General features: G+C 36.1%; 1 pseudogene; it reads right to left on the bottom strand.

The window, feature by feature from the left end:
* Positions 1-43755: 43755 nt before the first annotated feature.
* LOC110588413 lies at positions 43756-48634 on the bottom strand (annotated as a pseudogene).
* Positions 48635-72089: the final 23455 nt, after the last annotated feature.

Below are 72089 nucleotides of genomic sequence, written 5' to 3'. Positions count from 1 at the left end.
TGCTTTTTTTTTCCTAAAGATTTTATTTATTTATTTGACAGAGAGAGAGACAGAGAGAGAGGGAACACAAGCAGGGGGAGTGGGAGAGGGAGAAGCAGGCTTCCTGCCGAGCAGGGAGCCCGATGTGGAGCTTGATCCCAGGACCCTGAGACCACGACCTGAGCTGAAGGCAGTCGCTCAACCAACTAAGCCACCCAGGTGCCCCATCCCATTGGTTTTCTTCACTCCTTTTCATTATTTTTCTTTTTGCTTCTCTGACTGGATAATTTTAAATAATATGTATTTGAGTCATTGATGGTTTCTTTTACTTGGTCCAATCTTCTGTTAAAGCTCTCTATTGAATTCTTCAGTTCAGTCATTATATTTTTCATCTCCAAGATTTGTTTGGTTTCTCTTTATATTCTTTACCTTTTGTTCAACTTCTCATTTTGTTCTTTTATTATTTTCCTAACTTTGTTAAATTATCTATGTTCTCATAGCTCTCTGAGCGACTTTATAACAGTTCTTCTGAATTTTTTGTCAGGTAGTTCATGTATCTCTCTTTCTTGAGGTCGGTTACTGGAAGTTTACTATGTTCCTTTGGTGAAGTCATGCTTCCCTTATTCTCCATGATCCCTATAGCCATTTGAAGGTGTCTGCACATTTGAAGAAGCAGTCACCTCTTCCAGAGTTTATAGACTGACTTTGGTAAGTAAACTCCTTTACCTGTAGGTGGAGGCACACTGGAGAATGCTGTGCCCCTGGGTGTAGGGATTGATGCAGGGTGACAAGTGTGGAGGTATGTGGCAGCTGTGATCCAGGTAGGCATGATGTCTCATTGGATCAGGCTGCTGGGGTTCACAATATCTACAACTCAGTGATTCCTCATGAGTGTTGCAGGGGGTGCACAGTGGTTGCAAGTGCTTTGCAACTTTTAAGTGGTGATTCCAGGTTCAGCAGCTAGGGACTAAGACAGGCAGTGGTGGTAGCCAGACACACACATCTGCAGGGGTCATCTACATGTGCCTATGTATTGGCAGAGGTTGGCTGCATACACACATAATGACAAGGGTCATGGTCAGCAGCAGAGATCAAGGCCAACTGCAGGTGCTGTAACAGTTGTGAGGGCCTTGGCAATAGGGGCGCACTCTTATGGCCTGACGGTATTGCCATGGTTATACATAGAGCAGTGGAAGCTAGTGATAAGAGAGAGGGCCAGGCCCAGGTTCACAAGAAGCTACAGGGACCTTGGTTGTCAGTGTGTATTCCTGTGACTCCAAAATCTCACCATGGGCACACATGGGAGTCAGGCCACTGGGACACAGATAAACAGCTGGAGGAGCTAGCCATGAAAGCTCACACAGCTGTGAGAGTCAGCCACAGGGATCTAGGCTAACATCTTGCATATTGTTATGCCAGACAGGGGCTGGCTTCCAGTGTGGATCCCAGACTAAAGAGGTGAATAGAGCAGGATGTAACTCAGGAAGCTGACATCTGCGAAAATAAAAACCTGTGGGCCAAAAATTTCACTGATGAAATATGAAGAGCGTTCATGGAAACTGTGCTGGCAATTCAGTGGTAGAAGCTGTTGGGGTCTTCTGCAGAACAGGTCAATAGGAACCACAGTCACTCCTTCTACACTGTTAATACTAATATGCTCTGCCCTATTTTTCTGGTTCCTAGCCTTCTCTAGACATCTCAGCTTGGCCACTCTGAGCGCAGTGAAACCTAAGTGGGTCCTTTGTTCAGTGCCCCAGAAGCCTGGAGAAGCTGGTCATTCACCCCACTCTCCCTTTCCTGAGGAAGGGAACTCTGTCAAGCTGGGATTTTCTTCTTGGCAGTGCTGGCCTGGGGATGGGATGATGCAGGCTAAATAAAACTGTTTTCCTTCTCTTTTTTATGAGGTTATTCTCTGTTTTTTTATTCTACTGAGTTGCTAAAGCTTCTTAAGTGGACTCCTGAGCTCTCCTAGAGCTAATTTTGTTCATGGATAGCTAAGTGTTGATTTTTATTGGGGGACAGAGGCTGGGGTCTCCTCCTCCACCATGTTGGTGACATCAATCTCCTGGAGTGATTTTAATACTGAAGGAAACCATGACAACAAATACCCAAATCCAGCTCAACATAATTCCCCAATACTAAGAGTCTGACAGAAAAAGAAGCACACCTGCATCCAGTTAAAAAAGTTACCTCAATATCTATTTTTCTTTTACATTCAATCTCCAGAATTCAAACAAAAACTGTAAGACACATGAAAAGCAAGACAAAATAATGGCTCATTTTTAATGGATGAAGAAGTCCATAGGAGTAGATACAAACATGGTCTGGGTGTTGAAATTAATAAACTGAGATACTGAAATAACTACACATAATACATAAATTTTTCTGATGAAAAATGTGAATGGGGGGGATTTGTGCCTGCAAAGTTTACCCTCCATGGCTGGCCCTTCTTCCATTTGTCCATATCTAAACCAGGTACATGCTCCCAATACCCTGATCACCTAGGAAGGGCTAGCCTTCCTCAGAATTTTGCACATGAAGGCTTCCTTTTACCAAAGGCTCTTTGATAACACCCTAGAAAACTGACTTTTATTTTGTCAAGTTTTATACTGTTGAGAACATGAAAGTGAAAGTATTTTGCATCATTTTATCATAACCAAACTTGAAGTCTTGGACTAGTTGAATCTGGAGCAATGTATACAAGGAATTTGCTATTTTCTCCTTCTCAGTCATGTTTGGGAGCTACTTCTACATTATCTGTTTGGGTAATCTCATATAGTCATGGGACTTTTAATTTCATCTATATGCTTATGACTTCCATGTTCTTATCTCTAGTCCTGGCTTTGCTCTTGTACTCCAGCCTTATATATCTAATTACTTATTCAGAACCCCAGCTTAATCTAAGACACTTCAATATTATCAAATTTGAAGTAGATTTTATTTTACTTAAATAGCTCCTTAACCTGCTATTTCCTCAAATTCTTTTACCTCAGTAAATAGCACTACTTTCTATTTAGCTACAAAAGTCAAAGCCACAGCATTCATCCCTAACTCTTACCATTATACCATTCTTATTTCATCCATCAGAATATATTGTAGGTTTTAACCCTTTTTTTTTTTAAGATTTTTTATTTATTTATTTGACAGAGAGAGAGAGAGCACAAGGTGGGGGAGAGGCAGGCTCCCTGCAGGGAGCCTGATGCGAGGCTTGATCCCAGGACCCTGGGATCATGACCTGAGCCAAAGGCAGACACTTAACCCACTGAGCCACCCAGGCTCACTGTAGATTTCAACTTTAACCACATTATAATTCTCTTCTCTTTGTTTTCACTATCACTTTCACCTGGACAGAGGAACTAATAAAACTTATCTCCTTATTTCTACTTGTGTCTCATTCATCCATTTTTCAAATATCTGCAAGAGTGATTCATAAAATATATTAGTGGAAACATACTGCTCTCTTGCTTTAAATCCTCCCTTTGCTCCCTCCCAAAAATTAGGGGGAAAAAAAATCCAAATTCAGTATCCAGGCTTCACAGCACATATGATCTGAGGCATGGTGAGGGCTATACCTTATGTGTTTACTTGCTCCTTTTCATCCAGCCACACATGTCTCTGTGTTTCCCAAAACTACCAAGGCATATCCAGGTTAGAGGCTATTCAATATCTCTTTATTTTATCCACAGACTGTTCTCTGTTTTTTGTTTTTGTTTGTCTATTTTTGAGGCTGACTCCTTGTCTTTGATTAAATTTAGTAAAAGGTCTTTATTAACCACCAAAAGAAAGTTATTCTTTAATCACTGCCTATTTTACATTAGTAACTGCATCACTATTATTTTTTCTTTAAACAACAGCACTTAACTCTATTTTACATGTTTTTAAATTTATTTATCTAATTATTCATTGTGTGCTATTCTGCTATTATAGGTAGAAATTTAATAAATATTAAGGCCTTCCATGGCATTTTCAAGCCTGTATCTCCAGGATTAAGAATAGTCCCTGATACACAGTATTACTCAATAAATGTTTGTTTAGTGACTCAATTTCAATTATATGAGAATCACACTATGTAATGGAATCTTTTACATAATTGCCATTTCATAAAATTGTTCCTCTATTGCTTTATTTGATTTTTAAATATTCCTCCAAAGCATCTTTGGTTTTTAAAAATAGTACAAACCTCAATGAGATACCACCTCACACCAGTCAGAATGGATAAAATTAACAAGTCAGGAAATGAAAGATGTTGGCGGGGATGTGGAGAAAGGGGAACCCTCCTACACTGTTGGTGGGAATGCAAGCTGGTGCAGCCACTCTGGAAAACAGTATGGAGGTTCCTCAAAAAGTTGAAAATAGAGCTATTATACGATCCAGCAATTGCACTACTGGGTATTTACCCCAAAGACACAAATGTAGGGATAAGAAGGGGTATGTGCACTCTGATGTTTATAGCAGCAATGTCCACAATAGCCAAACTGTGGAAAGAGCCAAGAGGTCCATTGACAGATGAATGGATAAAGAAGATGTGGTAAATATATACAATGGAATATTATGCAGCCATCAAAAGGAATGAGATCTTGCCATTTGCAACAATGTGGATGGAACTGGAGGGTATCATGCTGAGCAAAATAAGTCAATCAGAGAAAGACATGTATCATATGACCTCACTGATATGAGGAATTCTTAATCTCAGGAAACAAACTGAGGGTTGCTGGAGTGGTGGGGGGTGGGAGGGATGGGGTGGCTGGGTGATAGACATTGGGGAGGGTATGTGCTATGATGAGTGCTGTGAATTGTGTAAGACTGTTGAATCACAGACCTGTACCTCTGAAACAAATAATACATTATATGTTAAAAAAAAAAAAAAAGGAAGAAGATAGTAGGAAGGGAAAAATGAAGGGGGGAAATCGGAGGGGGAGATGAACCATGAGAGACTATGGACTCTGAGAAACAAACTGAGGGTTCTAGAGGGGAGAGGGGTGGGGATGGGTTAGCCTGGTGATGGGTATTAAAGAGGGCATGTACTGAACGGAGCACTGGATGTAATACACAAACAATGAATCATGGAACACTACATCAAAAACTAATGATGTAATGGATGGTGATTAACATAACATAATAAAAAAAAAAGAAAAAAAATAGCACAAATTTTCATGTCTTCAGAGGAGACTCTAGGGACAATTTATTCCCCCAGGTTGACAATAACTGCCTTGAACATACAAACTGTTCATCTGTGGGATGGGCAGAATTACAAAAAATAAAATATAAGCCATTAGTATTTTATGAACTTATTTATTAAGCATTGTGGAGCATGTATTGACATTAGTAAAAATATTTTGCTATAGTTATCTGAGCTCACATCAAAGTGACTTTGATTCAGTATATTTTTATGCTAACAGTTTCAAGTTGAATACCAAGACATAAGCTAACGTTACTGGCTAATGTTAAATCATACCAACAACAAGATTTTCTCCATAAAAACTGGGAATTAACTTCATGTATTTACAATATTAAATCAAGTTAATTTCCCTTAATAAAATAAATTCTTCAATTTAGGCAACCCTGTTCTTATTTCAGCTGAAGTAGACATAATTATGTCATAATAATTATTATAGTAGGATTTTTAATTTATTACTAGAACTTAAATACCTGTTTAAATATCTACTTATTTATGTGTGTTAAGGAATTAATGGGAGTATCTGGCTCCTCCTGATTATTTCAGATAAATCTGCAAGCATCCAAATCAACAAAGGTAATATTTTTTAGGCTACAAATTTCACATTGAGTTGTGAAAACTTCTAATTAAGCAGGAAATACTTCAGCTTTTCATAATGTTTTACTTCTAAAAAGAGAAATAAGGAATGATACTAAAAGAAAGGAACAGATCTTTGATCTCTGAGACCCCCAGAAGACATATCCTAGTCTTGCATATTGTCAATGTTTAAATGTTATTAATATTGCTATAGAATCTCCTACAATTTTTCTTTGTTCTATGATTCATTTAAAATCTTGAAAAATATTTGCATTCATGTAAAATATGCTTAATCTAATCTATTTATATTATCAAGAGACAAGCTCAACTATATAGACAATGCTAGTTCAGAATTCACTAAGCATATAATTGTAGATTTGAAATACAACTAAATCTAAAAAGTTACATTTTCGTGTTCAAAAAAATTCTCAAAATGTAAATATCTGAGAATGCCCTGTTTTCTGGGTATAACTACTAGCTTGTTTAGGTTATCTGCTATGATTGTAAATATCAAACAATTGGCAAATAAAAAATGAAATAGATAAACTTAATATAAGAATTTTGATAGTCTTGTTAGTCTAAAACTTTAGGTGTTCCCTTCAAATCTTGATTGTTTTCTATTTTTATACCTTTTAACACTATATATTACAATATTTAATTCATTGTTATCCTCTTTAATGCCAACACCATTCTTCTTAGCCATGAAGAGCATGGTTATTCAGTCTTTATTTAGTTCAAGAACAAATATATTCATATAATTAAAATCCTTTTTTTTTTTTTTTTTGAAAGTGGTCCTCCCCAACTGGCTTTAGGGTCTTAGAAAAATAAGAATACCTATCATGTTTTTCACATTTCCTATATTTGTTCTCAAAATTTTGTAAATATTTGAATCAAAAAGAAATTAAAGAGAAAGGGGAGAAAATAAAAAAGGAAATCTCCCCATAGCAGTACTGTAGTAAATGTGGAAAAAAACAGATGCTTTGCTAATAATTTTGCTATTTTGAAATCTGTAGGAAAAGTGTTAAAGTAGTAACTTTAGATTATTCTAACAGTAGCTTATGGAGCCCTGGACCCTAAATCATTTTCCACCCCAGTATCATTGTTTGGCACATAATGGAACTCTGAGTCTTTGTTTTGCTACATGAGAAATTACTCAGGTATGATCATAAGCACAGCTTTTTCTCTCTTCATACAGAAACATGCTTGATTTAGTTATTGATGTATATGAACGTTCTTCTCCATTTTAGCAGAGCATCCTAGTGAGGAAAACTTTTTACTGTGGATAAATTTGCCTGTCTTTTAATGGCAAAATTTGGAAGAGATAGTAAGCAAAAAGATAAGTTTAGGGAAGCAAAATGAGGTAGGGAACAGTTGGATTTATTTCCCATTTTAAGTTTAAGGGTCTTCCAAGAATGGGCTTTAAATCTTACACCAAAAAAAATTTTGATAAAAGATTATGAGTGAATTGTAGAATTGTTATAATGTATCATATTGACAATTTCAATAGTTATTTCCAAAGTTTCTTTTTATTAAGTAAACTCATGGTCAGTTGTAAAGATTTTATGCTTTTGACAAATTGTTTCTGTTTAAAAACCCAGCAAGGCTTAAAGTGGTATTAACATACCACTGTGACTAGAGTGATTTGAGTTCATTTAACATAAGTTAAATTGTCCTTGTCAAGGAAATTATAAACCCAAGATATGAAACTGATGTATATAAAAAGGTTTCAGTACAGTGTAAACAGCAGTCCCTCTGAGCACTCCCATCTGTAGGACTGAGGAATGTTGATCATAGAAAACATTCTGTATCATTTTGAAACAGTTCTGTTTCTAGAAATTGCATTGCTTCCTTATGTTCTATTCTTCATACATAATTTTAGCATAACATTCACACTCTTCTCTTAATGCACATAGCAGAGTTCCACATGTTCTTTGGAACAGAACCAAAATCGATACCCCTCTTCTAAGATCCTACACTTGGCTATGTGTTTTCACTTTTATTTTGTTTGTTTTTTCAAGCCCACTAGTCCCTTTTTTCTCAGGTATAGATTTATTCTTTACATTCTTATTCTGTCCCTACTCCCACCTTAGACCCTGAGGTGTTCTCACTAATGTCCTGTTACACTTATTACTGATCTACCTTTTGAGTTAAGGTCAAAAATTTTTCTTCCCCTAAGCAAAAGTGATACGGTATTTTATTTGGTGAAAAAATAAATGAGGTTAGGGGCGCCTGGGTGGCTCAGTCGTTAAGCGTCTGCCTTTGGCTCAGGTCATGATCCCAGCGTCCTGGGATCGAGTCCTGCCTGCATCGGGCTCCCTGCTCAGCGGGAAGCCTGCTTCTCCCTCTCCCATTCCCCCTGCTTATATTCCCTCTCTCACTATGTCTCTGTCTGTCAAATAAATAAATAAAATCTTTAAAAATAAATAAATAAATAAATAAATAAATAAATAAATAAATAAATGAATGAGGTTATTCATTACTCATTTATCCCAATAATCACATAAATCTATACAAAAACTAATCTTTCACTAAATTAATATATGCTTGTCATTTATTTGTATATACAGATAAAATTTATTTATGCTACACTAGATTGTACTTTAAATGTATAAACAGGAATATATTACAAGTAAGTTATACAAATACAAAAAACTTACAGAGAGCAGAATTTATAAAATGTTGGAGAAAGGGAAAACTTCTGTAAGAATTATCTATTAGAATTATCTCTAAACATTTAAAAGTGGGAAATATCCAGTAAAATTTTTGCATATCTGTTTCCTTTAAATTAAAAAGTGCTGACCATGTTTTTACGTATGTATGTGTATGTATGTGGTTTTGTCTCTAACATTCAAAGAAAATCTTAAATATATTACATTCATTTCAGTAACTTTTTTTTGGTGATCATTTAAATTTGTCATCCTTGCTTTAAACAATAGTGGAAATGTTTCTGCATAGATTATTAGGAAAAGTATTCTACAGAATATATTGAAGATTTCTTAATACATAAGTATCAGATAGGAAAAAGTGGAATGAGCTTTCAGCACTCTTCCCATGATTTATTTTAACTGTAAATTTCCCTAGTTTTCTACAGGAACTGAAATTAATTCTCTTATTATGAGGGCATGTTTGAGTTTACTTAATAGGAAATTAATAATTCTCCACAGTTACTTCCAACTGTCCAAGTGAATATAAATAATTAGTGTTTCAGTAATTCTATTCCATTATAAAATTTCCAATACAATATCAGAGTGTCCAGTATTTTTATAGTGAGAATACCTGCTAATTTTTTAGCAGGGGATTATATTCTGCATAACTTCATTAAGGACAATAACCTCTTTTCATCCAAAATGGCTCCAGTCTCTAGAATTCAATATATGCCTCAGGCTTTTCCAGTTAAAATTCTTAGTCTTTTGGCCATCTTGACTATTTTAAGTGCACTTGAACTGAGTTAGGCAAATGTTCTTTATCCCAACCCTTTTTATCTGGTGCTGTTAGGAAGGGTACTTTCACTCTTTTCTTGGGCTGCTAGCTATAAGGCTGATATTAGCCAAGAGGTTCTGGTTACCATTTTCTTGAAAATAAATACTTCTATGGCCCTGGTTCCAAATGAGCCTGATTCAACAAAAATCTGGTTCTCTATGTATACAGGCTATATTAGTTTCTTAGTGCTGCCATAACAAATTGACATAAACTGGGTGGCTTAAAAGAGATATTTATTGTCTCACAGTTCTGGAGGCTAGAAGTCTGAAATCAAGGTGTCAGAAGGGTTGGTTCCTCCTAGGTGATCTAGAGAGTATTTATTCCAAGCCTCTCTCTTAGCTTCTGGGGATTGCTGGCAATCCTTGGCATTCTTTGTCTTATAGCCCATCACACCAATCTCTGCCTCCATCTCTACATGGCATTTTCCCTGTGTATCTCTGTGTCTGTCTCCTTTCATCTTCTTATAAGAACACCAATCATATTGAATTTAGGGCCCATCTTAATCCAGGATAACCTCATTTTAACTAATCACATCTGTAGAGACTATTTCCAAATAAGTTCACATTCACAGGTTCCAGGTAGACATGAATTTTTGAGGGAAACTATTCAACCCAGCCCATAGGCCATTACATTTCATTCCATTACTTTTTGTATGTAGTTTGACTTTCTAAAATGTAAACACAAAGTGTATTAATCTACATTCACAAACCATCTCTTTTATTTTAAGAAATAGCTGTATTGCATATATTCTCTCATATCTCTCTGTACATTACCTATAAATTTAGTATCACTTTGGTCATTCTTTGAAGCTTCCTTGCTCATATATTTGGTTCATATTTATAAAAAACCATTAAAACATTATGTACCTCACAGATTATATTAATCTATGAAATAATTCTTTCATAATCCATATTAGATTCAGTTGAATCCATGAGTTAGATGAACTTATCACAAATGAAATTCTTTCAGTGTTATACCTGACTCCTTATTCTTTAAGTGATCTTCCAGCTCATGCTGAGATATAAGTACCAAAACAAAACAAAATTCATGTTATTCCTATAAAATCATATGTTTATCATGCAGTTGGAGAATTTCATTCTTCATTAGTATCACTCTTAATTTTTTGTATTTATCTAAAATGCCCAAACTAAATGATTACAAATATTTGAAATAACAGTGAGTCTCATTTTCCCAAAGTGCTCTTAGATCTTAATTAGTTGCTCCCAAGGCAATTTCCATCTTACCTTGAATTTGAATGAAGAAAAATAAGTGACAATTGTAATTTGAAAATTTTGACTTTAGTTTAATAATTCCTTAATCTTGATTCATGTTCATCTTGAACCAAAATACAGATTTTAAAAAGACTCGATTCCATTTAAAATTTGTATTTTGATTCAAGATGAACATGAATCAAGATAAGGAATTATTAATAATCATGATAACTGAATATGAAGATAAATGATTTTGTTTTCCCTTCTCACCTCATATAACATATTAATAGAGTACTGAAAATATGTTACTAAGGAGTCAAAATCAGCTGTGTTTGAGAGCATTAATTGATTAATAATAGTGGGAGCTTAATTATTGATGAAATGTATTTCTTTTACATAATATCTGTCATATAATAAATTTTTAAAAAGATTTCTTTATTTATTTATGAGAGAGAGAGAGAGACAGAGATTAGGGGGAGGGGCAGAGGGAGAGTGAGAAGCAGACTCTTCACTGAGTGCAGGTCCAGAGGATCCTGAGATCCTGACCAGAGCTGAAATCAAGAATCGGACACTTAACTGACTAAACCACCCAGGCACCCCTGTCATATAATAAAATTTTAATTTTAATCATGCTTAGAAAATAAATTGTTCAGAAATTTTGTTTCTGTGTCCTGTTATAAAAAAATATTCATTTGAAGGAAGCATCAGTCATTATTTTGTTTCCTCAACAAGATTAGACATGTAACAGCAATTATAGCATCAAAATATGTGGTATTTGTTTATTAAAAATAAAAACAAAGCATTGTGGGAAAATTCAAATAACATATTTTTGCTAGAGGAAATATAAAAATATATTTCATGATGTCTGTAATGTGCAGGATTATGAAAATAAATGACTTCTGGGAGAATGGGGAATTGGCATTTATCTTTGCCACAGAAAGACACTGTGAAAATGATGGTATCAGGGACTGAACACCTATATTAGACAAATAGCAACTGGACATTTCATCATTCCTAGGCATTAAAATTTACCTATTTACTTTATATTTAAAATTTTCTCTTTTTTAAAAGATTTTATTTATTTGAGAAAGAGAGAGAGAGAGAATAAGCAGGGGGGAGGAGCAGAGGGAGAGGGAGAAGCAGGCTCCCCGCTAAGCAAGGAGCCTGACATGGGGTTCAATCCCAGGTACCCCAGATCACAAACTGAGCCAAAAGCAAATGCTTAGCTGACTGCACCACCTAGCTGCCCCTAAAATTTTCTCTTTTGGTAATTTACTTATGATACTCTCATATTATCATCATCTGACACTCCTGAGATACTTTTTGCCTGGGCTTTGCATGGAAAAATACAAACTGTCAACACAGGTTCTTTGGCATTTAAGAATAGATATAATTAACAGTAAGTTTATTGGACCAAATGAGAAAATCTCTTCCAACTGGACTGAATGGAAGTACAATTAATGTACTTCACACCTACTATGAAATGAACTATTTCTTTCAGTTGGGTAACAAATAGACTTGTATTTTCTTAGGGAAAAGTTAATTTCTATGTGCATTGAAAACTACAGCCAAAAGTTTCTGTTTCTATTTGAATTTATGGAATTCTATTTACCATTACTAGAAGTTTTAATATTTTAGTACACTGATAACAAATGGAGAATTTTCAGAGTGAAATATACTATTTCAGACATATTAAGTGGAGTAAATACTTTTTCAAAGAAAATACATAGCTATTTATCCTAATCACATATATCATTGTTAATTAATTCACACCTAAGGTTTGCTTCTAGCTATATAATGCTTTTCAGCAACAATCATTTTTTCAGACATGTCTTGTTACTCATTTAATTAGTTTATAAAACACTTTACTTTCCTGTCACAGTCAGTGTGAGATTAAAGAGGATTTTAATTGATTACAGGATAATTTTTTAAAGTTGAAGTTAAAAAGAAGGAAAGTGGGAACAAGTATTAAAAAAAAATCCAAAAACACTCAAAAGAAATGGAGATGAGATAAAACAGAATTAGGCATTAATAAGACTAATATTTCAGTAGTTTTTACTTTTTTCTAAGTAAAGGTCCTCATTTTTCATTATTGGTATTGAATACTATACCAATAGCATATGATAAAAAAAATCAAAAGGTAATTCTCTTACTAAGATAAAGAATGAATTTTAAGCTTGAAATTTGAGAGGCATATTTATAAGATGTGAATTTAAATACTTTTTTTCTTGTTGCTGGGTTTTCAAAGTTATCAATGAAATTAGGAAAATCTCTATAAAACATATTAAGTTAATGCTCAACATAGTATACTGATTTTATGTCATAGTTCATTGGATCTTTAAGTTTTAGTTCAATGGGAGGCTTTTTGTAGTAGGGAAGTCTGTGCTAAATTTGTTGTTTAATAATATGCAACTTTGGGAAAATTATTTAAAATTTCTTAGTCACTAGGGGCACCTGGGTGGCTCAGGCGGTTAAGCGTCTGCCTTCAGCTCAGGTCATGATCTCAGGGTCCTGGGAGGAGTCTTGCTTCGGGCTCCCTGCTCAGTTGGGGGTCTGCTTCTCCCTCTGCTCCTCCTCCCCTGCCTCGTGCTCTCTCTCTCTCTCTCTCTCTCGTGTGCATTCTCTCTCTCAAATAAATAAAATCTTTAAAAAATAATAAAATTTCTTAGTCACCGTCTCATCAATTACAATATAGAAATAACAACTATCCCACCAAATAGAGTTGTAGTAAATATTATTAAAAGTGAAATAATGACATAATACATGGGAAGCAAAACAAAGTAGTACCTGGCAGATGTTGTGTGGTAGTCTAACTTGTTTACTCTGTATAAAATGGCAGCTCACTCCCACTATGCTCCTTATCACACTTCTGACTGAAAAAGGATCCAATGCTTAGAGGTTTTTAGAAAAGAGATAAAGATAAAAGAAGCTACGATATATGAACCGGACATTTGTTAAACTTTTCCCTTGAGTCAGTATTTTTTTAAATTTTTTACTTATTTTTATTTTTTGAGAGAGATAAAGAGAGAGCAAGTGGTGGAGGGAAGGGGGCAGAAGGAGAGAGAGAATCTTAAGGAGACTCCATGCCCAGTGTGGAGCCCCATGCAGGGCTCAATCTCACAATCCTGAAATCATGACCTGAGTCGAAATGGAGTCCAATGCTTAACCCTTAATTGAATGAGCCACCCAGGTGCCCTGAGTCAATATTATTTAAAACAAAAGACACAGTTGGGAAAATGAGAGACTAAGCTAAAGGGACAAAAATTAACTTTAAGAAATTGTAAAAAGTTAGAAAGTTTTGTAAGCAACCCAGGATTTTGAATGTACATCCTATGCCACGGACTGAATTATATCCCCCGAAATTCATGTTAAAGCTCTAAATCCAAATGTGATGGTATTTGGAGATGGGCCTTTTGGGAAATAATTAAGTTTAAATGAAGTAATGAGGATAGGGCCCTCATGATGGTGTTAGTACCTTATAATAAAAGGAGACAACAGAGCTCTCTCTCTCTCTGCATGCACATAAAGAGGGGGTCATGTGAGCACACAGTGAAATGGCAGCCATCTTCAAGCCAGGAAGAGGTCCCTCATCAGGAACTAGATCTGCTGGCACTTTATCATGGACTTCTCAGCCTCCAGAACTGTGAGAAATAAATGTCTGTTGTTTAAACCACCCAGCCTATGGTACTTTGGTATAGCAGCTTATGCATAATAAGTCTTCCTAGGAGTAATATGACCTCAAATAACACAAATTCAAATAATTTCATTTCCTAATCAATTAAATTAATCTTTCCTAGTTTGTTCTTGCCAGATAAAAACAAAACAAAACAAAACAAAACACATATCCAGGACCTCAAATTATGCCAATTTCTTTAAATGTAATGTTGGCACTCGATTAAATGTAACCACACACATAAGAAGATGCTAACTTAGTGAAAACCAAGAGGAAAAACAGAAAACTAAAATAAATACAGGATATGTGGATATTGATTTTATCACACATGAAATTTCATATAATGATTAATATGTTGAGGGAATTAAATAAGAAGATCAAAATTCCAACAGAAAACTAGATATAATAAAAAAGAAAAAATAAAAATTCTAAAGTGACAATTATAATAACTAAAGTTAATAATCTTGGATATGGTTAACAGCAGATTAGGCATAGCTGAAAAAAACTAAATAGTGAACTTAATGATAGGTCAGATACTGTTTCCACATTGCAGTATGGGGAGATGAAAAGTATGCAAACAAACAAACAAAAAGAAAAACAAAAGAGTGTAAAAGATACATAAAAGCTAAGAATTTTCATAAACTCATAAAGGACCCACAGATTTGATGCTACTGAGCTAACAAAAAACATGTGTCTTGGTTGGCTCCAGCTGCAGTAACAAAATACCGTAAATTGAGTTGTTTAAAAACAGAAATTTATTTTCTCACAGTTCTGGAGACTAGGAAGTCCAATATCAAGGTGCCAGATTTGGTTCCTGTTGAGAGGTCTCTTCCTGGCTTGTAGAAAGCCACTTTCCTGCTGCTATATCCTCAGATGGCAGGAAAAGAGACAACACACTCTCTGGTGATATCTTCATATAAAAGCACTAATCCCATCAAGGGCACCCCACCCTCATGACTTCATCTAACCCTTGTTACCTCCCAATGGCCCCATCTCCAAATACTACCACACGGGGGGTAGGGCTTCAATATATGGATTTGGAGGAGAGACACAACTCAATCCACAGCAATATGATTGTCAAGTTAGATTCATATGATCAGAGATCTTCACCATTATTCAAATTTTACAACTAGTTTCCATGATACAGGCAATGGAACAGCTCACATAAAGCAGAAAGTGATCATTATATATGAGTTTCAGATTCTTCATTCCCACAGCAGAAAGGCCTTTCTTACCCCCCAATACACAATGTTTCTAATAAGATACATGGCATATAACTTCACCTCATCTAGTGGAGAATGATTATCTTATAGATATCTCCGTTTTATACAGCTGTGTATGTGACATTTTTCAAGTTAATACTAACAAAACTATAGATTCTGGGTTTATTTACTTTCCACAATCTTTGATCAGAAATACTCTGTTAAGAGCCTTCCATAAATAAGGATATCATAAAATCCTTAAGTTCATTTATGATGTCAGTCAGATTAGACTGGATCATTTTCCTTCTTTTGGTCCTCTGGGAGCACCCTTCCTATAACGGCAGTAAATAATAGCATAAGCCCATTAGTACCCTGGTGGGTGATCACCAGTATTTGTTTTCCAATGAAGTGTAGGAATTTCCTCTATAAAACATTTGAATTGTTACTTATATCTCTTCATAGGTGTACTGATATTCTTTAATCAGCTGAATTACTGTTTATTCTCTTTTATCTTAATTATTGAACATTTATAAACACTGGAGGCATCTGATTATGTAAACTTCCTAAATTTAGCCAAATTAACTTCAATTGGTTTCCATAGGTATTATATCAATTCAAGACTCCATCTCAGCTTCCCAAATTATTTTCTCATTCTGGAATCATGTTATGTATAAATCAGGTTTTCAAGTAAAAGAAACTTTTTGTTACCAGGTTGCTATAGCAAAGAGATTAAAATCATATTTTTCATTCTGTGTGTAAATTAAGATGATAGTAACATATTCCATCATTTCCCAACCAAAGTAACTTTTTTCCATATTAGAAATGACCGGGATGTTGACTAGAGATTTTTCCAGTCAAATCTGTATATTATGTGGACATAACTATCTTGCAAATAATACTGTATGGGTTTTAACAGATACCAGATTCTATGTGTCACTATATAGTGTTGCCCATCTACCCCCCATAAGGAAACACAGTGTTGTTCCTTTTTCTTTCATTCCTAACCTGTTGCACCACAGGGTCTAGGATATACATTATAGACAGGCTCAAATGAACAAGAAAGGGAAGATGGAAATCATTCTTATCTGTGGCACTTGGATCATTAGAAAACAATGAAAGCCACACTATCCAATGATGACCTACCATAATTTAATCTTACCAAAGTTATCCCATAGCTATATGCCTTTGACTTGGCTCTCTAAGGTCCTGACCACAGAACTTTGCAAACTTCAGATTTTTTTGTAATCCCAGTATCTAACAGTTTTTCCTCAGAGGTTAGGAGCTACTCCCAGAATTCCTAACAAATATGAATACAGTCTTTATTGATCATCCCATTCAATTAGAATTGTGCTGTCTCTCCATTCTGGAAGAGAGTTCTTTCTGATGACCCTGTTTGGATTGAAAAGTCTTTGAGACAAAAAGCCTCTAGTAATATTTTTTCAGCCTCACTTAGTATACCATGACCAACTCCTAATATCTCTACCAAACATTTGGGCCCATTTGAAGTAAGTGGTGATCAAGCTATCACATATTTTGTTCCATTGTAGATTTATGAATTTGTAAAATTTGGGGAAATGATCTGAACAACCAAATACTGGGTACCCAACAAAACTGTCTATTTGGTATATTCTACCTCTGAATACAGCTTCATCTGGGTGTACTAAAAGTCTTCCCGGGGCACCTGGCTGGCTCAGTCAGTAGGGCATGTAACTCTTGATCTTGGCGTTGTAACTTCCAGCTCCCTGTTGGGTGTAGAGATCACTTAAGGAAAAAAAAATCTTTAAAAAAAATAGTCTTTGCATAAAAGTCTTCCGTGTACTTCTGAGGGGAGAGACCTATACTATCAGACTACATAATCACATCCATATCTAACATCTTTGAGGATGTCCAAGTTCCATTTCCATCTTCTTTAAATAAATTTTATGCAAATTCACATTTGACTTATTCAAAGGATCATAGTAAACTGTGATATACTGGGCAGGCAGTTTCAATCTGCCTTCTACCATACCCAGCCAACTGTTTAACAACATTTTTTCTTTATTGCTGGCCTTAAGGATGAAGAGGTTCTACTCTGTAGCATCCTCCACTTTATCCCATTAACTTGACTAGTCAGAGTGTGTTATGTCATATCTTTCCTCAGATTCACTGGATAGAACCTTTAAAGAGTATTTGAAGATAGTGAAAATCCAGTCTTCTTCTACCAGATAAAATCCATCCAGGGTTTCTCCCAACATTGGTTGTCAATACTATATCTAAGAGAGAAATGAGTTTATTATCTCACTCTAAAATGCTAACATGGAAATAGTGTGACTGCATTCTTTTTTTGGATTTAAATCCACTTGTGACAATCTTTCTCATCTGTATGTTCTATTAATTTTTTCACATTTATTACCTATTTTAGCTGAGGCAATTTAACCCACAACTGGGGTTTCTATTTCAGCATATGTAGTATTTACGACAGATCTGGTGAAGATAGATAGATAGATAGATAGATAGATAGATAGATAGATGATAGATAGACAGAACAACACCAAACAGACATTTGGTAATGAACCTGCTTTCATGGGGCTTCAGGAAGTGATGATATCACTCACCCAAAGTACCTTTAGGAATTTAAACTGGTCAGTTCAATGTAATCAATATTGTGTCTTGAGCATTGATTTCAGCTTTCTTAATAAATATAAATTCAACTTGATCCTAGAGCAATTGGATGAGCCCAGACAAATACAAATTTTGTTAGGTTAGAAAGATGTAAGGTTGTGGAATTATATATTTTTTTGGCCACCTCCATTTGCTACCTCTTAATCCTAGAAACTTTCCCTTGGGCAACAAGAGTTTCAAACGTCTATTATAGTTTCACTGCTCTGAGGTTGATAAGGCATATGGTAGGTTTGTTTCCCTATTCATGTCTGTATTTTCTTAGCAGTAAAATGCATACCTGGATCAGGAGAAAATTTCCAAGTAGGTTGTTGAATTGACAGATAATTCTGTATTCTGAATCTTTACTTGTATTCATGGAGTTGCTCCAGACAAGATTAGTGAACTCTAGAGGAGCACTTACTTATTCCAGTTAACACTCACTTATCATTCTCTGGGGCTACTGGTAAAAATCTACAATAACCCATTTATAAATTTTGTTTTGACTGACACCCAATAAAAATCTAACAATTGTCTCGTTTGGGCTGTTAATAGCAGTTTCCTCAGGCAACTTTGAAAAATACCAAGAGGCATTCACTGAGTACCCTATTTCAATTTATGCCAAAGACTCTGCCCTGCAGTATTCCAGTTGCAGATAATTCTATATCAACTAACCAGGTGGATCATAAAGATTTGTTGGACTCCCTGGGCCTACTCTCCATAAATCTTTTAATGCTATTTCTCTTCAGGACCCCTAAAAAGGCTTTTTTCTTTTTAATTTTTTTTGTCAGATTTTTTTCTTTTCACTTTGAATAGAACTTGAAGAGGATTCTTATTTGAAGAATATGATTTCTCTAGAACCTGAATAACCTGAGTAGTATCTGAGCTTCCTGGTTATTGGCAGGATCTATAAAACAGAACAATGTATTCTCACAATTTGAAAAATATGTCCAGTTGATCTAGTCCACATAATTCCCAAAAAGTTCACAGATTGGATTGGGCAATTGATTTTAGCTGGATTCATCAACCAGCTTACCTTTGACTTACGAGCAACTAAGGTTCTGAACTCTTTTTGAGCTGAGAATGCCATATCATCGACTGATTTCCATTCCATGAAAATGCAAATTGTGCTTGGCTATGCTCCTAAATTAGAATGAAAAAGAGGGTCCTTGATGACACATCACTTCTCCTTGACCTATTGTTCTTCCTATATAGATTTTTACCCATCAAGTATAGCTGAAGCAATAAGAAGAACCATATTGTTTAATCTTTGATAGTCTACTATTAACCCCCAGAAAGCATCTCGTTTATGTATTTATAGGAAAGAGCATTATAAAGGGATTTCATGAAAATCAAACTCCTACCTAAGCCATTTCTCTTGTTATCCTCTTAAAACTCTGTAGTGCCTAATGTTTACTACTGAGGAGGGCTCAGGAATTCCAAATTTTCACTTAGCATGGCCAATGAAAACTGGAAGAAAAATGGACTTAGTTAATATCTATGTAATTATCAAAGGCAACATGTATCTGCATTAGTACCTGCATTAGTTTCTGATTGCTGATATAAAAAATGATCACAAATATAATGGCTTAAAATAGCACAAATTTCTTAGCTTATAATTCTGGAGGCTGTTAAGGCCTTGTCGAGGCTCTGTTCCTTCTGAGGCTCTAGAGAAAATTTTGTGGTTTTTTTGTCTTTCTTCAGCTTCTAGAAGCTGCCTCATTCCTTGGTTTCTGGCACTTTCCATCTTCTCAGCCTGCCATTGCATCATAGACTCTGCTTTCCTGGTGATACCTTCTTTGTAATATTCCTGCCTCCCTCTTATCACCCTTGTGATTATGTTGCCCTCCCACCCCCACCACTTATGGGGGCAGGCCAGTCTGAGGACCCAAAGGGTGGTCCCACAGGACCAGCCAAGAGGGTCCTTGGCTTCACATGGGATGGAAATCAAACATGTGCCAGCAGGAGGTAAAAGCAGAGTTTACTGAATATACACAGAGAGAGAGAGACAGAGAGAGATACAGACCAAGCATCCCGGAGACTCAGAAAGGAAAAGAACATGAGTCTAGTCTTTGCTTGGGGTCTGATGTCTTTATTGGTGATTGTGGTCTGGTGCACAAGTCCTTTCAGGCATCCAGGAACTGGTCATAACAAGGACAGGTCTCGATGTCCTTCATAGGTCACTCATTCCATGAAACCAGGGGTCATGGCATGGAGATATCTAGCCCCAGTGGTCTGGAATAGACACATGATGGCTCTGCCCAGTTATTCCTTAGATATTATGTTGGAAGCCCCCAAAGATATGATTAACTCTTTGTCCCTTACAAGGAGGACATATGCTATTTGCATTACAAGGCATATGTACAGTGGTGTGGGGGTGCAGGTCCTCTCCAAGAATAGAAGCTGGAGAAGAAGCAAAAACAGTTTTTTCTCTCATGGGGTTCCCTTTGGTTTCCCTTTCTCACCACCACCCTGCTGACAATGCAGAATAATCTCCCCATCCTACCATCCTTAACTATGTCTGCAAAGTCCCTTTTGCCGTATAAGGTGAGATATTAACAAATAATTAAACTGCCAAGTAAGACAAATATGAATCAAAATTCTTATTTAGTATATACATCTTCACTAACAATTTCAATGACATGAAGAACCAAGAGGTAGTGGAAAAGTAAAGGGAAGTGTAGGTTGTACAACATGACTTTATGTTTTCTTCTTCCATCAGACTTGCTCTGTAGCCCACAGTAGTAGGTAAGATCTCTAACACACCATAGGGAGCTTTTAAGTAATGAAATACCTCATTTTTATACCCAGGTTTTTATATACCTCCCTTGAAATTTTCTGAAGAATCATACCTTATAAATCCATAAATGCTAGGATTATTTATCATAAGTAATTCTAAGCCAGGAATATTCTATTAAGAGGTTTCAACAGATAAGGATTCTTCTTCTAACAAATACCATTAGTCCAGCAGGAGGTGAGTTATTAGCATGTTTACATGTTTACTAATATCCATTAGACTGGAACCCTTCTTTGTTTCCCCAATAGCACCACCCCTCCCATAATTGGAAAGAAATGGATTCCAAGCCAGCTGCTTTAATTCCTTACTCCCCAAGGGCACTGTATTGTTTTAGTAAGATTGGAAACCCTACCATAAAAAAGACTTGAAATCATATCCCAGTTCCTTTATTTGTTAGTTATCTAGCTTTGAAAGTTACTTATTTTTTTGGATTCAGTTTTCTGATGTATAAAATATGTATAAAATAATGTATAAATGTATAAATGTATAATAATGTATAATAAATATACATGTATAAAATAAGGTATAAAATAATCAGAGCTCATACATTTAACTTATCTAAAATGCCTGACACAGAGTTTGAAAACAGATGTATATTCAAAGAAATTATAGCCTTTAAGAAATTATAATAAATAATCTCCTATATTTTGATTCATTAAAATATTTAAGGGGAAGACAGTTTCTTAAGGTGTCAAAGATCTCCAAAATGAAACCAGCAAAGTTAAACTTTGCTAATTATGATAAATAAACATTGGCTTACTGAGGGTACCTTAAATTTGAATAGAGAGATCCCTAATATAAAGTAAGAGTTTAATTCCTCGAAGAACTTTGGAAGAGAGTAGGGGAGACTTCTGAATTTATAGCCTCCTGTGGAATGAAATGTTTGTGGGCATGTGTTTGTTACACAGATATATTGTATATTAAGTATACAATCATGCAAAGAAAATCTTGAGACAAATCCTTTTTTGAGACAGGTTTACAGTTATTTGGCATCATCAAGTTTATATACGTTTTTCTCAGGTTGTATTAGCATGTCTGTGTTCTGGTTAAAATTATCCCTAAGTTACATTCTAGGAATAGTAAATAACTGCTGTAACCAAGGATAATTGGATAATTATCTAACGTATGACTGAAATACCAGAAGGGGATATAAGAAACAAAATGGGGATAGGTGAAGTGCAATTCAAGAAGGTCAACAACATCAAAGCACAATAAAAAATTAAATACATCTAAGCACAGTCTAATGAAACTTCTGAAAATCAAGGACAGGGAGGAAATCCTGAAATGTGCCAAAAGGGAGAAAACACATTACCTATATAGAAATAATAATATGAATGACAGTTGATATCTCATTAGAGACTTTTGGAGATGAAAGCATCACTAAATGGCATTTCTAAAGTGCAAAACAAAAGCAAAAACAGAAACAAAACAACCCAGAATATCCACTAAGAATATCCTTAAATATTAAGCTGAAATAAAGATACTTTAAGACAAATAAAACTTGAGAGAATTTGCTGCTGGCATGTCTACAAGAGCAAATGCTGAAGGTTGTTGTGTAGGCTGAAGTGGAAAGATACAAAATGGAAATTAGCTTTTACAAAAGGAGTGAAGAGAATGAGGAATGATAAGGAAATATAAACCATATAGACTGTTTTACCATTACTCTCTTAGAAGGTAACTGACTAAAGCAAAAGTAATGCTATTGTAATGCAACTCTTACAAAGTATGTGTAAGGAAAAGATATGATGACAGTCATTCATAGGATGAGGGAATGGGTGAAGAAATTTTTTAAAAATAAAAGTTTAGGGCGCCTGGGTGGCTCAGTTGGTTAAGCGACTGCCTTCGGCTCAGGTCATGATCCTGGAGTCCCAGGATCGAGTCCCGCATCGGGCTCCCTGCTCAGCAGGGAGTCTGCTTCTCCCTCTCCCACTCCCCGTTTGTGTTCCCTCTCTCGCTGTGTCTTTCTCTGTCAAATAAATAAATAAAATCTTTAAAAAAAAATAAAAAAAATAAAAGTTTATTAAATTTTTGAAGATGGAAGTAGCAAATGGGAAGAATGCATTTAAAGGTACTATAAGTGAAGAAAGTTATACCTGTGAACATCAAAGAGGTTAATAGACAACTATATTTCAGTGCAATGGCATTATTTCAGATTTAAAGGGTAATTACAGAATGATAAATTGCAAATGAATAGATGAATTAAAATTTTATACTAAAATACGTTGATGGGGCACCTGGGTGGCTCAGTTGGCTAAGCTTCTGACTGTTGGTTTGGCTCAGGTCATGATCTCAGGGTTCTGAGATCAAGTCCTACAACGGGCTCTGCGCTCAGCATGGAGTCTGCCTGAGATTCTCTCCCTCTCCCTCTCTCCCTTCCTCTGCTTTCTCTCTAAAATAAATAAGTAAAATCTTAAAAAAACATTGAAATTTTCTGAAATAGTTGAAGTGATATAATATTTCTATAATAATTTATTTCACATATTTTATTTTGAAAATGTGTAAATGCTTAATATAATTACAAAAAATAATTTAAGAAGAATAAAAACAATTTACATAGCAAAGGAAACAAATGGATTGATATAATGGGGAACATTACTATATTAAGAGAAACTATTTCAAGTGATGTTGAAATAGTAATTTGCTCATACCTAGAGTACTTTGTAAATCAGTGCACACTAATTTAGGTTTAATAAAAGAAAATGCCTTTGTAAGGACCTAAAAATCTGAAAAAAACACTATAAGTTATCAATTTTCTTAATATTACTGGTATTGTTATTTTGAAAATATGCATACATTTTATGCATATAAACTATCAAAAATTGTTAAAATTATATGAAACAGATTCAAAAGTCCATTAGAAGAGGCTCTTATTGAATGTGAAGAAAAGGTCACAATTTTGGCACCAATAACTAGTACTCAAATGTTAAAACATACGAAATGGATTAAAAGCCATGAGATCAGAAAGATATTGTTAAGTAATCACCTTTTGAAGATGTTAGGGAAACATACTCATTACTCTGAAATTTTGTAAACAAAGAGAAAAAGCGTTTAACTTCCTATTCTTGTTTATCTAGTTGATGAGAAAAATTTTCTCCTTATGAAATTATATTATCTACTAAATATCTATAAAATAATAATTAGGCTTTGCAAACTCCTAATGAAATGATAAATATAGGTAATCATTATATTGTTTTTTAAATTTTTAAATTTTGTTTAAATTCAATTAGCCAACATATAGTATATCATTAGTTTCAGACGTAGTGTTAATTTTATGCCTGCTCTCTTGCTCTTCATATCTGCCATGGGGTGGGCATTCCTATATATAGAGCTTCACTTTCCCTGCCTCCATGAATAAGAAGACCCAGAGTTGCTACCTGGTTAGAGCCATAGCTCACCTACAGCCTACATTTAAGGTGAACAACACATACGACTTTCTGTTGAAAACTACTGAGATATTGGGGCCATTTGTTACTATAATAGCATTGACTAACATACCATCCCTATATAAATTTCAAAGGATATAAATAACAAAAGCTTAAATTTCCTGGGAACTAAAAGTTTTCTTGAATTACACTAATGTATCAATTGCACTGATAGACCATTTGTTTTACCTTCCTTGGTTATGGTCATGCTAAATATTCTATGGCTGCTATAACACATAACCATAAACTTGGTGACTTAAAAAAGCACAAATTTATTATCTTACAGTTCTGTACATCAGAAGTCCAACAGACATTTCCTTGGGCTAAGATCTAGATACCAGTAGATTACATTCCTTCCTGGAAACTTGAGGAAAAAATCAATTTCCTTGCATTTTCCAACTTCTAAAGGCTGCCTACTTTCCTTGACTCATGGTCTCATTCCCCCATTTCAAAGTCAGCAATATTAGGTTGAGAAATTCTCATGCTGCTTTTTCTCTGATTTTCTACCTCCCTCTTCTACTATTAAGGGCCTTTGTGATTAAATTGCACCTTCCAGGGTAACTCAGGATAATCTCCCCATCTAAATGTCATTAACTTAATCATATCCATAAATTCCCTTTTGCATGTAAGGAAACATAATTACAGGCTCCAGTGATTAGAATGTAGATATACTTGAAGGATCATTATTCTGCTTACCACAATACCATTGTCTCACTGTTTTGTGGTGTCTCTTCCGATTGGATGGGGACCTCCAAATGTGGGGTGATGACTGGGTGGAAGCTGGTGGTGTAGGTGGTGAAAGGATTCACCCAAGGCAGAACAGAGGAGACAGAAGTTTATTGAACACACCTGGCAGGACAGCAGAGGAGAGACTGTCTGCCACAAGGCTGTGGGTATTGAATACACAACACAGGGTTGGGGGCAGAAAGGAGAGACTGTCTCCAAGGAGGCAGTAGGTTGGGGCTTTTTAAATGGGGAGGGTGAAGACATAAGGCGACCTATGGAATTTTCCCTTTTTTGGTAACTGTGGCTGCTTGTGTGTAGCCCATTGGTCAGTTAGGGCTTATGGATATTAGGGCCTTTTACCTTGATAAAGTTTCCATTGCTCAAGCCTGTTGTCTAAAAGCAGCCTCTACATTTCTGTCTTTTTATTAGTGCAAAATGGTTATCAATATACAGATACAAATCTTTCAGAGGATCAGTTAAGTGTGTGAATTAAATGATTTTAAAATTTTATCTTCTATGCATAAGTCTGCTTCTTTGTCACATTTTTAAAAGATCCAACGAGCTAATCTCTAGTTGGCAGGCTCACTCTGACTCACCCTTGTTTGAGTTCACATTTTAAACAATCTTTAACCATGAGTTTGCTTTACCTGTCCCAACACAAATTTAAAAGTTTTTTGAGTTAAAAAACTCTATTTCTCAAGAAAAGTCCATTCTTTTCCTGAGTCTACAATAATATATATTAATATTTGACTAATCAATGAAATTTTAATGTTTTATATAACATTACATTATGTGTACATCTGTGAGTATCCACCACTCTCTGCTACGGACAGTCTTTATGTTGCTTCTCTGCTTTGAGCCTTTAATAATAATAAACCCTCATGGATTTATCCTTCAGCTTACTCAGCCAGTGGCTTTGGCACTAAAGGCTTACCAATCAGCACAGAGAAACAACTGACAGGCTTGTACACTTGTGGAATGTGATTAATATAGCACACTCCGTGAAAGCCAAACTGCTAATAAAGTTGGCATTATGTGGAATGCACAAATCTATTTATTGCGACATAGCCTTTCACATTTTAGATTGAGACAGAGGCTGCTGATGCCAGTGGAATTGGCTTGAGAAACTCACTGAAATTAGAAGGATTAAACACTAATCACTGGAAGGAAATGGAAAAGATTCATCATAATCACTTGCTGGCACCCCTGCTTTAACCAAACTGTCTTTTTTTCCTTAATTCAAATCCATATATATTTACAACATAGTTAAAATTATGCTTTTATGTGCCTAAGAATTTTCTAGTGATTTGTAAATAGGTCTGTGTTTTCCTCGATGCTGTGTTTGAAAACTAGTTGATGTGTATTACATTAGCTGACCTCCCACATATTGAGTGCTAAAGAAATTACAGTTACAGAAATTGTTACTCTCTCATCCTCTCCCAATTCTCCTATGGTGTCACTATAACAATTACATTATAAATTTTCATCTTAGTGCTATGATCAACTAAATCCTTTTTCTTCTCCCCATAAACGTCCATCCGCTTCTCGAATGACAATGGGAAGGAAGCAAGAGAGAAAAAGAGGCAAAATGACAGAGAGGGAGTGAGAGAATGACTTTTAGTTCTGCCCATTAAGGATTAACTGTGATAAAACCTGCCAATTGGCCACAAGGAAATGGAGAAAACAAAACAAAACAAACAAACAAACAAAAACTTAAGCAAACATTTTCAGACATTGGACAACAGGCAGTGAAGAGCTGTCATCCCTGACAAAAAGGAAACAATGAAGTGAGCCCTATTATTTCATCCGTATTAGTCTCAGAGTTAGAACTCAGGGATAGGAAATTACAATAGCCTGGGGGGGCTTGCTAAATTAAAGTCAGTTTGGAGAGGCTGGACCTGTCAGAATTCTTAACACGAGGGCTGAAGAGGAGGGAGCTACACAAAGAGGGAGAGAGAGAGCACTGGAGATTTGTGGAGGCCTGCCTAAGCCTTGGATGCTGATAGGTATATATGTGAAATGACAGGATAGAACCACTGCAAAGTTGTTGGCCAAATGGGGCTGGAGGTTAGGTCCCTAAAACTGGAGACCTGTATCACACAGGGATTGGGTAGAGACCTCATAAAGGTCAGAGCTTTGTAGACAGACCAAAGTGGCCCTAGACTAAAGACTATTCTGGATCTGCCATTGAAAAAAGTCTTCCAAAAGCCTCTAAAGGGACAAAACAATCCTCAAACTGCATAGTAGTATGCCAGTCAAAATTCATAAGTATTTTATACAATTCAACAAAATGAAGCATTCAACAATGTAAAATCCACAATGTGAGATACCCATCAAAGAGAAAATTGAAAAATATTTTGAACTGAATAAAAATGAAAACACCAAACATAAAAATTTATGGCATGTAGCTAAGGCAGTACTTGAAGACAAATGTAGAGAAATAAACACTCACATTAAAAGGGAAGAACATCCTAAAATAAAAGATACCTGCTTTTATCTGAAAAAAAAAACTAATAAAAGAAGAGGAAAGAAAATATAAATAACCAAAGGAAGAAAATAATGAAACAGAAAACATTTAAAAAAAATAGTAAAACCAATGAAGACAAAAGCTGTTTCTTCGAAAAGATAATTAAATTTTAAAAATCTTTAGCAGAATTATCAAGATAAAATAAGAGAAGATAAAAATTATTGATATCAAGAATGAAAAAGATCATGGCAGATCCTATAGACATTAGAAAGGTAATAAGGAATTATTATGAGCAATTCTATTCAAAAACTTTATTATGAATGACTGAGATGAAGTGGTCAAATTCCTTGAACTACACAAACTACCACAGCTCACTCAAGAAGAGATGACTTGAAGTGGCCTATATCTATTGACAAAAAATATATATATATATTTATTTATTTATTGACAAATAAAATTTTAATTAAAAACCTCACAAAGAAAACTTCATGATCAGTTATTTTCACTGGTGAATTCCACCAAATATTTATTTATTTTTAAAGATTTTATTTATTTATTTGACAGAGAGAGAGATAGCGAGAGCAGGAACACAAGCAGGGGGAGTGGGAGAGGGAAAAGCAGGCTTCCTGCCGAGCAGGGAGCCCAATGCGGGACTCGATCCCAGGACCCTGGGATCATGACCTGAGCCAAAGGCAGACGCTTAACAACTGAGCCACCCAAGCGCCCTCCCCCAAATATTTAAAGAAGAAAAAATATCAATGACAAACACAATCATCCAACAAATTGAAGATGAAAAACTAGATTCCAACTGATCCACCTCACTATTTGATACCCAAAACAGCCAAAACTTATCAGAAAATAAAACTACTTTCCAAGAACTTCTATGAACATGGAAACACAAACTTTAATAAAATATTGGCAAGCTTGGGGCGCCTGGGTGGCTCAGTTGGTTAAGCGACTGCCTTCGGCTCAGGTCATGATCCTGGAGTCCCGGGATCGAGTCCGGCATCGGGCTCCCTGCTCGGCGAGGAGTCTGCTTATCCCTCTGACCCTCCCCCCTCTCATGTACTCTCTCTCATTCTCTCTCTCTCAAATAAATAAATAAAATCTTTAAAAAAAAAAATATTGGCAAGCTAAATCCAGCTACACATAAAAAGAATAATGCATCATAACTTAGTGGGATTTATTGCATGAATATAAGATTGATTTAATATTTGAAAATCAATCAATGTAATCCATTATGTTAATAGATTAAAGTAGAAGAATCTTGATTTTATCAAAAGACGCAAAAAAAATTGACAAAATTTAATAATCAGTTACAGCAAAACTTCTCAGTGAACTAGGTGGGGAAGAAATCTTTTTCTACCTGAAAAATGACAACTTTGATAAACTAAGAGCTTACACTATACTTCATGATGAAAGAATAAATTTTCCTATTTTAAGTTCCAAATCACAGAGACTATGGACTCTGAGAAACAAACTGAGGGTTCTAGAGGGGAGGGGGGTCAGGGGATGGGTTAGCCTGGTGATGGGTATTAAAGAGGGCACGTATTGAATGGAGCACTGGGTGTTATACGCAAACAATGAATCATGGAACACTACATCAAAAACTAATGATGTATGGTGATTAACATAATAAAATAAAAAAAATAAAATATACTACTGAGGAAAAAATACTTGTGTTTTTAAGGCAATAAAGATAAATATAAAGCATATAAATTGAAGATTTTTATTTGTTTGGGAATGACAATCTTCTATGTAATAAATCATAAAAACTACTAGAACTAATAAGCAAGTTTATCAAGGTCACAACTTCTGTTCTTTAAAAGAACTAAGTATTTGTGAAAAATATACCCGAGAGTTTGTATATAAAAATATATTGAACAATTAAAATTCAATACCAAAACAAACCGCCAAATTAAAAATGGTAAAACTATTTGAATTTTATCAAGGAAGATATAACAATAATTAAAAAAACAAAAGAAAAGAAAAAATGACACATGAAAATATGCATAATATCTTTACTTATTAGATATATGCATATTAATGCTATAATGAGACAACATTATACACTCAATATAATGGCTAAAAATCACACTCTACCAATTGCTGATGAGGATAAGGACCAAATACTCTCACACATTTCTCTCTTGGGCATTCATCACAAAGAATTGAAAGGATATGTCCATAAAAACACTTGAAAGTTAGTGTTTTTATCAGCTTTATTAAAATAGCCCCAGAATGAAAACAAACCAAATGTCCACCATCAAGTGAATGTGTGAATAATTTTATAAAATGGAATACTACTGAGCAATAAAAATTAACATGTTATTCACAAGATGAATGAACTACAAAAGTTGCCACGAGACAGAATCTATATAAAAAAGGCTGGTGAAGATTACATGCATATACAAGTCAAGAAATGAGAAAATTAGAGTGACAGAAAGCAAATCACTGTTTTCCCGGACGGAGATGGGAATTATATACAATGTTTAGCAAAGAATTTCTGAAGTGGTGAAAATGTACTATAGTTTGATTATGCTGATATCACAAAAACTATATGTAAGATTCATCAAGCCATACATTTAAAATTGGTGAGGTTTATAGTACGTTACACATTCTACTTTTCAAAAGATACTATTATCAAATTTAATAAAAGTATACCTCAATAAAGCAGAGAAAAGAAGAGACAAAGAGAGAAGGTGAGAGAGAGGGAGAAGGGAAGGACCATGGCAATGTTATTCTCAGAGGCTAAAACCCAATTGTATTTCTTCCCTTTATAAGAATAATAAAAAAAATTTTCTACCTTTTTTCTAAAATATTTAAACTATACAGTTTAATGAAATATGTCCTTGCCATTTGCTACAATGAGTGTTGAATGTTACCAGTATTCTTAACTGTCCATTCCAGTATTTTCATCTAAAACCACATACATTTAGGGGCACCTGGATGGCACAGTCGGGTAAGCATCCGACTCAGTTTTGGCTCAGGTTGTGATCTCAGAGTTGTGAGATCAAGCCCCACGTTGGGCTCTGGGCTTAGCACAGAGTCTGCTTGAGATTCTTTCTCCCTCTCCCTGTCCCTCCTGCTTGTGCACTCTCTCTCTCTCTCAGATCAATCAATTAATTAAAAAAATACACATGCATTTGGTAATTGCTGTCTTACTGGATACAGTTGACCACTCTTTTTGTAAAATGCTTTCTTGACTTTTGAAACACAGCAATATTCTGGTTCTCCTTTAACTTCTTTTTTAAAGGCTGATTTCTGCTATGTTGACTATGTTACAATTTTTTCCCTCTATCCTTTACTCTTTTAAAATATTCTGTGTTATCACATTTACAGCCCAGCTTTATATTTTCTTTCATTTTGAAAATGTGATGTCTCTCAAACAATTCCCTCAAATGTAGATTCTTTCGTATCCAGCAAAAAAATATAATCCCACTAATTTTGAATTCAGATCATAGATCTACTGTTGGAAAGTACATTAATTGCTCTCAGTATGTGTTCTCCCTTTTCTACTTTAGTAATAAAATGCTTGCTTGATATTTAGCTTGGCACATGGCCACCTAGAAAAACGAATACATTTCCAAGTCTCCTTTGCATGCACTTGTGGCTCACTGACTCCATTCTGGCTAATGGAATGTAAGTAGGAGTGGTACGTATAAATCTAGTGACATGACATATCCCGCTTCTGACTTCCTTCTGACTGGACTACAGACTGGCAGAAGACATATAAGATCATGAGGTCACATTGGGAATGAAATCCAAGCATGCCAGTGCAAGAAGATAGAAAAGGTCTCGGTCCTTTACGTGGTATAACACCAAATCATCCCTGAATTGACCACCTCAAAGAATTCTTTACTGAGAGAAATTAGCTGCTATCGAAACTCTTATTTTAGAACTACTACTCACAGCTGAATCCAATCCTAATAGTACTCCAGTTCTCAGGTACCTTCAAAAGCGGCCTATTGTCCAATAAATAAAGTATAAATAATTAGTCTGTTGTGGGTCCATCGCAATGTGGTCTATATCTATTTTTCAAACTATCTTTCAGTGCTCCCTCTTTTGAAATTAAGCTCTGATTCTTTGTATATATGTATACATGTATATATTTTGTGTATATATGTATACATGTATATACTTGGTTTGATTTTTGTATATATGTATACATGCATATATTTATGCAAGTACGTACATATATATATGTACTTGCATGTTTCCTCTAAATGTGCCCTGTTAAATCACTGCTCAGTAACTGCTTTTCTGTTCTCTTTACAGATGTCCAGATATCAATGGCTGACTTAATCAATCTCTAAGCACCCTTCATTCATCTTTGCAGATTCAGTGATCTCTTTTCTTTAATTCATTATGGATTTCTACCTGTACCTCCATAAGTAAAATCTTTAAAAAAAATATGAAAATATCTCTAAACTTTAAGTCACTTTCTAAATAAAAATTTCTTTAATCCTTTGTAATCTATTGTTGGAAGGAAAAATACTGGTGTGATCAAATGTTATTAAATGGAATTTACTAAAAAATTACAGCTGGACAATAAACTTTATTTATAGCAGTTACAATTGTGGAAATACAATGTTTAACTGACAGTTTTTCTAGTTAGCAAGAAATAGAAAATTATTAAACTCAGGGGCATTTTATTTATTTACTTCACGCCATCTTAAAAAAATTAGTTTGTAGAGAAAAACTGTAAACTATAAAATGAGAATACACTAAAATGGAAATATTTGATTGCAAAATATTGTATAATCAGCATCAGGAAAAACTTTTATTTAAAAAATTCAGAAAAATTACCTTTGGTATTAAATTAATACATATTACCATTTAATATAATATAGTAATTAATGTATTTCCAAACCTGATACATGGAGGAAACAGGGACGTCTTCCTAGCACCTGGAAGTGCAACTTCTTTTTGACTTCCTGCCTAGAATTGCAAAATCAAAGTCAGCACATAATAGATCTGGTTAGAAGTTTATACAATGAAAAAGAAAATGAAATAGTGGCTTCCAACAAGGCAATACTAGGCTGTAAAGTAAATGATGGTATCAAAATTTAAGAAACTATTGTCCATGAAAATATCAGAATCAAATCGACAATGTCTTCATTGAGCAGTGTTCATCTAATCACCCTCCAACAGAGAATTTCAATGCTTACAGGCTTAAAGATTCAAAATTCTGTACAAATGTTTCCCTTTTATGAAAATTTTATTTATAAGCTTTATAATGTGTTGTTGCTACATTTTGAGACAATTAATGTATAGTTTCTTCAGTAGAATATAATCTCAGTAACTGTAAGAATTTTGTCTGTTTTGTTAACTGCCAAACCTCCAGTGTCCAGACTAGTGTCCAATCTCCATTATGCTCTCAGTGGATATGTGTTGACTGTTGACTGACTGAAAGGAAGAGTTCCATGCACATGTCAAGGGTGGTTGATTGTTTTTACAAGGAGACAATACACTGATCTGCTTTCATTAATATTTCAATTTGGTTGATAATAACATTTTTCAATGGCCATGACATCTGAGAAAGGTGACGTACGAATGTGCCCTTAAAAAATATGTCAGGCTGGGGCGCCTGGGTGGCTCAGTGGTTAAGCGTCCGCCTTTGGCTCAGGTCATGATCCCAGGGTCTTGGGATCGAGCCCCGCGTCGGGCTCCCTGCTGGGCGGGAAGCCTGCCTCTCTCTCTCCCACTTCCTCTGCTTGTGTTCCCTCTCTCGCTGTCTCTCTCTCTGTCAAATAAATAAATAAAATCTTTAAAAAAAATATGCCAGGCTTATGCTAAATAGCTAAATAAGCATTTATTTTCAATCTCTCAGAACCAATAGTTAAAATGATCCCTAAATAATGCCAAAACCATTGAAAAATGAAAGCTTCTGAGGTCCAGGGTTATCATAAGTAAAGAAATGAAAACTACTATAATGGATAATATTTCTTAAATATTAGTTTGGCATAAAATATTAATAATAGCCAGTAATAGTGAGGATGTGATTCATGCCAACTTTCTCTTAGACTGTTGGCATGAATTTTTTTTTTTTAAGATTTTATTTATTTATTTGTTAGAGAGAGAGAGAGTGGGCGAGAGAGAGTGAGCAAGGGTACAAGCAGGGGGAGCAGCAGAGGGAGAGGGAGAAGCAGGCTAGGAGCCTGATGCTGGACTCGATCCCAGGGGACTGGGATCATGACCTGAGCCGAAGGCAGACGCTTAACCGACTGACCCACCCAGGCGTCCCATAGCATGAATTTTATTAGTACAAACTTCTTGAATATCAGTTTGGCAATAACTTTATATGTATAGACATATATATATATATGTATACACACACACACATACATACACACACACTAAGATATGGATATCTGTTATGTTAAAATTTGTAACAAACCCAATAATAATTTCAACTGTACTGATTACATATGTATAACAAAGTATTAAACATCTGGGAGAAAATAGTGTGGGAAATATGTGTGTGGTTACCTGACAAGTACAAATAGCAAGTTTCAGAAAAATATATGTTATATAATCCTTTTTGGGAAAATATATATATGTGTGCATGCATAAAAAATACATGCACACATACATATATGTATATATTTATTTTTATTATATATTATACATATATTTGTGTTATGAATGCATGTATGAGATACATGTGCATATACATGCACACATATATTTGTATGTGTGTTTTTGTTTATTTACATAGGTGCTCTATTAGAAAGCTGTTGCCTCTGGGAAATTGAATGAGGAAAGATATGCATGTAATTTACTTTTACAAAAAAAACCAGTTATAAATGAAATACTTTAAATAAAAAAAAAATGACTCGAATATGTCCATTTAGGAAAATCAGAGCAAAGAAAAGGCAACATCATTTAACAACTACTCAACCATTTTATGTTGGTTGGCCTGACCTTATCAAGATAGAAAGAGATTTTTTAAAGTATGTATAAATGAACTTGTACTTTTGTATTTATACTTCCATGTGAATTTCCACAAATTCAGTTGTAGAAATAGCAGTTTTACTTAAGAAGTAAACTTCTTTGCTGTCCATCTTATTTTAAACAATCTCAATCTTACAGAAAAATTGGAAGAACAGTAAAAATAAGTTTCTTTTAAACCACCTCAAAGTATTTGCTGATCCGATGTCTTATTATTCTCCTTACTTCAGTTTGTATTTCTTAGAACCACGGACATTTTCCTATATAACTAAGATATACTGTCAAATCAGCTAATTAATATAAATACCATCTGATCCTACAATGAACTCATGTTTCAGGAATGCCTTTTAGAGCAAAAGGTTCCAGTGCACATTGTTGGCTTGCCTCTTCAGTTTTATTCAGTCTGGGTGAGTTCCTCAGGCTTTAACTTGATTTTTATGACCTCGATATTTTGAAGATTAGAGGCTATTTTGTAAAATGTCCCTCAAATCACATTTGTCTGATGTTTCATCAGGACTAGATACAACGGATATCAGAGGAACAGGATTCCAAATGTTGCTGTATCCTCATTGCACCTTGTAGGTTGGGATAGTATGTCAATTTGCCCTGTTACTCATGAACTTCATGTTGCTAACATTATGAACATACTTACTGTCTGCCAAGCTTCTCCACTATACAGTATGCTTCCCCATCACAATCAATAAACATTTTTCTGGGAGAAGCATTGTAATTATGTAATTCTTCATACTTCATTAAAATTTCAATTTATTCAACAATTTATTTGTATCTATATGTGATTGTGATTTCCTAATTTATTTAAGGGGTTATTTTTATTACTATCTTAATTTATTTTGATGATCGAACTGCTCCAGATTTGGGAAGGGAAATTCTATTATTTTGTGTCCTTTTGTAATATTCTCCTTTTTTTAAATTAAGCATTGCCATTCTTTCTGGCAGAAGATATTCTATGTTCTTTTACGTTTTCTTAGCCCCAGCCCATGAATCAGCAATTTCTCCAAGTAGCTCTGTTTTGTTTTTGTTTTGGGGGAAAAATGCTAAGTAGAAACCAAAGTACAGGTACTAGATGGGCTGATTTTTATTCCATGCCCCAAGCCATCTCAGGGGATATAATTAGACTGTACATGTATGCATCCACGCACACACATACACATTCATGTTAACATCTGTATTTATTTCTACATCTATCTTTATATGTTAAAAGCCATGACTTGACACTGAGATACTCCATTTAGATTCAAATTACAAGGTTCATTCTAGTTTTTCTCTTTTTGAGTTTCTTCTCCCAAATGCAGTTTTCCTCACTGCATGTGGGTTTCAGCTCTCCATGTCAGGATGTCCTCCTCACCCGACTTGAGTTCTGTCATCCCACAACAGAGTGCCTCCCTTTGAGATTTGGTGTCTGACACCCCATACAAAGATGCCCCATGCATGCACGACCCCCTCACCATGATTAAGCACTGGTAGCTCGCATTGACAGTTACTTTCCTCATTGCAGTTGGCTCTGTTTGCCTGCTATGTGAATGCCCTTCTCACTCTACTTACTCTCTTATTGAGTATCCCTTACTGATTCAGCCTGTTGCATAGTTGCTCTGCCTACCCTTTTTTGGCACTCATTCTAAATGTCATGACCTCCACTGATCAGATTCTGACATCCCATGCCGGCCTACTCCTCTGCGTATACATGCTCTTTTCTCCCTTGCTTTTGTTGTAACTCCCCAAGCCTAGCTAACCTTTGCAGCTCTCCTGGGAACTTGCCTTTGCTCATCTAGACTCCGACGTTGCACTTTGAGCTTCCATCCACCTCCTTCCCCAAACTCCACAGTGCCTACCTTTCTTGCTTTGCTGCACCTAATAATATTATGGCTGAATTTCTCAGGAAAGGAAGGTAAGAGAGCAAATAAGAGAAAGAGAGAGACGAAGATGAAAATTTGTGTTTTTGAATCTTCAACTCATCATTCTTTGTATGACTATTTCTAAAAAAAGTTGATATAGTCTTCCCAGTTTCCCAGGAGTCCATTTATCTGTTCAACAAATACATACTGAGCCTTTATCATTTGCACAGCATTTTACATTAGCTTTTTAAATTCATGCATCTGTTCATTTGAACAAAGAAAACTATTTCCCTCAGATACAATATTTAGACTCTCATGCCAAACTGAAAAATTCAGTAGACAATATGTTGAGATTAAGAGGTGCTATTTCATTGATAACTAATCACTATGAATAATATCACATTAACATCCATCCATTGTATTTCCTTTTGCTGTATGTACGTACTTTAAAAAGTCAGTTGTTAGTAATTTGGAAGCTAATTGTGAGCTAGAAGCCATTTGAAATAATATGATTTCCTACATATCCCTTCATTGAATCACGTTTTCTTTTAGCTTAAAATTGACTTTCAATACCATGATAGTAATGATATATACCCATAGCACTGTATGCCAGCAATGGTAACAGAACTTATTTTATCATCACATTTAACATATGGAAAATCTGAAGTGTTAAGGTTAAGTGATTTTTCTAAGCTCACTGATCTTGTAGCAATGGGGCATGGAATTAAACCTGAGTTGTTATAGTTACTTATTTGATATTCCTAATTTTTATTTTTCATGTTCTGACACCCAACCCAATTCTCATCAGAAATTCTATTCCATCACTTTATTATATACCTAACACATAGCAAATGGCATACATTATATAATTTCTTTTATAGGTAGCTGTTCCCACTGTTTAGAACTTTCCCACTGTGCACCCCTATCTCCATAATTTCTGTCAATTCATTCTTGTTCTTGAAGACCTAGGACAGGAATCACCACTTCATTTTTGAAAACCAGTATTGCCCACTTGCCCACTTCTAGACTGGTAAGTTATACTTCCTATAGATTCAAGTGTAAAATATTCAAATAAAGATGAATCTTTTAAATGTATTTATTATTGAGTTTTTATATTATCTTTTTATATCCTTTGTAAATCCACAATATGATCCTTATTATATCGGAGATAATTTTCAATTTACCTTAACCTTGTCTAGGCTATGCCAATGACAGTGTTTTAGAAAGAGCAGATGGTTATTTATTGTATAGTAGAGTAAAAAGATGAATGGGTTTAATTTTTGGAAGGACATAGTTTCTAAACCTGTACAATAGAATGGTTATTTTGTAAGACTCATATTAGCAGTTGGAAAAAAATGTTTGCTCCAAGATAAATATTACTGATATAGTTTAGATTATGGTTAGCTACAAAGAGCGAATGTCTTGTTCATTTTCTTCTTAGCATTTGATACATGTATTCTGTATCTGAGGACCATAGTTTCCCTTTTTGGACTACTATTTTAAAGAGAGAAATCAAGCCTGTGGGTGAATCAGTTTTTGTGCACTGTTGAATACAAAATAGTCTATGGTGTGTGATAAATTCTTTTTTTTTTTTAAAGATTTTATTTATTTATTTGAGAGAGAGGATGAGAGGAGAGAGAGAGCACATGAGAGGAGGGAGGGTCAGAGGGAGAAGCGGACTCCCCGCTGAGCAGGGAGCCCGACGCGGGACTCAATCCCGGGACTCCAGGATCATGACCTGAGCCGAAGGCAGTCGCTTAACCAACTGAGCCACCCAGGCGCCCCGGTGTGTGATAAATTCTAATGTGAAGTTGAGCTATTAATGCACACAAAAATGACATCATGATGCATTAGATCTGTGTTCACTCCAGAATAATTAACTTGCCTTTTGCTTGGGAACACATTCCAGAACATTAACTTGCCTTTTGCTTGTCAGATTCAGGAAAAGAGTACCAGCTTGCAGAAAGTAAAAAATATTCCAAAATAGGGGCACCTGGGTGGCTCTGTCAGTAAGCATCTGCCTTAGGCTCAGGCCATGATCCCCGGAGGTCTTGGGATCCAGCCCTGCGTAGGGCTTCTTGCTCAGCGGGGAGCCTACTTCTCCCTCTCCCGGCCCCCCCCTGCCCGTGCTCTCTCTCAATATTTCTCTCTCTCTCTCAAATAAATAAAATCTTTAAAAAAATTACAAAATAACAATGGACTACACTGATGATGATCCATATGGATGGTCAGACTGCTTCAAATATTTTCTCAAGTGACTCTATGCCTTCATGATCAAGAAAGGAAAATCCCCATTTGTTTTATCTTGGGAAGATAAAAGGTAAGTGTCAGTGATAGTATCGAGTCATGCTGGGGGGAACATGACTGGTCCTCATGACCAGGAGTCTAAAAGTAACTGGGGAGAGAATGTCAGGGATAGGTTGTAAAAAATTCAGGACCTCATAGTATTAAAGATGAGAATCAAGGGATCACATATAAGAATGGCCCTCTTACTAACTGAGTCTCCTGTAATTTTTCTCTGGAAACACAAACAAATATAACCACTTGATTGTAAGAAAGGCTTGTAAAATAGTCACTTAAGATTTTTAAGGATAATCTGTATATTACTTAGAAATGTTTAAAGCATTCACTAAGCTTTTACATTTATTTTTATGTTTTTAAAAACTTTGTTTTTAGAGCAATTTTAGGTTCACAGCAAAATTGAGAAGCTATAACAATTTCTCATATATCTTCTGCCCCACACATGCATAATTTCCCTCATTATCAACATCCCCCACCAGAGTGATACATTCATTACAACTGGTGAACCTACATTGACACATAAGCATTCAAAGTCTATAGTTTGACTTAGGGTTCACTCTTGGTGCTGTACATTCTGTGGTCTGGACAAATACATAATGGCATGTATCCATCATTATTTAGTATCATACAATAATTCAATCAAAACCTGTTTTCCAAAGTTACCTAGTTCTGCTCCTTTCTTCTTCATGTCTTTAAGTGAGGTCTAACAATTAATACAGTTAAATTAGTTTGTACGGGACTGCATTTCATCTTGGCTTTTCCTAATACCCTGGTTGATGTCTTTACTGTTATTATTGCTGTTTGCTTGTTTTTAAAGTTCGCTCTTTGAGGTATAAAATCCTATGGGTTTTAGCAAATACATATGCTATTTGTATCATTGTATACTTTCATTGCCCTAAATTCCATTGGGCAACCCCTTTTTAGTCACATAGTCACCTGATAGGTATTTTGTCCCAATGATTTTGTTTTCCATAATCACGTAGAGATGGAATCATACAATATACAGGCTTTTGGATCTTTGAAAATGCTTTTAAAATTCATCCATGTTGATGCATGAAACAATAGTTAACTTTTTTTTTTTTTTTTTAATTTGACAGAGAGAGAGTACAAGCAGGGGGAGCAGCCGGCAGAGGGAGAGGGAGAAGCAGGCTGAGAGCAGGGAGCCTGATGTGGGGCTCCATCTCAGGACCCTGGGACCATGACCTGAGCCCAAGGCAGACGCTTAACCATCTGAGCCACCCAGGCGCCCCACAATACTTCACTTTTTTTCCATTCCTGTGCAGTATTATATTGTATGAATAGACAAAGACTGTTCCCTGCTGAAGGGCAAATGAGTTGTTCCCAGTTTCTGGCAATTTTGAATAAATCTTCTATAAACTTCAATATACAGGCTTTTGTTTGAACATAAGTATTCAATTTGCTTGGGTAAATATCTAGAAGTGATATAATTGGTTCAAATGGTAAATGACTTCTCAACTTTTTAAAAAACTGCTCAACTGTTTTTCAAAGTGACCATAACATTTTGCATTCTAAGCAGCAGTGAATGAGAGTTCCAGTTACCCTGCATCCTCTGTGATATTTGGTATTCTCGGATTTTTTTCCCCGTTTGCATTGTTTTTATCTTTATTTCAGCTATTCTAACAGATACATGGTAGTATTTTGTGCTTTTAACTCTTATTTCCTTAATGATTGATGTTGGACATTTTTTCGTATGCTTGTCACCTATATTTTATTTATTGAAGATTATGTTCTATCTTTGACCACTAATTTTGGGGATTTTTTTAAGATTTTAAGAGTTCATTAAATGTTACAAATTTGTAACTTATCATATTTTTCTGACTGAGCAGTCTTTTTTAGCTTTTATTTTAGAGCTAGTCTGCTGACAGAGAATTCCTATTGTTTCTTCCCCTCCTTCATTTTGAAAGATATTTTTACTGGACACAGAATTCTGGGGTGAATATTTTATGCCTCAATGGTGCTTCCCCCTGCCCCATTTCTGTGTCTTCAGTCTTCTTAGATCAATAGTTTGTGGTCTTAATTTTGGAAAAAATCTGACCATTATTTCTTCAAAAAACATCTTCTTCCCCCTCTTTTCTCACTTCTCTTTCTGGGATTCTGATCAGAACCAAGTTAGTTTGATAACTGTCCTGGAACTCTAGATAATTTGTTCTGTTTTACTGACTTATTTTTCTTTGCATTTCATTTTGGATATTTTCCAGTCATGCATCTTCAATTGTATTGTTTGTTTTCTCACCTGCATCAAGTCTTCTGACGAACCCATCAGAAATAGTCTTCATTTCCACATCACTGTTTTTTATTTCTAGCATTTCCATATGCTTCTTTCATATAGTTTCCTTCCATATGATGAAATTAACTATTTCCTCATGCATGTGCTTACCTTTGAAATTGGAGCCTTTAACACATTAATCATGGTTATTTTAAATTCCCTAAGTGTTTAAACATCTGTGTCATAATTGATTCTTGTTTACATTTTATTTTTGCCTTTTATATGCCTTGTAATGTTGTTCTTGTTGAAATTCAACATGTTCTGCAAAATGGTAAATACTGAGATAAATACTTTTCTACTTAGAGATGAGCTCATTTTTTTTTCAGCTATGTCTTTAATGTGGAAATTTGTGTTAATCTAGTCAGGAATTGGCTGAGTTTTAAATATTTGTTTCTGTGCTCACCCTCCATGCCCCACAGTGATACCTTGCATTTCTCTAATGATATGTTGTGTTCATGATGTGGAACGATACATAAGGGTTCATCTCAATAAATGCTCTCTGCATCACTTTGGGTCTCTGCTCCAGACTTTAGGTCTTCCCTTTGTGTTTCTCTGCAAAAGGAGCTATCTCTTGCAGCAATTCCATCTGTTTTCATCTTATTTTTACTTTATTCTTACTAGTGTGGCTGTGAGGACATATAAGCATGTTGTTTTCTAAAACCCTCTCACATGCAAAACCTCAATCATGGGTAGGTACTGTGAAAATGGGTAAAAGTCTAGGAGCATCCCTCCCCCCCAGGTATCCTTGCCCGTACTCCAAACTAATGCAAGGCTGGGCCTAATATTCCTGCTCTTCCCCAGGAACAAATATACTCTTTTTTTAAATTTAATTTTATTATGTTATGTTAATCACCATACATTACATCATTAGTTTTTGCTGTAGTGTTCCATGATTCGTTGTTTGCATATAACACCCAGTGCTCCATTCAATACGTGCCCTCTTTAATACCCATCACCAGGCCAACCCATCCCCCCATCCCCCTCCCCTCTAGAACCCTCAGTTTGTTTTTCAGAGTCCATAGTTTCTCATGGTTCGTCTCCCCCTGACTCCCTGCCCCTTCATTTTTCCCTTCCTACTATCTTCTTCTTCTTCTTTTTTTAACATACAACGTATTATTTGTTTCAGAGGTATAGGTCTGTGATTCATCAGTCTTACACAATTCACAGCGCTCACCATAGCGCATACCCTCCCCAATGTCTATCACCCAGCCACCCCATCCGTCCCACCCTCCACCACTTCAGCAACAGATATACTCTTTTTTACTTTGTTTGTCTCTCCTAGCTGCAATAGGTTTTCCATGAATACTGCATGTCTACAGTTTTGTGTATTTTGTTTTGTCTTACTCCCTATGGATTAAGGTTTGTGTTCTATAAAGTTGTTCTACGTGAAATTTCTGCAGGGCCTTCTGTCCTGCTCTCCAAGCCCAGCACCACAGGGAGTTTTCTCAGGATTCTCTCCATCTTCCCCATGAGTGAGTGGTGGGGGTCCTGGAGAAAAAGCAAGAGGGTGTTTATTCCCCTGTATCTGCATGCCCTTAGGGGTTTTGCACCCTTATGCTACTACACATTAATCTTTAGCAATTTGTTAAAAATTTCTATCCAAAACTTTTTATGGTTGAAAATGGTATCTGGTGTCATATGTCCCAGGTAAACAAATGCTCAGGTCCTGTTTTTTTCCTGCAGATTGTTGGGGAAGGTCATTGAAAAAAATGTGACCCCTCCCCCCCCCATTGACCCATGAGCTGGATACAGTAACTGCAAGGCTCCTCACTTCCTCCCCTGTCCTTGGAATGTGAGTTCTGCTTGCTTTCCCACACCCAGAGGCTGCTCCAGAGGACACAGCCTTGAGAGAGTGATGTGGTGTGGAGAACACCTGCATGATATACATGACTGGATCTAGTTAAGGCCTCTGTATAAACTTTTAAGATGTGGTGGAGCAGGTGCAAGGATCCATTTACTCCACTCAAGGCAAGACTCCTATGTAACTTCCCTTTGCTTATGAAAACTGCCATCTACCAACCAGGAATGGCCTGCCTGTTTCCTAGGTCTCTCCCTGCCCTCTGAATACAAAGGCAAGTTTCTGATTACACTTGGGAAGCTCTGGTTGCAAACCTACACAGATTCCCATCTAAAAAGTTACATCTTGCCCTCACGGAAGTCTTTATTGAAACTATGTTTCTTTTAAGAAAAAAAAACTGGTTTTGCTTTTTTTTTCTGTTTGTGGATTTAATGGCAATGGATTAAGGTAGGGCATCCCAGCTACTGCTTATGCTTTTCCAGTGGCAAGGGGGCCACCAGTGTATGGAGTAGGGTGGGGGTGGCCACAGAGTGGAGAGCTGGAGTGGTGGGAGGCAGCTGGTGGTGCAGAGAGATATCCAGGCGGCCCAAGATATAGGGATTGCTGGGTGGCAGGAAGATCTCTTCCAGCTAGTGACCAGGAATGTGGAATGTCACCGTGGCTGCAGTGGTTGCCGGCGCCCTCTCACAGCCTTTGATAAGCACCTCCATGTGCATGCTCTCACTTCCTCCCGTGACTTCTGCGGAGCTTACTCACAGCCACTCACAGCCAACAGGGTTGTGAGCTGGCCACTGCCTCACTGAGGCCCACCCACTACCCTCCCCTCCCCCGCCCCCCCACCCCCCCACCCCCCGGCGCCTTTATCATCCTGTTCCAGACTGAGAAGCCTGGGACGGATGGAAGGGCTACTCTTCTCTTTCCTTCCATTGGGGCTCAGTTCCGTGGACAAAAACTGGCTCAGGCAGGGGCTGAGCTAACAGGGTACACTCCTGGTGCAAATATTAGTGTTCAGTGGTCGAGGAATGTAACTGGACTCAGGCAGCAGCTGCAAGGGGCGGGCAGGGTTTGCAACGGGCCAGGAATGGGAGGCTGAGGACTATGGTCCTGAAGTCCTCTCAAAGTGGAGTGGGGAGGTGAGTAGGTGGGAAGGACACAGACAGGGCCAAGGAAGGGGGTAGGGGAACCAGTGAGAGTTAACTTACTTGGAGGTGTCTGGTTACTGGAAGCCCACCGTTCTCCTCGGCTCATCGGCCTGCCTTTGCAGGGCCGCGACTGCCGTAAAGGTAGGTAATGGGCTGGGGCTTCTTGCACGATCCTGTGCAGCAGTGGCGTGAAGACCCGGCACACTTCCCAGAGCAAGTCACTGAACATAACGTGCATCTACATCCCACAGAAGTGGCCCAGGATGTGGGCTCACATGCATCTGGGAGGTTCCCATGCCTGTATCGACTACCATAAGCCAGGTCCAGTGCCTACTCCTCGGGATTGGAGGACATGCTGGGCTTTTTGGCCGTCGTTTTGTGTGCGTGGCCTCATTGGGCTGCACGTACGTCACCCGCTCCTTGGGCTTGCATTGCTGCTAGAAGCTGTTGCGGCTACCTTGCGGAACTACAGCCGCACCTCAGCCTTGCGATCTTTCGGGGCTCTGCCACAGAGTGGGAAGAAGGGCACCCATCGTACCTCTTTGTTCTCTATGCTGTGAAGGTGGCAATGGTGGACCCACGGGACACTGTGGGGTCGTCCCGGTACCCTTTGGTGGCCTCACCCTCTCCCTTGGGGTTCCCCACACACTGGTCCAGGAGCACATTGTTCTCCAGTACTTCTGAGATACATTTTGACACCTTGCCTTTCTTATTGCGGATGTCCTCTGAGTTGATGGAGGCAGGCTTTGACGTGGCCACCACGCACAGCATCTGTAGGAGGTTGTTCTGCATCACATCTAGGATGATAACAAATGCATCGAAGTAGCCCCCTGTGGCCCTCAGCGCCCCAAAGTTCCTTGAAGGTAAGAGCAATGTTTTCCTGCTTCCAAATGGGGCCAAAGATCCTAGTGGCAAACGTTGGCACCATGAGACTCTGGACCAACTCCTTGACCACGTAGGGGTTAATATGGTAGATCCGTACCTCCTGAAATGGGAAAGAGATGTGCTTGGATAGATGGCAGTCCCTCAGGAAGGACTAGCTCCATGCTGAGGCAGTTCCAGCCTTTCTGGATCATGCAGGTCTCGCAGATGTTCTTGGTGACAATCTTAGTGACAGTTCTTGGGGATAGATGGCATGGAGTAAGGCCAGGTAGTATTGGCAGGTTGGCCTGTGGCCCTTGGTGGAGGATGTTCATGTGGCTGTTGATATACTTGTAGGAGGGGACATTATTGTACTTGCCAGTCATGGAGTTTTGGGCAAGGAATGCCTCCAGCTTAGGTTTCTTCTCTAGAGTGGCTCTGAAGAAGGGCTCATTCTCAGGTTAATTCTTCTTATGCAAACAGACTTAATAATTGGAAATCACTGACCATGTCTGTACAGTTTGGATTCCTTATTATTTTCCCTGTGACCTCAGTTCCCTGATTGGTTAAATGAAAATTACTAATTTGTGTATCTCTAGCTTTTTCCTTCTTGTAAAGGTGGAAACAGTGCTCATTCCTACTTAGTACTGTATAAGCTGAAACCAGTAGCCTTATTCATTTATTTTTAATAAGCTTTAAATGATTTTTAGGTACCAAATATCATGTAGTCAGATTATTAGTGAAATTCTGAAATATTTATACTATAAATGTTATAATTCTGGCAGTTGGCATGGTTATATTTTTATAGTTTTCAGTTAATATTTATAATGAAGAGTTTATGCCGCCTTTATTCTCTTAGTGCCATGAATGATTTGAGTTCAAAATTATTTCGATATTAAAGATGTATCAAGTTTAGTGTTAGGTTGTGTTTGACCTATGAGAGAAAACGTGGCCTTACGTGTCTTGTGGCATCAGTTGAAAAAAAATGAGAAAAAATTTGAGAGGTGATAGAGAAGTTACAGAAATAGAAAATATAACTGGCAAACAGTGACTGAAATTGTGAAAATTGAGGTGGGTATGGTTCTTATGTGGAAGGGATAAGTTTTAAATCTAACTTGGACCAGGTCAAGTGTTTGCACTGGAGAGGCCTGAATATTGTATCTTAAGAGAAGGAAATAACTGAAAAGAATGCAGGAGAGTGTTGAATGTTAGTATCATCTAAGTCCCATGGAATTACCTTCTTGGAGGAGAAATTGTTGGCCCATGCTGAATATATATTGAATGAGAGTTTAAAATAAACTTGTTAAAATAACAATAATTTGTGGAAAACTTAGGCAATTTTTTGGGGGGTTGCATAAAGACTTTTGGACATAAATAAGCTTCTGAATAAAATTAAAAAGTTTTTAGCTATACTATGAATTTTGTCTAGTATTAATTTTTTTCAGGTTTTAGTGCATCCCAGATTAAGTAATGGTTTGTCATATTATTCTAAAGTACATTTGACAGCTTTCTAATTTTGGTATAGCAACAGTTTGCCTCATTTTACAATCATGAGCTGGTGTATTACTTAAACTCAGGAAGCTATTTTATTTGTATAGAAAGTACATACTCTAACCTAAAATATATCAAGAAAATTCATTTGACTAATATTTAATAGCCATTCTAAAGTTATCAGTTGGTATATTCTGAGTTAAAATAACATTATTAGGGATGCCTGGGTAGCACAGTTGGTTGAGTGTGCGACTTATTTTTTCTTTTTAAGATTTTATTTATTAAAAAAGAAAAGATTTTATTTATTTATTTGAGAGAGAGTGCTTGATCAGGGGGAGGGGCATAGGGAGAGGGAGAAACAGACTCCCCACTGAGCAGGGGGCCTGTTATGGAGCTTTATCTGAGGACCCTGAGATCATGACCTGAGCCAAGTCAGACGCTTATCTGACTGAGCCACCCAGGCTTTCCAAGTGAGCCACTCTTGGTTTTGGCTCAGGTTATGATCTCAGGGTTGTGAGATCAAGCCCTGCATTGGGCTTCACAATGAGCATGGAGCCTGCTTAAGATTCTCTCTCTCTCGGGGCGCCTGGGTGGCTCAGTCATTAAGCGTCTGCCTTCGGCTCAGGTCATGATCCCAGGGTCCTAGGATCAAGCCCCGCATCGGGCTCTCTGCTCAGCGGGGAGCCTGCTTCTCCCTCTCCTACTCTGCCTGCTTGTGTTCCCTCTCTCACTGTCTCTCTCTGTCAAATAAATAAATAAAATCTTTAAAAAAAAAAAAAAAAGATTCTCTCTCTCTCCCTCTCCCTCTGCGCCCCCCCCCCCCCGCTTGGGTGCTTTCTCTCTCTCTAAAAAAAAAAAAGCAAACAAAACAACGGTAAACACTCCATGTGACTAAAAGTTACTTTGTCTAAACTTTTTAATTTGTTTGAGAAAAATACTAGATATAGTAAATGCATTAGGCATAAGATGCTGTCTTATATATCCAATTTTAGAAAAAAAAATCATATTGGAATTAACATTAAAAAAAAACCAACCACTTTTGTAAACCAAGAAGATACCTCTTCTTTCTGATAGCCCAGAATATAACCTTTGTCTGTATTAGGTCAAAAGTCCATTCTACTCTTTCAATAAGTCTTAAAAGACAAAGATACTAATAAAGAAAAGATATTTTTGGTAGAGCAAATTTTAGCAATCATTTGCCACTTAGGGGATGGTGTTTTAATTCCAGAGCCTGTCTTGAGCCACAGAGTCATTTTTCTTTGAGTTTTTATACTGATTATTGCTAATTCTTAGGAAAAATTATTCTCTCCACCTCCATCTAAACATCTGTCTTTGACCTATGGATCACCTAGTGCAGAAACATGTCTGAAAAATCTGCTCTATCAAGCCAAATGATGGTTACTGACTTTGCCACTTTCCACTCACTTCTTACAGATGTTAGTTGGCAATGGGCAACATGTTGGGGTTTTGTGAAGGGGAGGCAATGATTATGACAGTGATGAAAAATATGTAGGAGTATTTAGGAATATGTCAGTACTCATGTATTGCATCTGCATTGTATGCATGGATCTGTAATATGTTGTTGGGGAGTGGATTAAGTTTGTCATAATAAACATTACAGAATAGGTGATGTAAGCAACAGGAATTTATTTCTCACAGTTCTGAAGACTAGAAGTCCTAGATCAAGGCGTCAGCAAGATTGGTTTCTTCTTCTCTCCTTTTATAGATGACCATTTTCTCTCTGTGTCCTCACATTGTCTTTCCTCTGTGTCTCTGTGTCCTAATCTCCTCTTACAATGACACCAGGCATATTGGATTAGGGCCCACCCTCATGACCTCCTTATATTTTAATTATTTCTTTAATGGCCTATCTCCAAATGCAGTAACATTCTGAATTACTAGGGGTCAAAGACTTCAATATATGAAATTTGGGGAGACACAGTTCAATCCATTACAGGAAGATAGGTGGAGTAGCTAGAAAACATGTATAGATGTTACTATTTAGACTGATTATCACAAAGTGACTATCATTAATATGTAAGATACATAGGTGTGATATAACAATTAGTTTCCAAAGATAAAGTTGTGTTGTAAAATGCATTTATTTACTTATGCAGAACATTTCTGCACTGAATACCAGATAATTTTGTTCAGAAAAATAGGTCTGAAAACGAAAATTAATCTATATCACTGGCAAGAAAGTGTTTTCTATGGGCAAGACTACATGTACATTTCAAAGGTTGCTGCACAAGTTGTTTCTTATCCTTTGCACTTTAAATACAGTGTGAAGTCTGGCATTTCTAAAGTTTTCTCACTTAGCAGCTGGTAAAAACAACTGTCTTTAATAGTAGGTTTAGAAGTAATCCATGTAGTGAAAAGAACAAAAGTCTGATGATTTTACTTAGTAGTTGTGTAACTGTAGATCATGAGTTAACTTCACAGAACCTTCGTTTAATTATCCCTAAATTAGGAAGAATTATATCACCCTTGTAAGAATCTAGGTCATGATTTCTCAACCTGAGTACGATTGACATTTGGAAGGATAATTCTTTGTTGTGGGGGCTGTCCTTTGTACAGTATGCCATTTAGCAGCATCTCCATCCTCCACCCACTCTAAGCCACTAGCAAAACCCTCTTACCCTTAATTTTTACAATCAAAACTATCTCCAGACATGGCTAAACATTCCTCTGGAAGACAAAATTACCCCTAGTTGAAAACCACTATCTAGCTGTATGGCAGAAACAAATATTTGTGCCTGATGAAAAAGACAAAGATTGCAAAAGAAGTCCAGGCTTAAAGATAGCCCCACTGAAGCTTTTACAAAATTATTATTTTTTTCTAAATCCTCTGTAACCAAGAGAAAAGCCTAAGATTTTCAAGAAAATTATTAGAGAGTACTATTTGGAAAGCATTCAAGATCTTGACCAAAAATCTTTAGATACTGATGGGCTTACAGAGAGGACCAGATATGTCACTCTCCTTTCATATTCTCCTTATTTGGCAGAGATGCCTCCAGTGCAGTAAGTTTAGAAAAGTACAGGAAAAAGACACATAGGAGAAAAAAAAAAACACAGGTGGAGGTATTTATTACAGGTATAAGAACTTTAATATAGGAAAGGAGAGGTTATACAACTTTTCCAAGTGCTGATGGGCCAACCACCAATGATACCAGCCAGAAGCATTAAAGCAGGTTGTTCTCAACAGAAATCTGGAAACCCCCTAAAATGACAGAAAATGTTTATTCCACCGAGGATAAACTGCTTCTCCTTCTGTTATGAAGAACTTCAGTTTAATAAACTTGTCACTGTTCACTGCTGTTTGCCTACACTGCCATCTTAGGGGCTCATGTTGTCTACAAGATTATCAAGAGCTACCTCTTCACGTTGCCAGTTTGAGGATATTCATATGGATGTAAACACCTTGGTTCTCATTTTAAAAAATCTATGAAAATGTCTCTTCCTCAGATCTACTTGTTACCAAAATTTTCAGTTATGTCACTTACATGTCTCTTACTGTAATGGTTACTTTTGTGTATCAGTTTGGCTAGGCCATAGTGCCCAGATATTTGGAAAAGCATTCTTTTAGATGTTTCTGTAAGGGTTTTTTGGGGGGATGATTAACATTTAAACAGGTTAAATAGGATTTTGAGGAAAGTAGATTTCCTTTGTAATGTGGGTGGGCCTCATCCAATGAGTTGAAGGCCTTAATAGAACAAAGACTGACCTTCCCCCAAAAGAGAAGGAATTCTGCAATATTGACTCTTCCTGGGTCTGCACCCTGTCCACTCTCCCTGCATTGTTAACCTCCATAATCAAGTGAGCCAATTCCTTAAAATAAATCTCTTTCTCTCTCTCTCCATATATATGTGTGTATGTACACACACACACACACGCACACACTTACACACGTCCATCCTACTGGTTCTATTTTTCTAAAGAACCCTAACTAATAAAGTTACTGTCTAGAAAGTGAATCAGTATGAATTTGTACTTCTAACCATTTTGTCTTAAAGGCATACTTAACCTTAATACTGGTAGATTTGTCAAATTTCTGCACACAGAAGGGATTCTCTTCTCCATTATCCTTCAAAGAGACCTGGAGTAGGGCTGTAAACAACTATTCTCTTTCTTGTGGTCCCGCCATATTGAACTACATTTGAGTAAGTCCTTGGTTGGATATGGCACACATATCTTCTCTTTATTCTTTTAATGGTATCTATTAATGAACAAAAGTTCTTTGATTTAAAATAGTGGAAGTGTGGGGAAGTGGAGCAAAACCCTCAAAACAAGTATAAAACTGGACAAAATTATTTTAAAAAATCAGTGCACTAGAAATCAACCAAACACGACAAGAAGTTGAGAAGCATTTACACATAAACACTGCTAGTGGGAAGTTTGTGGCTTTCTTGTCTTGATGCTTTCCCATCTTGCTACCTCACCCTTATTCCCAGCTTAGGTTACAGAAACCTGTCCTCTTTCTGGGTGGAGGGGATAGATTCACTTCACTGTGTCTGATAGAACAGCTAAAACATTATTTTGGAAGTGAGAGGGCCGTAGAAAATAAGTTAATAAATTCTCTATACATTTCTGGCTGACTAATAACTAGATATGTGCTGGAGATACCAGATAACATAGAGAAAATTGGAAGCCTGAGGAAATTTGCAGACTTGTTGAACCATTTAATGTGACCCTCAACCCACAATCAACTCAGAGGGCAGATGGTGGAAGCCTTATTCACGCAAGTGTTTTACATAATCACTGCCCAAAATACTGTCTGCTAAACTATATAGACACAGGGGAGATACCTAGGAGTGTCAGACTTAAGCAAATAAACAAAAAACAGAGTTGGCATATCTGTAGCTGTACATTATGGGGAACAAAATTTCACATTTGAAATCCAGGCAAGATAATTGTTTACTAAAACCAGTAATATTTAAAAGAACAAAACGCAATCCAGAGATTTTATAAAACAAGGGTATACACCTGGACAGTGATTTACTAGAAATCTTAGGTAGTGCAGTAAGGCAAAAAAGGAAAAGATAGATTGGAAAGGAGGAAAAAAAAACAAACTTTACTTGCAGATGATACAATTATGAAAGTAGTCACTCCTACGGCATCTATAAAATAGCTACTAGAATTTTGGGTGACTTTAGCAAGGTCGTATATATTCATAAAAGATACAGGTTGATATGCAAAAATATCAATTGTATTTCTCTATTATAAACAAAAAATCCAAGGACAAGTTCTTAAATGTTCTATTTAAGTATAGTATAAAACACTTAGAAATAAATTTTGATACAGTGGGAATACAAGATATGGGGGCACCTGGGTGGCTCAGTCTGTTAAGCATCTGCTTTTGGTTTAGGTCATAATCCCAGGGTTCTGGGATTAAGCCCCACATCTGGGCTCCTTGCTCAGCGGGGAGCCTGCTTCTTCCTTTCCCTCTGCCTGCCGCTCCCCCTGCTTGTGCTCTCTCTCTCTCTCCCTCTCTGTCAAATAAATAAATAAAATCTTAAAAAAAAAAAAAAAGAAGCACAAGGTCTGTATACCGAAAACTACAAATCAGTACTGAGAGATACTGTGCAGAAGAATACAAGAAACAAAAATACCAGAAATTTAAAAGATTCATTACCTACAGAGAGTTGGTGTGAATGGGATGGAAATAGTGGAGAGGTAAGAATGAGATAACAGGCATGAGAAGGGGGAAACACTTCATGGGGTTTCTTTTTTATGCCTCTGGTTATTACAATCATGGCATTGTGTTATATATCGTGAAGTAAATAATGAAAATCAACCAGTTTTTTTTTATTATTATTATTTTTTTTAAAGATTTTATTTATTTATTCGTGAGAGAGAGAGAGGCAGAGGGAGAAGCAGGCTCCCAAGGAGCAGGGAGCCCGATGCGGGACTCGATCCCAGGACCCCGGGACCATGACCTGAGCCGAAGGCAGACGCTTAACCATCTGAGCCACCCAGGCGCCCGAAAATCAACCAGTTTATAGAGGAAACCCAAATGGAATGAACTCAGTAACACATAAATCTGTCTTATAAATGAATAACATAACTATAAGGTTGGGGGAGGAGGGAACTAACAAGTGATGTTAGAAAATGTTTTTACTGTATATTGTAAAGTCAAAGGAAAATGAACTAAAAAACAGTATGTGCTGTAGTTAGTAAATTTGATTCTCACAGAGATATGAGTGTATCTGAAACCAATTTATGCATACACTAGAATTAAATTATTAAGAAAATATGGATAATGAGAGCCAGTTTTCTCATTGCCAGGGAACAAGTGGAAAGATGGAAACTTAGAATAAACCCTGTGGAGTTAGATTGGTACTGGAGGTACTGGTATGAATGCAAGTTTGTTTGTTTTTAATATATGTATTAGGTAGTTACAGAGATAAGATAGATGTATAAATGTGTGTTAGCATACGTAGATATATTTCCTAGCTTTACCTGTTGAGACTGAATGCGGTGACACGTCAGAAGCAATAAATAAATAAATAAATCTAGGACCCAGGTTGTATTTGTAAATACCGTTACCCAGTTAAGTGCCTTGAAGAAATGCATAGTTTCAATTCTGGGGCAGGGAAAGTCCAAGAGGAACCTGGAACATCTTATGGATTTAGCAAGTAAGGAAGTGCTCAGAAATGATGGGGACATGTTGAGAGGACCCGGGAGCCAATTTGAAAGAGTTTCTAATTGTCAAAGCTGGAATAATATGAGCAAAAAATTAATAATTATAATATTAGATTATCACTTACAAAATAAGATAAATATCATTTAGTTATGCTGACATAAATAAAAAATGGGGAAGAAAGAGTCTCTCTTCCCTAAAGTAAAATTCTAATTACTAAATGTAGAAGTAATGAGGTTAATAAGAAAATCACTAAGAAGAACACTTTAGTAATATATGCTATAGGCCAAATTGATTCATGGATTTTAAAATTAATTGGGAGAAGTGTGATGAGAAATGAAATATTTGCAAAGCCTTGAAGTATGTCCCCAAAAGGTACTTATTAAAGGCAAACCTATACAACTTCCCAGTGAAGAAATTCAGACATTACTGACATGGATTGATTAAGGTGGTAAGATGTGTCGACATTGTGTACTCCCTGATAGGATGCACTGAGAAGGCACAACTCCACTTCTGGGGCATTGCTGCCAATATGCATAATCCCATTCGAACTGTGAAAAAAACTGCAGGCCATCCTAAACCAAACACCCAGATACTCCAAAACCATTTATTGAAAAGAATATTTTTTTCTCTATTAAATTACCTCGAATTTGTTGAAAATCCGTTGACCACATATCTGTGTGGATATGTTTCTGGACCCTGTTCTACTCCTTTGATGTAAATGTCTTTCCATATCCATACCACACTGTTTTAATTATCATAACTTTTTAAAGTAAGTCTTAGTTTAAGTACTTCATATTTGCTCTTTATTTTAAACATTTTACTAGCTAGTGTCAGTCCTTTGGATTCCCATGTAAATTGTAGAATCAGCTTGTCAGTCTCCGTAGAATATTCAGATAGACGTATGATTGGGATTGCATGGAATTTATAGAGAAATTTAAAGAGTAAAAATCTTTAAAATACTGTCTTTCAATACATGAAAGATAGCTCTCATTTTTTTCTTTTTTTAGGTTTTTTTTTTAAAGATTTTTAAAAATTTTTATTTATTTATTCATGAGAGACAGAGAGAGAGAGAGAGAGAGGCAGAGGCAGAGGGAGAAGCAGGCACCCCGCAGAGCAGGGAGCCCGATGCGGGACTCGATCCCCGGACCCTGGGATCATGACCTGAGCCGAAGGCAGATGCTTAACCAACTGAGCCACCCAGGCGTCCCTCTTTTTTAGGTTTTTAATTCTTCTTCACAATAATTTGCTCTTTTCATTGTTCAGGTCTTGAAAATACTGTGTTAATATATCGTGAAGCATATCATAGTTTTGAGGTTGCTATAAATTGCATTTTTGTTTTATTTATTTTTTAAAATTGTTTTTCAAATTTTTAAAAAGATTTTATTTATTTATTTGTCAGAGAAAGAGAGAGCACAAGCAGGGGGAGCAGCAAGCGGAGGGAGAAGTAGGCAGAGGGAGAAGCAGGCTCCCGGCTAAGCAAGGAGCCCAATGTGGAACTCGATCCTAGGATCCTGGGATCATGACCTGAGCTGAAGGCAGACACTTAACTGACTGAGCCACCCAGGCGTCCCTATAAATTGCATTTTTTAAATTTAAGGTTGTTTGCTGCCAGTATATAGGAATCAGGTTGAGTAATATATTGGCCTTAATTTTGGCACCTATGGTATGACCACTTATTAGTTCCAGTATCTTTTTTGAATGACATTTGGATGACAATTAAATCTTTTTCTGAGATTTATAGCTACAATGGTGGCTAAAATACTGCAGTAAACCCCAAAGTCCAGGAGGCTTTTGTCTTATGCAGTATAGTGTTGCCTTTATTCCAGGAGAGGAAGGAATCAGACTTCTTCTCCAACTGCTTGGTTCTCCATCACTTTTAACTAAGGGAGTGTCTTCAGAATTAAAACTCCCAGCACGCTTTGCCAATAGGTTTCTTCTTGTTTCTGCCAGAAAGAATTGTGTTCATTAGAAGGAGTATGCCTTTATAATGTGTTATCCTGATGAAAATGAGGGTTGAAGAAGCAGTGCATCTATCTACCTTAAACAGTGGCGTCATCCTGAGAGAGAACTGGCTGTTACTTTTCTATTTGGTGTAAACCAAGCATGTGACTTAAAAATGGGGCACACTGGGACGCCTGGGTGGCTCAGTCCTTAAGCATCTGCCTTCAGCTCAGGTCATGATCCCGGGGTCCTGAGATCGAGTACCGCACGGGGCTCCTTGCTCAGTGGGGAGTCTGCTTCTTCTCCCTCTGTCTGCCGCTCCCCCTGCTTGTGCTCTCTCTCTTTCTCTGGCAAATAAAGAAATAAAATCTTAAACAAAACAAAACAAAACAAAAGACGGGCACCCCGTAAGGATGATATTGATACATTTCTCAATTTTCAACTTGGCCCCACTGTGTTGTTAATTATAATTACTGGAAGCTCCTTCCAAATTCTGAAAGGATATTTTTATTAGAATTTTAGTTTTCCATTATGTTGCGAGTTTTGTCTTTTAGTGTTTTTTTTTTTTTTTTTTTAAACTGAAGAGGTGGTAGAGCTTCCATCAAGAGAGCTAGTTTCCAGTTTAGACGTGTGTGGCGCTTGGTATAAGGCAAGTTACTAAACCTCACCTAGAACCTAAAGGGTTGAATAGAAGTTAAAGGTAAGAGTAGGGCAAAGAGTATATCAGGATGAGGGAAATATATGTACAAAGTCAAAATTTTAAATAAAAATTTCTGTCTCCTAGTTAGTTGTCTTGCTATATTCTGTGTATCTCTAAGTCTCTTAAAATAACTTTTATGAGAAAAAGATAAAAAAGCAAATAGAATGAAATTATAGGTATATGGATTTTAACCTTTAAATTGAAATAATAATAATTCATTTTTATTTTATTAGAATTTTGGCAGACAAATTTTCATATAAAATATTAAATAATGGCTTACTAGTCAGTTAATGTTATATATAAAATATAAGGGTCTTAAAAATAAACTATAAAATAAAACAAATAATATTATTGCTGATACATGGTATTTCCATTTCTTTATGGATTAAACATGTTTTTTGTATACTCATCTGGAAACCTGAGCACTATAATATGTTTGTTTTCAGGGAGAAAGATTAGTTTTTTTTTTTTTTTCTTTAACCTACCAACAGAGCATGCAAGAAGCACTTTTCCCTGTGACAGACTCACTGGTATTATGAAAATGTAAATGTCTTTGCTGTTGTTATGTTGGTTCTGGGATGAGGAGACAGCCTTGTCTTAGTAGTTCTTAACCTGAAAAGGTGCACTGATAAACTCATTATGCATTTGTCAGAGACCTCTACATGGGTTGTATAAAAGTTTATTATTTTGTTTTTAAAACAAAAAGCAAGCATAAGAATACAATGGGATGCATCTTGATCATGATTCCCTCTGAAATGATTATCTTTGTCTGAACGAACAGCGTAAACATTGAGCATAAACCACCCTGCTGAGGTCCACAGTCCACCTGATGGCCTCTATTTGCAAGCATGGCCATGTACTAAAAGGGTCATTGCTGCCATCTGAACTGTGCCTCCTACCCATCTAACCCTGCTGGAAGTCCTATGAGGTAGTGCTATATCCTTATTTTATAGGATATAGAGAAAGTGAAACAGGGAGGTTAATGACTAACCCTGATGTCTATGAATCTCAGCTAAGAACCCTCTTAGTGGGGATCTAGTGTCTATAGTTGTAACCTCTGCACTTCATTGCCTCCATTAGCACGATATGAAGCCTCTTAAGGGTCTTCTCATGTTTTCAACCCTCTATCAGTAAAAGCAAATATATTTTTCCCAGAAGCTTATTATTTTCAGCTCACATTCTAGTCTACTTTCAAGGATAATTAACTTATATTGAAGTTTTATGAGTTTCCACCGATTGTTTTAGGTGTGACATGCCTTAGAGAATTCACAGAGATATATTATCTGCATGTTGCAAAAGAGCGTTTTTTTTTTCTCTAAACATTGTAAGTTTTAAAAAGTTTTAAAGAGAATCCTAACATTTTTCAACTAGATAATTTCAATCTTAGAACATAAAATCTGAATCAAATTTTAATTCATTTATTTTTCTTTCTTTCCTTAATTAATAGTTAAGAAATAACTAGTGCTTTTTAAAACTGGGAGAATTTATTCTTTTTTTCTTGTTCCCAGTGATTAAGAAATACTTTGGCAGAGTGCTCTAGAAGTCTTATATCTCATAATCTTCTGACGATTAGATCACAGATGGAATGTTCTTTGCTAGATGTCTTATTTAGCAAAAATATTCTATTCCTCTGTTCTTGCTTTTTATGGCATCTGTTTTTCCACGATGGATAATAAACGTCTTTGATAATCTTTATAGTTTGATAAGAAATTATTTGGAGAAAGAAAATTTTAAATGAAATATATCTGACAGACATATTTGATAATATTGGCTTTCTTTGAGTTTCACGCACCTGACTTATTAGTGTCCTATATATGTGTAGACAACTGCATATTGCCACTGCTAGTCACTCTAAACCTTTCGACATTGATTTCCACCATATACCCCAAATGAATGGTGAAATTTGGTGGCGAAAAAAGGGGAAATATTTATCCCTTCCTGTTACTTCTTAAAGATCAGCTCATTGTGTGACTAGTAGGTGCAAGATTATATGCCAAACACACAAAAAAATCATGTTTGATAACCAGTTAATTATGTGTACTCAAAAGTAAGTTTAGTACAAGGCAAATTGTGATTCATGTATGTGCAGTTCAAAGAGTTGTAAGTTGTGAGTGTGAGTTTAATAAGAAAATGATAAAAATTTAAGGAAATGATAGCATGCCAGATGGGGCTTGGGAAAAAAGTATGATTTGTATCAATCCATTTAATTAAAAGAAAAGAAAATATTTTCAAAAAAAAGGAAGAAAAGAAAATATTTTCCATATCCAGGCATTTCTTGGAACTTGGAAGAAAATGATAAATGAGTCACAGTCTTTATCTAAAGAAATTGTCAACTTATGGGAAGAAATGGAGACATAAACAGACAAATACAGTGCAGTGTGTTAGTTTCTGGTTTAGAAATGTATGTGGTAAGCTTTCACAAGGTTGAGGTACCAAGTGTTGATAAGAACCTGAAGGATGAATAGAAGTTAAAGGTAAGAGTGGGTCAGAAAGTATACCAGGATGAAGTATTACATATACAAAAGCCAAAATGTGAAAGAAAACATATGTTCAGCTAGCTGAAATAAGACACACATTATTTCAGGGCGTGAAGTGTAAGATTTGAGTAAGAGGAGATGAGGCTGGTGAGGCAGAATATAAATAATGGTGTCAAAAATGCCAAGGAGGCTACACTTTCTTCTAAGAACAGGTGACTCCTGACAATTGAAGGGTGACATGATTAAATTTGTACTTCAGCAGAATCACTGATTAAAAGAACCCAAAATAAGTGAGAGAAAGATAAAGTCTGTTTTGAGAATCCAGGTTCATGAAGAAAGTATTCAGAAATCAAAATGGCATTAAGTCTACAACAAAAATATTAAAATATAGAATAAAAGAGGGGAATTCCATTAAATTTCTAGGAAAATTATTGTCAATGCACTGTTACATACCATGCTAAAATTTCAGTTAGGTTTTGGGTAGGAACATAGTTTTTCAAAAGTGGAATACCTCAAAAATTACCCTTCATATATAGGGAGGCTACCATAGAATGTGATCCAAAAATGAGAGATAGTAATAGAAGGGAAGGAAGAGGGGGAGGCATGGTGAGAGAAGAGTGGAAGAAGGAAGAAATAAGACAGACATAAGATCTAGGAAAAGGAGATGATAAAGAGAGAAATAAAGAAATCTCCACTGTTAACAGTGAAGAGAATGTCCAAGATGAGAAAAGGGCAACTCATACAACTGGGGTAAGAAGATAAGAGACTCCTCAAGATTGCCCTAGGGAAAAAAAAAAAAAGCAATGGATCAATTGCCTTTTGTGCCTGACCATATTAGGTGAGTCCTATAATTATTGATTGGTATTTCAATAAAACAAAACAAAATAAAACAAAAAAAGCTAAATTAAAGGATGAAGCAGTTAGTAACTTCAGAAAAAAAGATGATGGGCAAGAAGGAAAATGTAATCATATTGTACAATGTAAGTTGTTAATTGAATAACATTTACTAGTAAAATAATGCCAATAATGAAATTTGATTTAACCATATATTTTAAACTAACATGAGGAGGAGAACAGAGGGGTCATGTGTTTTGGGGAAAAGGGGACAGTGATATGAAAGAACAGAATTTCCTTCTTTTATATTTGGAAGATATTAGATACTGTATAATATTAGAAAACCAAGTAGCATTTATTATTTAGCATTAAGAAGTAAATAATAGGAGAAGCATCCAGAGAATGCACAGTGGTTGACTATGGATAGTGGACTTTGCAGGTAGAAGTAGTGGGGTAAGGTATTGATAATTTTTACATTTTAGGCCATATAGAACTATTTGACTTTTTGAACTAGGTATTTTAGTGATAAAATGAACAATGAAAAATAAACAGATTTTAAGATAAAGGACTTATAAAAAATTAAAAATAAAGGACTTATAGGCTTATATGGTAACTGTCATTCTGAAAGATTTAGCAGTGAATGATCAGAAATGGAGGAAAATAGCTTGAGATTATTACCAGTTACTTTTAAACTTTTTAAGGATTTGAATATTTGAGCATGCGTGGAGGCGGAGGGAAAGGAAACAATGGTGCTGGAAATATTAAGATAGAAAAGAAAATCCCGCTAATTGAACCACATCCCCGGAAAGCGTTTAAGACTATAATATGCATACACATCCTTTTAATTAGTTCTCTTTGTTTTCTTCAACTATTGTTTAATAGTAGTAAAGAAAAATCTTCTACCCTCCTCTTTGTTTTCTCCATTCCACCTTGTTTGTAAATAATAACCTTAAGCATGCCATTGGGTTTAAATGTAGTACTAGTCTATATCTAGCTAAAGAAAAGTTACCAGTTGAAGTGAAAATAGTTATAAGACCCCAGAGTATCATTCAATGTGTGTAAAAGATTTAGAAGACAAATCTAAATGCAGTATGTAGGGTGAATATGAAAGAGAAAAGTAGTTCAAAGAGATGGTTCTGACTCCTGGGGAGAAGGCTCTCCCTGAAATCACTGAGGAGACTTGGGAGAAACTAAGGAGGACAGATATTGCCTTCGTATTATAGGAGACAGATAAAAGATTGTAGAAGACAGAACTTTTCCAAATGAAGTTTATGCTGTATTTTTTCCCTAAATTCTTGGAAACTTAATGTTCCTATAAAGGTCACATTTTGGTTATAAGAAAGGGGGTTCCCTTGAGGTTCAGCCTTTCAGTTTTCCTGCAGAAGCTCTTCATTTTGTGATACTCAGAAAGATTGGAGGTTTTGCATATCCTTTCTTTTATCACTTCCCTCGAGGAAGCCATTTTTTACCCTCTGTTCTTCTCCAGAAGTACTGAAAGAGTCTACTTTTGTATGTCTTGTGATTTCCTTCTTTCAAAGTAAAACTGACTATCCCCAACATCATTCTCATAACAAAGAAAATGGCTGTACTTTTAAGTCAAAATAAATCACATATTTTCTTCAGAATCTTCACTGCTAATTAATCTTAGCTATTTTTCACAAGCCCACACTGCATATTTGAACAAAACTTTCATTACTTCCTGTTACCGAAGAATTAAGTTAGAAGTTGTCTTGTTTCCTCTTAGAAGGTTCCTATTAGATAAACCAGAGCAGATTCATCTGTTTGCACGTTTCTCTAGGGTACACGAAGATGACTTGCAAAACACAAGTTTGTTGACACCAACAGATGTGGGTTCCCATCATGGCCTTTCCATTGATTAAATGTGCCCTCAGGGATGTCCTTTATTTTCTGTGAGGACATAATATTACCTGCCTCAAAGGAGTATTGTGAAGACTATGTTCTTCTTGAGGGCTGATGTGCAGTCTCTTTTATTTTTATTTTTATTATGTTTGTTTCTGCACCTACCATGAGACCTCACACCTACTAGGTAACTCAACAAGTGGCTTTTCCCCTTAACTGAATGATCATGCCTGTGATATATAAATGTGGTGTCTGGCACAAGTTGAAGGTCCCATGAGAAATATGCCTTCCTTTCCTTCTTGAATTATCTATGAAAAGGCTAATGGCTAGTTTACTCTGTTTTATTTATTGGAAAAACTATATTATCCCTTTGTGGTCTAGCCTGACAAGCTTTTGAGATGATACTCTTCATATGAGAGAGTAAAAGTAAGGATTTTTCAAGGATTTTCATTTTGTATTGTTAAAAAACATACAATTCTGTTTGTAAACTGGAGACTGTTTCAATTATGAATAAATAACCAGAGATATGTTCTTTTCACTTGACTTAGTATATAATATACATATAAGACAATATTCCACCGAAAGGAGATTCAGAGTCATGCTTTTGAAGCTCTGTGAAAGGAAACCGATCTCCCTTCCAGTGTCCAAACTCAGGCCAATGCTGAAGAACTAGATAATAGGAATGAAGGAGAAGGTTTGTACAAACTTGAAAAATTTCAAATCTTAGCCTTTGAAGGCTGCATTGTTGTAACCCTGAAGTCTGATATGCTAAGCTAGAAGGAAGCAAAGGCCAAGGGACATGGTGGAGAATATGGCATATTTGTAAGGTTAGGATAGGGTTGTCTGAGAGGGCAAATGAAAAGCATAACATAAGGTTGAGGAATATGGATACAATTTATTTTAAGTATCTTGAATACTTGCAATATGCCAGGCGCTATGCTGATTATTAGACAAAAAAGCAATCCTTGATTCAGTGAGCTTATATTTAGTTAGGGGACAATGCATTACAGTGAGTGCCTCTATAGAAAATATGTTTTTAAAAAAGTTCTATTTGAGGAAATCACTAGTCTTAAAGAATGAAATACAATTTCACTGGGTAACAAAAATCGCTGGAAGAAGGAGCACTTGCAACTATATAGGGGCTTCAAAAGACAAGGCAAGAAATATAAGCAGTGCTCAGATGAGAAGTAACCCTAGATGCCATGCAGAGGAGTTTGGATTTGAATTTTTTGAAAATAGGATCAAGAAGAAAATTATTATGTTCCTTTCCTTTTGGAACTAACACTGGTAAAAAGGTGGTGTATGGATCTGAGGGTGGTAAGATTAGAGTCATGAAGATAAACTATTCTGCTTTAGTGTTATTAATCAATTCTTTAGTCAAACATTTATTGATTGCTTACATAGTGCCAGGCACCAGGTAAGCTAAATTTCTTTTTAAAAAGGACTTTAATAAAGGCAGTTACAGTAGATCACAGAGTGGCTGAATATTTAGAAGGTTGAATTGATAAGACTCTGTCATCATTTTTGTAGGAGGAAGATCAAATTTTCAGGGGTCTGAGGCTGGCTAGTTAGGATGGTGTTAGTGGTCATGGTGAGATCTAGAAGTTGTTACCTGAAATCTTAGGTTAATTGAGAGAAAAAGGAAACGGGTATAGTCTGAGTAGGCAAGCCAAGATAGATAGGTGAAGAACACAACCAGGAAATTCAGTCAGAATAATATATGGTACCAGTTTTCAGCCTGAGATCAGTCCTAATAGAGCCGGAGTGAGCTGAGTATAATAAATAGAACTGAAGTCCTGCTATATGACAAAAGGAGTAATTCAACACTCAATCTAGGATAAGGGGCCATTTAGAGATCAGAGCAGAGAGGAAAGTAGGAAAGAGCATGTTAGAATTCAGGTGCCACAGGACCACCACATGGTAGAACACAGCTTTCTCTTTAAGCATCCTCTCCTAACAAATTACATGAGAGCTGCCCTGTGTAGGGGTTTAGAGTGCACGCGCAGGCGTGTGTGTGTGTGTGTGTGTGTGTATGTGTGCGTGTGCGTGTGCATGTGTGTGATGATTGCAGCACAGACAAAAGGCTAAGGCTAAACCATCTAAAGTGTTCTTGTCATTCTTAGGCCAGGTGTCCACCGTGGTGCAGTGCTCAGAGCGATGCTCAGAAGATTAAACGGAAAAATTCTGGCCAGGGCATTCCTTCAATGTGCACAGTGAACCTTAGTTCCCAGCTGTCTGCTGTTCCATTAATCCCTGTTGTGGGATGGAGGCTAGAATTTCTGGTGCTAAGCATCTGTTTGTGTTTCTGTTGTGTGGAGAATTTGGAAAATGCAGAGGGTGACTTTCTCTACCTGTGAGGCCAGGAGAATGTTTTGTGTGACCTTCTTCTATGAAAAGATTGAAAGATTTAAAAATGTGTGTGAAGGGGGTAGCCACATATATAAATTACATCTGCGACCATGGAGTGTCCATGGGGAAGCTTATGGAGTTTAGTTTTCCATTTTCTCTCTCCTTCCATCCTCCCTTCCTGCCTTCGTAGCTCACTAACTTCCTTCCTCCTTTCCTTCCTTTTTTATCAAGAAATGCATTTTTCCTGTGAGTTAGCATAATACTGAGGATATAAGTATAAATGTGTTCTGGCCTCAGGAAGTTCTCAAACTTGTGGAAAAATGGCATGTGAGTACCACAGAGACTTACATACTCTGAGACCTACCAGTGGCATAGGTCTGTTCCTATGGCTCTTCCTAAAGAAATAAGGGAACACTTCACAAAATAACTTTCAACCTAGATTCTTTAATAGTGTTTTTCACCCTAAGAAGAGAGAGAAAAACATCCTAGGCAGTGAACAGCAAGGAAGAGAAGTGTAAAAATATATGATGTGTTCAAAATGATTTGCTCATTTTGTGGTGTTGGAACATAGGGTGTTGGAATATGATTTGAGGAGATGTTAGAGGTTATCCCCAGATTATGAATGAGCTCATTTATCATGCAAAGTACGGAAAATTATAAGGAGCATGCAGACTATTTTACAGAAGGGTGACATGATCCAATTCGGTGTATATGATTTTGAGTTCTAGATCTTTTTTTTCTGAAACCTGGTATTTTAGATTTGGTGGCAAATCCGAACAGCATGGCAGGGAGTATACTACAAGGTGATAAAAGGAAGGGGATTGACTGGGTAGGTATTTCTTAAGTGGAATTGCTAGGAATGGAAGGATATAAGAGAGGAATACTTTAGATATTTGGGAATGAAGATCAGTGGCTTCACTTGTGTGTTCTTTCAAGACTTAGCTGTCTACCACATTCCCCAAACTAGAAGACACTAAGGATAAAATGTTGAATAAGAGACTGTACTACTCTATTAACCAAGCAACCTGGAAAGCCTTGATAAACTATAAATGCAACCACAAAAGGCCATTCCTAAGTAATTGAATGTCTCTGGTGGTCTCATTCACGCACACCATTGGCCTTACCTCTAATTTCAGATATGGCTGCAGGGGATAGTTTTTAAGCATCCAACTTCAAGCATATGCCACTTGTAACTTCACTTTCTCTCCTGAGATGTCTCATATGGTACAGAAACTTGCAGGAGTCCTCCCATCAGACATCCATGACCAAAGGTGTGGAAAATCCAGAATAAGTGGCAGAAGATGGAGATGATGAATATCAAAGCCCTAGGACCAGTTGCAGCCAAATTATTTCATAAATCCTGCATTACTAAGTCTTTTAAAGAGACCATGACTTGCCTCTCGCCTGCACTTTTGTTCTGTACATGTATGCTTGAGTTAACACCTCTGGAGGAAAATCTCAACGAGAGGGAAAAAGCTCTGGTGGATAAATACTTGTCAAGGTCAATCTTTAGTTAGGTTGATAATTCTGAGAAACATCTTACTTGCTGAAGCGAACAGGAATTAAGCACCAGTTGGCTTCCGCTTCAGTGAGAGGGGAACACGAGCAGGGGGAGTGGGAGAGGGAGAAGCAGGCTTCCTGTGGAGCAAGGAGCCCAATGCCGGGCTTGATCCCAGGGCCCTGGGACCATCATCTGAGCCGAAGGCAGACGCTTACCGACTGAGCCACCCAGGCGCCCAGTAGCTTTTCATTCTTTATCTTTTTTTTTTTTCCCTTCATTTATTCTCAGGCTCTGGTTTCATATGGGTCCCTAAAACCACCAAATATAAAAACCAATAGGCCATAGACAATATTGAGGCTATAGACAATATTGAAGAGAGAGGATTTTATGAGCAATGCAAGCTAACAGTGAGCGTATGCAGTTGCTAGTTATTTTCTACCCAGAGCAAACTGCTCAGATGGACTTATCTCGAGTCACCTTCCAACTGAGAATATTTACACTTCCAGTTTAACTCTATTCCTAATTTAATATCATCAAAAGTTTTCCTTGCTAAAAATAAAGATTCTACACTTAAACTATTTTTTTTTTTAAGATTTTATTTATTTATTTGAGAGAGAGAATGAGAGACAGAGAGCACGAGAGGGAAGCGGGTCAGAGGGAGAAGCAGATTCCCTGCTGAGCAGGGAGCCCGATGCGGGACTCGATCCCGGGACTCCAGGATCATGACCTGAGCCAAAGGCAGTCGCCCAACCAACTGAGCCACCCAGGCGCCCAACACTTAAACTATTTAATTGACTTCCATTTGCAAGTCATCTACTTATGACTTTGGACCTTATAAATGTCAAGATTTTTTATCAGACTGGTTGAGTGGAAAAGCTGTTTTATTGTCCAAAAAAAGTGACATTGAAAGTCTTTTCCCACCCTGAATAACATGACAACAACTTTATAGAGAATTTTCCCAGATGTGCAGATTCCTTTGGAACTTTTCAAGAATTATGAGTATCAAAAAAGTATTGAGATATATATCCCCACATATTTAGCCTCCTTGATAAGCCTATAACATTAAAAGTAAACAAATAAAGCATAGTATAGTGAAATTCAGAGTGCAAATATTAAAGCTATTCAGCAAATTTTAAATCATTGGGTTATATTTGTTTGCTTTTTCTCTCTATTTCAGAGATCAGAAGAAGGAAGGAAAATTGATATTTTCACACATTTTCTGTTATTGAAGAAAATAATGATATTACAGACCATGAAAAATGATTTTCATATGGATGATTTTTATGGTGATACTTGATAAGATTTGAGAGCTTAATGCTGAGTTATAACACAGTAAATTCCATGGAAAATGCATTGAATTGTGAAACTATAAATGGACCATATTTAGCAGGCAAGGCAATCATCATATCCACATTATTTTCATACTGCGCATATTCCATCATGCTTTGGAAGCCACATTTAAAATGCAGAGCAGAAATGAGATATAATATGTGAAGCAGTAAAAGACTTTTATACAATTTAGTCATTAGATTTCTGGTCCTATTTAAAGGAACATGACTGTATTTTATAGCAAGAATTATTACTTACAGTAGAATTTACAGTTATAAAATCTATGCCAATTGTATAATCAAAATTTTATCAATTCAAATAGAACCAAAATCTAAAAAAGCACTAAAAATATGTATGGATTTGATTGGTATGAAAATATTAACGTTTGTTAGCCACGGTGTCATCATCTTTTGTTTCCTCACATTCCTGCATAAAGCAATTTTAGTACTCATGTGTTTTATTTAATAGGTAACAAGTATATTTGGGGGGGGAAATTTAGGATGTTTTTATATGTTGAGTTGTATCATACCGAATGCCATTGAAATGGCAAAAATATAGGTTAAAATAAAAAAAAAAAAGTGGTTTTCCAGCTAAGTCATTCAAAAACACAGTTAGTCTAATATTTTTTATTGAAATATATTCAGAACAAATACCACTCTGGAGAATTTCATACCAACATTACAGAAGAGATTATTTCCAATATGTATGTCTGCTATCATTTTTATCAAGAACTCTGATGAATTTATCTAACTGTATGTTTGCCATTTCTAATTTGATATATAATAGATGTATTAAAATTAACATGGCTAAAAAAGAACTTGATTATTCCCTAACCTACCAGTCCCACAGTTACCCCATGTTAGTAAATAGTGCCCCTGGCCAGTCTTCTAAATCAAAACCAGGTAAGTTATCTCTGATTAAATTCTTTTTTTTTTTTAATTTTTTAAAAATTATTTATTTATTTGAGAGAGAGAGAGAGAGAGAAACAGCATGAGAGGGGATAGGGTCAGAGGGAGAAGCAGGCTCCCCGCTGAGCCGGGAGCCCGATGTGGGACTCGATCCCAGGACTCCAGGATCATGACCTGAGCTGAAGGCAGTCGCTTAACCAACTGAGCCACCCAGGCACCCTCTGATTAAATTCTTTTATTAACCAATATTCATTCTATCTTCAAACCTTTATGATGAAAACTCTCAACAATTGGGTATAGAAGGAATGTATCTCAACATAATAAAGGCCATATTGGTTATGTCCATAGCTGACATCATACTCCATGGGGAAAAGCTTTCAGCTTTTCAGGAACAAGACAAGGATGTTCATTCTTGCTGCTTTCATTCCAACATAGTACTGGAAGTCCTAGCCAGAGCAATTAGACAAGAAAAAGAAATAGAAGGCACCCAAATCAGAAAGGAAGAAGTACAATTGTCTTTGTTTACAGATGACATGGTATTATATATAGAAAACTCTAAAGTCTCCACCAAAAAACTGTTAAAACTAATAAATTCAGTAAAATTGCAGGATATAAAATCAATATACAAAAGTCTGTTGTTTTTCTATATACTAACAATGATCTGTCAGAAAGAGAAATTCTGATCTATCAGAAAGGTAAATTAAGAAAACAGCTCCATTCAAAATAGCATAAAATATTAAAATAACAAATAATTTAAAATTTAACTGAGGTTTAAGTCCTGTACCCTGAAAACTATGACATTAATGGAAGATATTGAAGAAGACAAAAATAAATGGAAAGATATTTCATGCTCATGGATGAAAGAATTAATATTGTTAAAATGTCCATACTACCCAAAGCAATCTACAGATTCAGTGAAATCCCTGCCAAAACTCTGAGTGGTATTTTTCTCAGAAATACAACAAACAATTCTAAAATGTGAATGGGACCATAAAAGTATGCAAATAGCTAAAGAAGTCCTGAGAAAGAAGAACAAAGGTGGGAGCATCACACTCCCTGATACCCAGATGTATTGCAAAGCTGTAGTGATCAAAGCAGTCTAATATTGGTATAAAAACAGACACACAGATTAATGGAATAGAATAAAGAACCCAGAAATAAACGCACACATATATGGTTATTTAATTTATGACAAAGGAGCCAAGAATGTACAATGGAAAAAGGACAATCTCTTCAATAAATGGTTTTGGGAAAACTGGACAGCCACATTTGAAAGAATGAAATTGGATCCCATCATACACCATACACAAAAATAAATCCAAAGTGTTCTAAAGACTTGAACATAAGACCTGAAATCATAAAACTTCCAGAAGAAAACAGTGGGTAAGCTCTTTGACATCAGTCTTGGAAATGATTTTTTGGATTTGACACCAAAAGCAAAGGCAACAAAAGCAAAAATGAACAAGAAGGAGTACATCAAACTGAAAAGTTTCTGCACAGCAAATAAAGCTACCAACAAAATGAAAAGGAAACCTACAGAATGGGAGGAAATACTTGCAAACCGTATGTCCGATAAGGGGTTAATATCCAAAATACATGAGGAACTCATACAACTCAATAGCAAAAACAATCTGAAAAATGTAGAGGAGGAATGAACTTTTTATTAAAAGAAGATGTACAAATGGCCAATAAGTACATGGAAAGGTTCTCAGTATCACCAATCATCAGGGAAATGTAAGCCAAAACCACAGTGTGATATCTCACTTTCCTTGGAATGGCTATCAAAAAAGGCAAGAGATAACAAGTGTTGGCGAGGCTGTGGAAAAAAGGGCACCCTTGTGCACTGTTGATAGGAATGTCAATTAGGGCAGCCACAATGGGGCAGTATAGAAAGTCCTCAAAAACCTAAAAGTAGAATTACCATATTTTCTAGCAATGCCATTTCTGGGTAGAAATCCAAAGGAAATGGAAACAGGATCTCAAAGAGATAGTTGAACTCCCATGTTCATTACAGCATTATTCACAATACCAGGATACAGAAAAAACCTAAGTTTCCGTCAGTGGATGAATGGATAAAGAAGATGTGAAATGTGTATATATACACACACACACACACTAGAATATTATTCAGCCATGAGAACAAAGGAAATCCAGCCATTTGTGACATGGATGAACCTTTTTTTTTCAATCATGTTAGTCACCATACAGGACATCATTAGGTTTTGATGTAGTGTTCCATGATTCATTGTTTGTGTATAACATCCAGTGCTCCATGCAATACGTGCCCTCCTTAATACCCATCACTGGGCTTACCCATCCCCCCACCCCCCCCTCTAAAACCCTCAGTTTGTTTCCTGGAGTCCATAGTCTCTCATGGTTTGTCTCCCCCTCTGATATTCCCCCCCTTCATTTTTCCCTTCCTTCTCCTAATGTCCTCCATGCTATTCCTTATGTTCCACAAATAAGTGAAACCATATGATAATTGTCCTTCTCTGTTTGACTTATTTCACTTAGCATAATCTCCTCCAGTTCCATCTAGGTTGAGGAAGTATTGGGTATTCATCCTTTCTGATGGCTGAGTAATTTTCCATTGTATATATGGACCACATCTTCTTTACCCATTTGTCTGTTGAAGGGCATCTCAGCTCTTTCCACAGTTTGGCTATTGTGGACATAGCAGCAATGTCAACAATAGACATGGATGAATCTTGAGGGCATTACGCTAAGTGAAATAAGTCAGACATAGAAAGACATACTGTCTGATATCACTTATATGTGGAATATAAAAAAGCTTAACTCATAGAAACAGAGACTAGAATAGTAGTTACCAGGGGTTGGAGAATGGGGGACATGGTGAGATATTGGTCAAAGAGCACAAACTTCCATTGTAAGATGAACTAATTCTGAGATCTTATGTACAACATGGTGATTATAGTTAGTAATACTGTATTCTATACTTGAAAGCTGTTAAAGAGAATAGATCTGAAATGTTCTCACCACAAAAATGAAATGATAAGTTTGTGATATGATGGAGGTGTTTAGCTAATGTTACGGTGGTAATCATTTGCAATATGTAAGAGTATCTAATCAACATGTACATGTTAGGCTAACAGAATGTTATATTTCAATTATATCTCAATAAAGCTAGGAAAAAATACTTTATGATATATTAGTGTTTATTAAGTTGATGCATCTCAATTTTTACAGCCTGATCTGACCTATCTATTATATCTATTAGTTAAGGAAGCACCCTGAGAAAGAAAACTTGTTTGTATTACATACCACATATCCCTAGTACATAATAAGTATGTACAAATATTTGTAGAGTTTATGAATACATTTTTATATAGGTCCTTATTAAAATACTTTCTTCATAAAGTACTTCTATTTTGTCTCACAGTATGGAAAACTGTTCATTAAGAAATACTAAATTTCTTTATATTCCTAGTATTCAATGTGATGCTCAGTATATTGAAGGACAAAATAAATTTTTGTTTTTTAAGTTACTTAAATTTAAAACCTGTTACTCTAGCTTAATAAAGATGATCAAAACACCACTAATGTATCATTGCTTCCATTTGTTTACACCCCTGAGAAATGAAACTATTTTTTTGAGATGCAAAAGGCACAATTGCCTTATGAGATTCATGAGTTAATTAAGCTGGCACTAATTCAAATACATACCTGTATCCATAAAATTCCAATTCATAATTCATGTATAAAAGTTAAACTTTTAATTCAAATTCATAAATTGATACAGTTATAATATTTATAATTTTTTTTTCTAATTCAGACAAAATTCTGACTTTGATGTTAGGTAAGACCATAGACAAAAGGAGACTGAATTTTCTCTCAGTAGTAACAAAGGTACCACTTGCCTGGCCCCTGTTTTCAGTAGGGAGATGGTAAGTATTCTTTGTCCACATTGCAGAATTTGATATTTCAGTAGGTTAGGTTATACGTCTTATACATATATATATATATATATATATATATATATATATATATATACATGCACACACATATGTAAGATACTTATGTAAGGTATTGGTATGTGTCTTTTACATATCTTCAACCATGTTAAGACTTTAATTGTGTTTTGTTTCTTAGCATAGATTGCCATGCTGACTATGGCATTTTGCCCTCGAAGTATAACTTTATTTGTATAGGGATGGAGTGTTGTTGATTCAACATAAATCCTACCATGACTAATTTTTTCCAAAATATATAAAATGCAAAACGAGGCCAGAAATGAATAAAGACTGTAATAGGAAAGCAGAACCTCTTACATTTTAATATAGTTGTTAAAATCACATTTCTTTAAGAGTGTTTTTATAAGCATAATACTTTGTATGAAGTTGGAATTCCATAAAATGTTAAAATTATTTAATCTCCAAATCAGTTATTTGTTATGACTAAGTCACACACCACTCATTACTTGCACTGTAATGAGTGCTTTTGAAGTAAAATGCTTAAAGTACCAAAAACAGAAAGATAGTTTGAAGTGTGGATATGAAGAGAGGTCAAAAGAGAACAAAGCAATCAAGGCATAAAACCTCATCCAGGGATCAAACTCTGGGGAAATAGGTAATAGCAGAACGTAAGAACATAAGAAGGTTGTGAAGTGGGAACTGTTAATGTCTTTTCTCACTTAGCATGTTTTCTTTCCTCTAAATAACCCAGGATCTCTCAACTTATAGTGGAAGCCTTTCAATCCTATGACATCAGAGAGACACATATTATGGCTTTCTTTGACTTTAGATGGAGCATTATATAGCGTTATGAATCAAATGACAGTGAATATGCCATAATCCATAAAAGTATGCTTTCTTTAATTTTCTGCCTCTAAATTTTAAATAAGCAAATAAATGGACAGAGCCCCTTCAAATACTACCTCATATGTGTTATTTATTAATTTTTTATCATTCTTGAACAGAGCAGATTTTACACCTTTGTACCAGGCTAATACTTGGACTATTTCTTTGGCAAATATCTTTCTTTTGCATTTATTTACTTATGTAATTCTCTTATTTCACAATTAGACAATAAGTCCCTTAAGGTCTTAGTTTTATGCATTTTCCCTCTGTATTACATCCTAGGTTTAGTAATTGCTCGGTAAATGGATCTGTTTAGTCATATTGGTTAAATAAGATTTAAACTATAAGGGTTTTAAACAATGTAAATATATTAATATTTTCATTATTTAACTTGTCTTGATACTGAAGAATACCAGAAAATAAAAATTTATCATGATTACAACTGTTTTCTAAACAACTATCTTTCTGATTTCAATTAGTATGATAAATGTAAGCAGCAGACATATCCATTTGTCATATAAGATTATTATTTACGTATCTTATAACTAAGGTGAATGAGAAGAGATAGAGTCAGATTTATATTTTTCTTCATTTAAATATCAAAATGCCATCAATCTATTGTTTAATTTATAGACTATTAGAGGCATTTATGCTTTCTTTCTCTTTGTTGCATATGAGATAACAAAATCTTAATGTC

This window comes from Neomonachus schauinslandi, chromosome 2, assembly GCF_002201575.2.
Source record: "Neomonachus schauinslandi chromosome 2, ASM220157v2, whole genome shotgun sequence".
Lineage (NCBI taxonomy): Eukaryota > Metazoa > Chordata > Mammalia > Carnivora > Phocidae > Neomonachus > Neomonachus schauinslandi.
Note: the sequence above shows the minus strand (reverse complement) of the source record. Positions and strands in the feature narration are given on the sequence as shown.